The following is a 72,089-nucleotide window of genomic DNA, read 5'->3' on the forward strand; positions in this document are numbered from 1 at the left end:
ACAGCCCCTACAGCCTCAAAAAGGAATGGAGTCATTAGCACTTATGGTTTTTAAATGGCACCCAGAATTATGTTGCACGAAGCACAATTTCACATCATTCTGGGTTCATTTGTGTGAAAACAAGGTCCAATCAGGCTGAAACGTTACAGGAAGGTAGAATCTAATGAGTTGTAAGTGATCTGAACGTTTCATGATGATAGCACTTTCCTAAGGGGGTCAAACCATGTCCCAAAGGTCACCGGGCCTGGTGTCACTTTAAAGAAGTAGTCCATTTACACCTTTGTGGGCTTATAACTTGGCTTCTGAATGTCCTAGAGAGATCAGGTTTGTTTTAGTGTACTCCAATCAACAGCCCCTACAACCCAAAAAGGAATGGAGTCAATAGCACTTATGGTTTTTAAATGGCACCCAGAATTATGTTGCACGAAGCACAATTTCACATCATTCTGGGTTCATTTGTGTGAAAACAAGGTCCAATCAGGCTGAAACGTTACAGGAAGGTAGAATCTATTGAGTTGTAAGTGATCTGAACGTTTCATGATGATAGCACTTTCCTAAGGGGGTGAAACCATGTCCCAAAGGTCACCGGATCTGGTGTCAATTTAAAGAAGTAGTCCAGTTACACATTTGTGGGCTTATAACTTGGCTTCTGAATGTCCTAGAGAGATCAGGTTTGTTTTAGTGTATTCCAATCAACAGCCCCTACAACCACTAAAAGGAATGGAGTCATTAGCACTTAAGGTTTGTAAAGGGCACCCAGAATTATGTTGCACGAAGCACAATTTCACATCATTCTGGGTCCATTTGTGTGAAAACAAGGTCCAATCAGGCTGAAACGTTACAAGAAGGTAGAATCTATTGAGTTGTAAGTGATCTGAACGTTTCAAGATGATGGCACATTCCTATAGGGGGTCAAACCATGTCCCAAAGGTCACCGGGCCTGGTGTCACTTTAAAGAAGTAGTCCAGTTACACCTTTGTGGGCTTATAACCTGGCTTCTGAATGTCCTAGAGAGGTCAGGTTTGTTTTAGTGCACTCCAATCAACAGCCCCTACAACCACAAAAAGGAATGGAGTCATTAGCACTTAAGGTTTGTAAAGGGCACCCAGAATTATGTTGCACGAAGCACAATTTCACATCATTCTCGGTCCATTTGTGTGAAAACAAGGTCCAATAAGGCTGAAACGTTACAAGAAGGTAGAATCTATTGAGTTGTAAGTGATCTGAACGTTTCAAGATGATGGCACATTCCTATAGGGGGTCAAACCATGTCCCAAAGGTCACCGGGCCTGGTGTCACTTTAAAGAAGTAGTCCAGTTACACCTTTGTGGGCTTATAACTTGGCTTCTCAATGTCCTAGAGAGGTCAGGTTTGTTTTAGTGCACTCTAATCAATAGCCCCTACAACCACAAAAAGGAATGGAGTCATTAGCACTTATGGTTTGTAAATGGCACCCAGAATTATGTTGCACGAAGCACAATTTCACATCATTCTGGGTTCATTTGTGTGAAAACAAGGTCCAATCAGGCTGAATCGTTACAGGAAGGTAGAATCTATTGAGTTGTAAGTGATCTGAACGTTTCATGATGATCGCACATTCCTATCGGGGGTCAAACCATGTCCCAAAGGTCACCGGGCCTGGTGTCACTTTAAAGAAGTAGTCCATTTACACCTTTGTGGGCTTATAACTTGGCTTCTGAATGTCCTAGAGAGATCAGGTTTGTTTTAGTGTACTCCAATCAACAGCCCCTACAGCCTCAAAAAGGAATGGAGTCATTAGCACTTATGGTTTTTAAATGGCACCCAGAATTATGTTGCACGAAGCACAATTTCACATCATTCTGGGTTCATTTGTGTGAAAACAAGGTCCAATCAGGCTGAAACGTTACAGGAAGGTAGAATCTATTGAGTTGTAAGTGATCTGAACGTTTCATGATGATAGCACTTTCCTAAGGGGGTCAAACCATGTCCCAAAGGTCACCGGGCCTGGTGTCACTTTAAAGAAGTAGTCCATTTACACCTTTGTGGGCTTATAACTTGGCTTCTGAATGTCCTAGAGAGATCAGGTTTGTTTTAGTGTACTCCAATCAACAGCCCCTACAACCCAAAAAGGAATGGAGTCATTAGCACTTATGGTTTTTAAATGGCACCCAGAATTATGTTGCACGAAGCACAATTTCACATCATTCTGGGTTCATTTGTGTGAAAACAAGGTCCAATCAGGCTGAAACGTTACAGGAAGGTAGAATCTATTGAGTTGTAAGTGATCTGAACGTTTCATGATGATAGCACTTTCCTAAGGGGGTGAAACCATGTCCCAAAGGTCACCGGATCTGGTGTCAATTTAAAGAAGTAGTCCAGTTACACATTTGTGGGCTTATAACTTGGCTTCTGAATGTCCTAGAGAGATCAGGTTTGTTTTAGTGTATTCCAATCAACAGCCCCTACAACCACTAAAAGGAATGGAGTCATTAGCACTTAAGGTTTGTAAAGGGCACCCAGAATTATGTTGCACGAAGCACAATTTCACATCATTCTGGGTCCATTTGTGTGAAAACAAGGTCCAATCAGGCTGAAACGTTACAAGAAGGTAGAATCTATTGAGTTGTAAGTGATCTGAACGTTTCAAGATGATGGCACATTCCTATAGGGGGTCAAACCATGTCCCAAAGGTCACCGGGCCTGGTGTCACTTTAAAGAAGTAGTCCAGTTACACCTTTGTGGGCTTATAACTTGGCTTCTGAATGTCCTAGAGAGGTCAGGTTTGTTTTAGTGCACTCCAATCAACAGCCCCTACAACCACAAAAAGGAATGGAGTCATTAGCACTTATGGTTTGTAAATGGCACCCAGAATTATGTTGCACGAAGCACACTTTCACATCATTCTGGGTCCATTTGTGTGAAAACAAGGACCAATCAGGCTGAAACGTTAGAAGAAGGTAGAATCTATTGAGTTGTAAGTGATCTGAACGTTTCAAGATGATCGCACTTTCCTAAGGGGGTCAAACAATGTCCCAAATGTCACCGGATCTGGTGTCAATTTAAAGAAGTAGTCCAGTTACACATTTGTAGGCTTATAACTTGGCTTCTGAATGTCCTAGAGAGATCAGGTTTGTTTTAATGTACTCCAATCAACAGCCCCTACAGCCTCAAAATGGAATGGAGTCATTAGCACTTATGGTTTTTAAATGGCACCCAGAATTATGTTGCACGAAGCACAATTTCACATCATTCTGGGTTCATTTGTGTGACAACAAGGTCCAATCAGGCTGAAACGTTACAGGAAGGTAGAATCTATTGAGTTGTAAGTGATCTGAACGTTTCATGATGATAGCACTTTCCTAAGGGGGTCAAACCATGTCCCAAAGGTCACCGGATCTGGTGTCAATTTAAAGATGTAGTCCAGTTACACATTTGTGGGCTTATAACTTGGCTTCTGAATGTCCTAGAGAGATCAGGTTTGTTTTAGTGTACTCCAATCAACAGCCCCTACAACCCAAAAAGGAATGGAGTCATTAGCACTTATGGTTTTTAAATGGCACCCAGAATTATGTTGCACGAAGCACAATTTCACATCATTCTGGGTTCATTTGTGTGAAAACAAGGTCCAACCAGGCTGAAACGTTACAGGAAGGTAGAATCTATTGAGTTGTAAGTGATCTGAACGTTTCATGATGATAGCACTTTCCTAAGGGGGTGAAACCATGTCCCAAAGGTCACCGGATCTGGTGTCAATTTAAAGAAGTAGTCAAGTTACACATTTGTGGGCTTATAACTTGGCTTCTGAATGTCCTAGAGAGATCAGGTTTGTTTTAGTGTATTCCAATCAACAGCCCCTACAACCAATAAAAGGAATGGAGTCATTAGCACTTAAGGTTTGTAAAGGGCACCCAGAATTATGTTGCACGAAGCACAATTTCACATCATTCTCGGTCCATTTGTGTGAAAACAAGGTCCAATCAGGCTGAAACGTTACAAGAAGGTAGAATCTATTGAGTTGTAAGTGATCTGAACGTTTCAAGATGATGGCACATTCCTATAGGGGGTCAAACCATGTCCCAAAGGTCACCGGGCCTGGTGTCACTTTAAAGAAGTAGTCCAGTTGCACCTTTGTGGGCTTATAACTTGGCTTCTGAATGTCCTAGAGAGGTCAGGTTTGTTTTAGTGCACTCCAATCAACAGCCCCTACAACCACAAAAAGGAATGGAGTCATTAGCACTTATGGTTTGTAAATGGCACCCAGAATTATGTTGCACGAAGCACAATTTCACATCATTCTGGGTCCATTTGTGTGAAAACAAGGTCCAATCAGGCTGAAACGTTAGAAGAAGGTAGAATCTATTGAGTTGTAAGTGATCTGAACGTTTCAAGATGATCGCACTTTCCTAAGGGGGTCAAGCAATGTCCCAAATGTCACCGGATCTGGTGTCAATTTAAAGAAGTAGTCCAGTTACACATTTGTGGGCTTATAACTTGGCTTCTGAATGTCCTAGAGAGATCAGGTTTATTTTAGTGTACTCCAATCAACAGCCCCTACAACCACAAAAAGGAATGGAGTAATTAGCACTTATGGTTTTTAAATGGCACCCAGAATTATGTTGCACGAAGCACAATTTCACATCATTCTGGGTTCATTTGTGTGAAAACAAGGTCCAATCAGGCTGAAACGTTACAAGAAGGTAGAATCTATTGAGTTGTAAGTGATCTGAACGTTTCATGATGATCGCACATTCCTATAGGGGGTAAAACCATGTCCCAAAGGTCACCGGGCCTGGTGTCACTTTAAAGAAGTAGTCCAGTTACACATTTGTGGGCTTATAACTTGGCTTCTGAATGTCCTAGAGAGATCAGGTTTGTTTTAGTGTACTCCAATCAACAGCCCCTACAGCCTCAAAAAGGAATGGAGTCATTAGCACTTATGGTTTTTAAATGGCACCCAGAATTATGTTGCACGAAGCACAATTTCACATCATTCTGGGTTCATTTGTGTGAAAACAAGGTCCAATCAGGCTGAAACGTTACAGGAAGGTAGAATCTATTGAGTTGTAAGTGAACTGAACGTTTCATGATGATCGCACATTCCTATCGGGGGTCAAACCATGTCCCAAAGGTCACCGGGCCTGGTGTCACTTTAAAGAAGTAGTCCATTTACACCTTTGTGGGCTTATAACTTGGCTTCTGAATGTCCTAGAGAGATCAGGTTTGTTTTAGTGCACTCCAATCAACAGCCCCTACAGCCTCAAAAAGGAATGGAGTCATTAGCACTTATGGTTTTTAAATGGCACCCAGAATTATGTTGCACGAAGCACAATTTCACATCATTCTGGGTTCATTTGTGTGAAAACAAGGTCCAATCAGGCTGAAACGTTACAGGAAGGTAGAATCTATTGAGTTGTAAGTGATCTGAACGTTTCATGATGATCGCACATTCCTATCGGGGGTCAAACCATGTCCCAAAGGTCACCGGGCCTGGTGTCACTTTAAAGAAGTAGTCCATTTACACCTTTGTGGGCTTATAACTTGGCTTCTGAATGTCCTAGAGAGATCAGGTTTGTTTTAGTGTACTCCAATCAACAGCCCCTACAGCCTCAAAAAGGAATGGAGTCATTAGCACTTATGGTTTTTAAATGGCACCCAGAATTATGTTGCACGAAGCACAATTTCACATCATTCTGGGTTCATTTGTGTGAAAACAAGGTCCAATCAGGCTGAAACGTTACAGGAAGGTAGAATCTAATGAGTTGTAAGTGATCTGAACGTTTCATGATGATAGCACTTTCCTAAGGGGGTCAAACCATGTCCCAAAGGTCACCGGGCCTGGTGTCACTTTAAAGAAGTAGTCCATTTACACCTTTGTGGGCTTATAACTTGGCTTCTGAATGTCCTAGAGAGATCAGGTTTGTTTTAGTGTACTCCAATCAACAGCCCCTACAACCCAAAAAGGAATGGAGTCATTAGCACTTATGGTTTTTAAATGGCACCCAGAATTATGTTGCACGAAGCACAATTTCACATCATTCTGGGTTCATTTGTGTGAAAACAAGGTCCAATCAGGCTGAAACGTTACAGGAAGGTAGAATCTATTGAGTTGTAAGTGATCTGAACGTTTCATGATGATAGCACTTTCCTAAGGGGGTGAAACCATGTCCCAAAGGTCACCGGATCTGGTGTCAATTTAAAGAAGTAGTCCAGTTACACATTTGTGGGCTTATAACTTGGCTTCTGAATGTCCTAGAGAGATCAGGTTTGTTTTAGTGTATTCCAATCAACAGCCCCTACAACCACTAAAAGGAATGGAGTCATTAGCACTTAAGGTTTGTAAAGGGCACCCAGAATTATGTTGCACGAAGCACAATTTCACATCATTCTGGGTCCATTTGTGTGAAAACAAGGTCCAATCAGGCTGAAACGTTACAAGAAGGTAGAATCTATTGAGTTGTAAGTGATCTGAACGTTTCAAGATGATGGCACATTCCTATAGGGGGTCAAACCATGTCCCAAAGGTCACCGGGCCTGGTGTCACTTTAAAGAAGTAGTCCAGTTACACCTTTGTGGGCTTATAACTTGGCTTCTGAATGTCCTAGAGAGGTCAGGTTTGTTTTAGTGCACTCCAATCAACAGCCCCTACAACCACAAAAAGGAATGGAGTCATTAGCACTTATGGTTTGTAAATGGCACCCAGAATTATGTTGCACGAAGCACAATTTCACATCATTCTGGGTCCATTTGTGTGAAAACAAGGACCAATCAGGCTGAAACGTTAGAAGAAGGTAGAATCTATTGAGTTGTAAGTGATCTGAACGTTTCAAGATGATCGCACTTTCCTAAGGGGGTCAAACAATGTCCCAAATGTCACCGGATCTGGTGTCAATTTAAAGAAGTAGTCCAGTTACACATTTGTAGGCTTATAACTTGGCTTCTGAATGTCCTAGAGAGATCAGGTTTGTTTTAATGTACTCCAATCAACAGCCCCTACAGCCTCAAAATGGAATGGAGTCATTAGCACTTATGGTTTTTAAATGGCACCCAGAATTATGTTGCACGAAGCACAATTTCACATCATTCTGGGTTCATTTGTGTGACAACAAGGTCCAATCAGGCTGAAACGTTACAGGAAGGTAGAATCTATTGAGTTGTAAGTGATCTGAACGTTTCATGATGATAGCACTTTCCTAAGGGGGTCAAACCATGTCCCAAAGGTCACCGGATCTGGTGTCAATTTAAAGATGTAGTCCAGTTACACATTTGTGGGCTTATAACTTGGCTTCTGAATGTCCTAGAGAGATCAGGTTTGTTTTAGTGTACTCCAATCAACAGCCCCTACAACCCAAAAAGGAATGGAGTCATTAGCACTTATGGTTTTTAAATGGCACCCAGAATTATGTTGCACGAAGCACAATTTCACATCATTCTGGGTTCATTTGTGTGAAAACAAGGTCCAACCAGGCTGAAACGTTACAGGAAGGTAGAATCTATTGAGTTGTAAGTGATCTGAACGTTTCATGATGATAGCACTTTCCTAAGGGGGTGAAACCATGTCCCAAAGGTCACCGGATCTGGTGTCAATTTAAAGAAGTAGTCCAGTTACACATTTGTGGGCTTATAACTTGGCTTCTGAATGTCCTAGAGAGATCAGGTTTGTTTTAGTGTATTCCAATCAACAGCCCCTACAACCAATAAAAGGAATGGAGTCATTAGCACTTAAGGTTTGTAAAGGGCACCCAGAATTATGTTGCACGAAGCACAATTTCACATCATTCTCGGTCCATTTGTGTGAAAACAAGGTCCAATCAGGCTGAAACGTTACAAGAAGGTAGAATCTATTGAGTTGTAAGTGATCTGAACGTTTCAAGATGATGGCACATTCCTATAGGGGGTCAAACCATGTCCCAAAGGTCACCGGGCCTGGTGTCACTTTAAAGAAGTAGTCCAGTTACACCTTTGTGGGCTTATAACTTGGCTTCTGAATGTCCTAGAGAGGTCAGGTTTGTTTTAGTGCACTCCAATCAACAGCCCCTACAACCACAAAAAGGAATGGAGTCATTAGCACTTATGGTTTGTAAATGGCACCCAGAATTATGTTGCACGAAGCACAATTTCACACCATTCTGGGTCCATTTGTGTGAAAACAAGGTCCAATCAGGCTGAAACGTTAGAAGAAGGTAGAATCTATTGAGTTGTAAGTGATCTGAACGTTTCAAGATGATCGCACTTTCCTAAGGGGGTCAAGCAATGTCCCAAATGTCACCGGATCTGGTGTCAATTTAAAGAAGTAGTCCAGTTACACATTTGTGGGCTTATAACTTGGCTTCTGAATGTCCTAGAGAGATCAGGTTTATTTTAGTGTACTCCAATCAACAGCCCCTACAACCACAAAAAGGAATGGAGTAATTAGCACTTATGGTTTTTAAATGGCACCCAGAATTATGTTGCACGAAGCACAATTTCACATCATTCTGGGTTCATTTGTGTGAAAACAAGGTCCAATCAGGCTGAAACGTTACAAGAAGGTAGAATCTATTGAGTTGTAAGTGATCTGAACGTTTCATGATGATCGCACATTCCTATAGGGGGTAAAACCATGTCCCAAAGGTCACCGGGCCTGGTGTCACTTTAAAGAAGTAGTCCAGTTACACATTTGTGGGCTTATAACTTGGCTTCTGAATGTCCTAGAGAGATCAGGTTTGTTTTAGTGTACTCCAATCAACAGCCCCTACAGCCTCAAAAAGGAATGGAGTCATTAGCACTTATGGTTTTTAAATGGCACCCAGAATTATGTTGCACGAAGCACAATTTCACATCATTCTGGGTTCATTTGTGTGAAAACAAGGTCCAATCAGGCTGAAACGTTACAGGAAGGTAGAATCTATTGAGTTGTAAGTGATCTGAACGTTTCATGATGATCGCACATTCCTATCGGGGGTCAAACCATGTCCCAAAGGTCACCGGGCCTGGTGTCACTTTAAAGAAGTAGTCCATTTACACCTTTGTGGGCTTATAACTTGGCTTCTGAATGTCCTAGAGAGATCAGGTTTGTTTTAGTGTACTCCAATCAACAGCCCCTACAGCCTCAAAAAGGAATGGAGTCATTAGCACTTATGGTTTTTAAATGGCACCCAGAATTATGTTGCACGAAGCACAATTTCACATCATTCTGGGTTCATTTGTGTGAAAACAAGGTCCAATCAGGCTGAAACGTTACAGGAAGGTAGAATCTAATGAGTTGTAAGTGATCTGAACGTTTCATGATGATAGCACTTTCCTAAGGGGGTCAAACCATGTCCCAAAGGTCACCGGGCCTGGTGTCACTTTAAAGAAGTAGTCCATTTACACCTTTGTGGGCTTATAACTTGGCTTCTGAATGTCCTAGAGGGATCAGGTTTGTTTTAGTGTACTCCAATCAACAGCCCCTACAACCCAAAAAGGAATGGAGTCATTAGCACTTATGGTTTTTAAATGGCACCCAGAATTATGTTGCACGAAGCACAATTTCACATCATTCTGGGTTCATTTGTGTGAAAACAAGGTCCAATCAGGCTGAAACGTTACAGGAAGGTAGAATCTATTGAGTTGTAAGTGATCTGAACGTTTTATGATGATAGCACTTTCCTAAGGGGGTGAAACCATGTCCCAAAGGTCACCGGATCTGGTGTCAATTTAAAGAAGTAGTCCAGTTACACATTTGTGGGCTTATAACTTGGCTTCTGAATGTCCTAGAGAGATCAGGTTTGTTTTAGTGTATTCCAATCAACAGCCCCTACAACCACTAAAAGGAATGGAGTCATTAGCACTTAAGGTTTGTAAAGGGCACCCAGAATTATGTTGCACGAAGCACAATTTCACATCATTCTGGGTCCATTTGTGTGAAAACAAGGTCCAATCAGGCTGAAACGTTACAAGAAGGTAGAATCAATTGAGTTGTAAGTGATCTGAACGTTTCAAGATGATGGCACATTCCTATAGGGGGTCAAACCATGTCCCAAAGGTCACCGGGCCTGGTGTCACTTTAAAGAAGTAGTCCAGTTACACCTTTGTGGGCTTATAACCTGGCTTCTGAATGTCCTAGAGAGGTCAGGTTTGTTTTAGTGCACTCCAATCAACAGCCCCTACAACCACAAAAAGGAATGGAGTCATTAGCACTTAAGGTTTGTAAAGGGCACCCAGAATTATGTTGCACGAAGCACAATTTCACATCATTCTCGGTCCATTTGTGTGAAAACAAGGTCCAATCAGGCTGAAACGTTACAAGAAGGTAGAATCTATTGAGTTGTAAGTGATCTGAACGTTTCAAGATGATGGCACATTCCTATAGGGGGTCAAACCATGTCCCAAAGGTCACCGGGCCTGGTGTCACTCTAAAGAAGTAGTCCAGTTACACCTTTGTGGGCTTATAACTTGGCTTCTCAATGTCCTAGAGAGGTCAGGTTTGTTTTAGTGCACTCCAATCAACAGCCCCTACAACCACAAAAAGGAATGGAGTCATTAGCACTTATGGTTTGTAAATGGCACCCAGAATTATGTTGCACGAAGCACAATTTCACATCATTCTGGGTTCATTTGTGTGAAAACAAGGTCCAATCAGGCTGAAACGTTACAGGAAGGTAGAATCTATTGAGTTGTAAGTGATCTGAACGTTTCATGATGATCGCACATTCCTATCGGGGGTCAAACCATGTCCCAAAGGTCACCGGGCCTGGTGTCACTTTAAAGAAGTAGTCCATTTACACCTTTGTGGGCTTATAACTTGGCTTCTGAATGTCCTAGAGAGATCAGGTTTGTTTTAGTGTACTCCAATCAACAGCCCCTACAGCCTCAAAAAGGAATGGAGTCATTAGCACTTATGGTTTTTAAATGGCACCCAGAATTATGTTGCACGAAGCACAATTTCACATCATTCTGGGTTCATTTGTGTGAAAACAAGGTCCAATCAGGCTGAAACGTTACAGGAAGGTAGAATCTATTGAGTTGTAAGTGATCTGAACGTTTCATGATGATAGCACTTTCCTAAGGGGGTCAAACCATGTCCCAAAGGTCACCGGGCCTGGTGTCACTTTAAAGAAGTAGTCCATTTACACCTTTGTGGGCTTATAACTTGGCTTCTGAATGTCCTAGAGAGATCAGGTTTGTTTTAGTGTACTCCAATCAACAGCCCCTACAACCCAAAAAGGAATGGAGTCATTAGCACTTATGGTTTTTAAATGGCACCCAGAATTATGTTGCACGAAGCACAATTTCACATCATTCTGGGTTCATTTGTGTGAAAACAAGGTCCAATCAGGCTGAAACGTTACAGGAAGGTAGAATCTATTGAGTTGTAAGTGATCTGAACGTTTCATGATGATAGCACTTTCCTAAGGGGGTGAAACCATGTCCCAAAGGTCACCGGATCTGGTGTCAATTTAAAGAAGTAGTCCAGTTACACATTTGTGGGCTTATAACTTGGCTTCTGAATGTCCTAGAGAGATCAGGTTTGTTTTAGTGTATTCCAATCAACAGCCCCTAAAACCACTAAAAGGAATGGAGTCATTAGCACTTAAGGTTTGTAAAGGGCACCCAGAATTATGTTGCACGAAGCACAATTTCACATCATTCTGGGTCCATTTGTGTGAAAACAAGGTCCAATCAGGCTGAAACGTTACAAGAAGGTAGAATCTATTGAGTTGTAAGTGATCTGAACGTTTCAAGATGATGGCACATTCCTATAGGGGGTCAAACCATGTCCCAAAGGTCACCGGGCCTGGTGTCACTTTAAAGAAGTAGTCCAGTTACACCTTTGTGGGCTTATAACTTGGCTTCTGAATGTCCTAGAGAGGTCAGGTTTGTTTTAGTGCACTCCAATCAACAGCCCCTACAACCACAAAAAGGAATGGAGTCATTAGCACTTATGGTTTGTAAATGGCACCCAGAATTATGTTGCACGAAGCACAATTTCACATCATTCTGGGTCCATTTGTGTGAAAACAAGGACCAATCAGGCTGAAACGTTAGAAGAAGGTAGAATCTATTGAGTTGTAAGTGATCTGAACGTTTCAAGATGATCGCACTTTCCTAAGGGGGTCAAACAATGTCCCAAATGTCACCGGATCTGGTGTCAATTTAAAGAAGTAGTCCAGTTACACATTTGTAGGCTTATAACTTGGCTTCTGAATGTCCTAGAGAGATCAGGTTTGTTTTAATGTACTCCAATCAACAGCCCCTACAGCCTCAAAAAGGAATGGAGTCATTAGCACTTATGGTTTTTAAATGGCACCCAGAATTATGTTGCACGAAGCACAATTTCACATCATTCTGGGTTCATTTGTGTGAAAACAAGGTCCAATCAGGCTGAAACGTTACAGGAAGGTAGAATCTATTGAGTTGTAAGTGATCTGAACGTTTCATGATAATAGCACTTTCCTAAGGGGGTCAAACCATGTCCCAAAGGTCACCGGATCTGGTGTCAATTTAAAGATGTAGTCCAGTTACACATTTGTGGGCTTATAACTTGGCTTCTGAATGTCCTAGAGAGATCAGGTTTGTTTTAGTGTACTCCAATCAACAGCCCCTACAACCACTAAAAGGAATGGAGTCATTAGCACTTAAGGTTTTTAAATGGCACCCAGAATTATGTTGCACGAAGCACAATTTCACATCATTCTGGGTTCATTTGTGTGAAAACAAGGTCCAACCAGGCTGAAACGTTACAGGAAGGTAGAATCTATTGAGTTGTAAGTGATCTGAACGTTTCATGATGATAGCACTTTCCTAAGGGGGTGAAACCATGTCCCAAAGGTCACCGGATCTGGTGTCAATTTAAAGAAGTAGTCCAGTTACACATTTGTGGGCTTATAACTTGGCTTCTGAATGTCCTAGAGGGATCAGGTTTGTTTTAGTGTATTCCAATCAACAGCCCCTACAACCAATAAAAGGAATGGAGTCATTAGCACTTAAGGTTTGTAAAGGGCACCCAGAATTATGTTGCACGAAGCACAATTTCACATCATTCTCGGTCCATTTGTGTGAAAACAAGGTCCAATCAGGCTGAAACGTTACAAGAAGGTAGAATCTATTGAGTTGTAAGTGATCTGAACGTTTCAAGATGATGGCACATTCCTATAGGGGGTCAAACCATGTCCCAAAGGTCACCGGGCCTGGTGTCACTTTAAAGAAGTAGTCCAGTTACACCTTTGTGGGCTTATAACTTGGCTTCTGAATGTCCTAGAGAGATCAGGTTTATTTTAGTGTACTCCAATCAACAGCCCCTACAACCCAAAAAGGAATGGAGTCATTAGCACTTATGGTTTTTAAATGGCACCCAGAATTATGTTGCACGAAGCACAATTTCACATCATTCTGGGTTCATTTGTGTGAAAACAAGGTCCAATCAGGCTGAAACGTTACAGGAAGGTAGAATCTATTGAGTTGTAAGTGATCTGAACGTTTCATGATGATAGCACTTTCCTAAGGGGGTGAAACCATGTCCCAAAGGTCACCGGATCTGGTGTCAATTTAAAGAAGTAGTCCAGTTACACATTTGTGGGCTTATAACTTGGCTTCTGAATGTCCTAGAGAGATCAGGTTTGTTTTAGTGTATTCCAATCAACAGCCCCTAAAACCACTAAAAGGAATGGAGTCATTAGCACTTAAGGTTTGTAAAGGGCACCCAGAATTATGTTGCACGAAGCACAATTTCACATCATTCTGGGTCCATTTGTGTGAAAACAAGGTCCAATCAGGCTGAAACGTTACAAGAAGGTAGAATCTATTGAGTTGTAAGTGATCTGAACGTTTCAAGATGATGGCACATTCCTATAGGGGGTCAAACCATGTCCCAAAGGTCACCGGGCCTGGTGTCACTTTAAAGAAGTAGTCCAGTTACACCTTTGTGGGCTTATAACTTGGCTTCTGAATGTCCTAGAGAGGTCAGGTTTGTTTTAGTGCACTCCAATCAACAGCCCCTACAACCACAAAAAGGAATGGAGTCATTAGCACTTATGGTTTGTAAATGGCACCCAGAATTATGTTGCACGAAGCACAATTTCACATCATTCTGGGTCCATTTGTGTGAAAACAAGGACCAATCAGGCTGAAACGTTAGAAGAAGGTAGAATCTATTGAGTTGTAAGTGATCTGAACGTTTCAAGATGATCGCACTTTCCTAAGGGGGTCAAACAATGTCCCAAATGTCACCGGATCTGGTGTCAATTTAAAGAAGTAGTCCAGTTACACATTTGTAGGCTTATAACTTGGCTTCTGAATGTCCTAGAGAGATCAGGTTTGTTTTAATGTACTCCAATCAACAGCCCCTACAGCCTCAAAAAGGAATGGAGTCATTAGCACTTATGGTTTTTAAATGGCACCCAGAATTATGTTGCACGAAGCACAATTTCACATCATTCTGGGTTCATTTGTGTGAAAACAAGGTCCAATCAGGCTGAAACGTTACAGGAAGGTAGAATCTATTGAGTTGTAAGTGATCTGAACGTTTCATGATAATAGCACTTTCCTAAGGGGGTCAAACCATGTCCCAAAGGTCACCGGATCTGGTGTCAATTTAAAGATGTAGTCCAGTTACACATTTGTGGGCTTATAACTTGGCTTCTGAATGTCCTAGAGAGATCAGGTTTGTTTTAGTGTACTCCAATCAACAGCCCCTACAACCACTAAAAGGAATGGAGTCATTAGCACTTAAGGTTTTTAAATGGCACCCAGAATTATGTTGCACGAAGCACAATTTCACATCATTCTGGGTTCATTTGTGTGAAAACAAGGTCCAACCAGGCTGAAACGTTACAGGAAGGTAGAATCTATTGAGTTGTAAGTGATCTGAACGTTTCATGATGATAGCACTTTCCTAAGGGGGTGAAACCATGTCCCAAAGGTCACCGGATCTGGTGTCAATTTAAAGAAGTAGTCCAGTTACACATTTGTGGGCTTATAACTTGGCTTCTGAATGTCCTAGAGAGATCAGGTTTGTTTTAGTGTATTCCAATCAACAGCCCCTACAACCAATAAAAGGAATGGAGTCATTAGCACTTAAGGTTTGTAAAGGGCACCCAGAATTATGTTGCACGAAGCACAATTTCACATCATTCTCGGTCCATTTGTGTGAAAACAAGGTCCAATCAGGCTGAAACGTTACAAGAAGGTAGAATCTATTGAGTTGTAAGTGATCTGAACGTTTCAAGATGATGGCACATTCCTATAGGGGGTCAAACCATGTCCCAAAGGTCACCGGGCCTGATGTCACTTTAAAGAAGTAGTCCAGTTACACCTTTGTGGGCTTATAACTTGGCTTCTGAATGTCCTAGAGAGGTCAGGTTTGTTTTAGTGCACTCCAATCAACAGCCCCTACAACCACAAAAAGGAATGGAGTCATTAGCACTTATGGTTTGTAAATGGCACCCAGAATTATGTTGCACGAAGCACAATTTCACATCATTCTGGGTCCATTTGTGTGAAAACAAGGTCCAATCAGGCTGAAACGTTAGAAGAAGGTAGAATCTATTGAGTTGTAAGTGATCTGAACGTTTCAAGATGATCGCACTTTCCTAAGGGGGTCAAGCAATGTCCCAAATGTCACCGGATCTGGTGTCAATTTAAAGAAGTAGTCCAGTTACACATTTGTAGGCTTATAACTTGGCTTCTGAATGTCCTAGAGAGATCAGGTTTGTTTTAGTGTATTCCAATCAACAGCCCCTACAACCAATAAAAGGAATGGAGTCATTAGCACTTAAGGTTTGTAAAGGGCACCCAGAATTATGTTGCACGAAGCACAATTTCACATCATTCTCGGTCCATTTGTGTGAAAACAAGGTCCAATCAGGCTGAAACGTTACAAGAAGGTAGAATCTATTGAGTTGTAAGTGATCTGAACGTTTCAAGATGATGGCACATTCCTATAGGGGGTCGAACCATGTCCCAAAGGTCACCGGGCCTGGTGTCACTTTAAAGAAGTAGTCCAGTTACACCTTTGTGGGCTTATAACTTGGCTTCTGAATGTCCTAGAGAGATCAGGTTTGTTTTAGTGTACTCCAATCAACAGCCCCTACAACCCAAAAAGGAATGGAGTCATTAGCACTTATGGTTTTTAAATGGCACCCAGAATTATGTTGCACGAAGCACAATTTCACATCATTCTGGGTTCATTTGTGTGAAAACAAGGTCCAATCAGGCTGAAACGTTACAGGAAGGTAGAATCTATTGAGTTGTAAGTGATCTGAACGTTTCATGATGATAGCACTTTCCTAAGGGGGTGAAACCATGTCCCAAAGGTCACCGGATCTGGTGTCAATTTAAAGAAGTAGTCCAGTTACACATTTGTGGGCTTATAACTTGGCTTCTGAATGTCCTAGAGAGATCAGGTTTGTTTTAGTGTATTCCAATCAACAGCCCCTAAAACCACTAAAAGGAATGGAGTCATTAGCACTTAAGGTTTGTAAAGGGCACCCAGAATTATGTTGCACGAAGCACAATTTCACATCATTCTGGGTCCATTTGTGTGAAAACAAGGTCCAATCAGGCTGAAACGTTACAAGAAGGTAGAATCTATTGAGTTGTAAGTGATCTGAACGTTTCAAGATGATGGCACATTCCTATAGGGGGTCAAACCATGTCCCAAAGGTCACCGGGCCTGGTGTCACTTTAAAGAAGTAGTCCAGTTACACCTTTGTGGGCTTATAACTTGGCTTCTGAATGTCCTAGAGAGGTCAGGTTTGTTTTAGTGCACTCCAATCAACAGCCCCTACAACCACAAAAAGTAATGGAGTCATTAGCACTTATGGTTTGTAAATGGCACCCAGAATTATGTTGCACGAAGCACAATTTCACATCATTCTGGGTCCATTTGTGTGAAAACAAGGACCAATCAGGCTGAAACGTTAGAAGAAGGTAGAATCTATTGAGTTGTAAGTGATCTGAACGTTTCAAGATGATCGCACTTTCCTAAGGGGGTCAAACAATGTCCCAAATGTCACCGGATCTGGTGTCAATTTAAAGAAGTAGTCCAGTTACACATTTGTAGGCTTATAACTTGGCTTCTGAATGTCCTAGAGAGATCAGGTTTGTTTTAATGTACTCCAATCAACAGCCCCTACAGCCTCAAAAAGGAATGGAGTCATTAGCACTTATGGTTTTTAAATGGCACCCAGAATTATGTTGCACGAAGCACAATTTCACATCATTCTGGGTTCATTTGTGTGAAAACAAGGTCCAATCAGGCTGAAACGTTACAGGAAGGTAGAATCTATTGAGTTGTAAGTGATCTGAACGTTTCATGATAATAGCACTTTCCTAAGGGGGTCAAACCATGTCCCAAAGGTCACCGGATCTGGTGTCAATTTAAAGATGTAGTCCAGTTACACATTTGTGGGCTTATAACTTGGCTTCTGAATGTCCTAGAGAGATCAGGTTTGTTTTAGTGTACTCCAATCAACAGCCCCTACAACCACTAAAAGGAATGGAGTCATTAGCACTTAAGGTTTTTAAATGGCACCCAGAATTATGTTGCACGAAGCACAATTTCACATCATTCTGGGTTCATTTGTGTGAAAACAAGGTCCAACCAGGCTGAAACGTTACAGGAAGGTAGAATCTATTGAGTTGTAAGTGATCTGAACGTTTCATGATGATAGCACTTTCCTAAGGGGGTGAAACCATGTCCCAAAGGTCACCGGATCTGGTGTCAATTTAAAGAAGTAGTCCAGTTACACATTTGTGGGCTTATAACTTGGCTTCTGAATGTCCTAGAGAGATCAGGTTTGTTTTAGTGTATTCCAATCAACAGCCCCTACAACCAATAAAAGGAATGGAGTCATTAGCACTTAAGGTTTGTAAAGGGCACCCAGAATTATGTTGCACGAAGCACAATTTCACATCATTCTCGGTCCATTTGTGTGAAAACAAGGTCCAATCAGGCTGAAACGTTACAAGAAGGTAGAATCTATTGAGTTGTAAGTGATCTGAACGTTTCAAGATGATGGCACATTCCTATAGGGGGTCAAACCATGTCCCAAAGGTCACCGGGCCTGATGTCACTTTAAAGAAGTAGTCCAGTTACACCTTTGTGGGCTTATAACTTGGCTTCTGAATGTCCTAGAGAGGTCAGGTTTGTTTTAGTGCACTCCAATCAACAGCCCCTACAACCACAAAAAGGAATGGAGTCATTAGCACTTATGGTTTGTAAATGGCACCCAGAATTATGTTGCACGAAGCACAATTTCACATCATTCTGGGTCCATTTGTGTGAAAACAAGGTCCAATCAGGCTGAAACGTTAGAAGAAGGTAGAATCTATTGAGTTGTAAGTGATCTGAACGTTTCAAGATGATCGCACTTTCCTAAGGGGGTCAAGCAATGTCCCAAATGTCACCGGATCTGGTGTCAATTTAAAGAAGTAGTCCAGTTACACATTTGTGGGCTTATAACTTGGCTTCTGAATGTCCTAGAGAGATCAGGTTTATTTTAGTGTACTCCAATCAACAGCCCCTACAACCACAAAAAGGAATGGAGTAATTAGCACTTATGGTTTTTAAATGGCACCCAGAATTATGTTGCACGAAGCACAATTTCACATCATTCTGGGTTCATTTGTGTGAAAACAAGGTCCAATCAGGCTGAAACGTTACAAGAAGGTAGAATCTATTGAGTTGTAAGTGATCTGAACGTTTCATGATGATCGCACATTCCTATAGGGGGTAAAACCATGTCCCAAAGGTCACCGGGCCTGGTGTCACTTTAAAGAAGTAGTCCAGTTACACATTTGTGGGCTTATAACTTGGCTTCTGAATGTCCTAGAGAGATCAGGTTTGTTTTAGTGTACTCCAATCAACAGCCCCTACAGCCTCAAAAAGGAATGGAGTCATTAGCACTTATGGTTTTTAAATGGCACCCAGAATTATGTTGCACGAAGCACAATTTCACATCATTCTGGGTTCATTTGTGTGAAAACAAGGTCCAATCAGGCTGAAACGTTACAGGAAGGTAGAATCTAATGAGTTCTAAGTGATCTGAACGTTTCATGATGATAGCACTTTCCTAAGGGGGTCAAACCATGTCCCAAAGGTCACCGGGCCTGGTGTCACTTTAAAGAAGTAGTCCATTTACACCTTTGTGGGCTTATAACTTGGCTTCTGAATGTCCTAGAGGGATCAGGTTTGTTTTAGTGTACTCCAATCAACAGCCCCTACAACCCAAAAAGGAATGGAGTCATTAGCACTTATGGTTTTTAAATGGCACCCAGAATTATGTTGCACGAAGCACAATTTCACATCATTCTGGGTTCATTTGTGTGAAAACAAGGTCCAATCAGGCTGAAACGTTACAGGAAGGTAGAATCTATTGAGTTGTAAGTGATCTGAACGTTTCATGATGATAGCACTTTCCTAAGGGGGTGAAACCATGTCCCAAAGGTCACCGGATCTGGTGTCAATTTAAAGAAGTAGTCCAGTTACACATTTGTGGGCTTATAACTTGGCTTCTGAATGTCCTAGAGAGATCAGGTTTGTTTTAGTGTATTCCAATCAACAGCCCCTACAACCACTAAAAGGAATGGAGTCATTAGCACTTAAGGTTTGTAAAGGGCACCCAGAATTATGTTGCACGAAGCACAATTTCACATCATTCTGGGTCCATTTGTGTGAAAACAAGGTCCAATCAGGCTGAAACGTTACAAGAAGGTAGAATCTATTGAGTTGTAAGTGATCTGAACGTTTCAAGATGATGGCACATTCCTATAGGGGGTCAAACCATGTCCCAAAGGTCACCGGGCCTGGTGTCACTTTAAAGAAGTAGTCCAGTTACACCTTTGTGGGCTTATAACCTGGCTTCTGAATGTCCTAGAGAGGTCAGGTTTGTTTTAGTGCACTCCAATCAACAGCCCCTACAACCACAAAAAGGAATGGAGTCATTAGCACTTAAGGTTTGTAAAGGGCACCCAGAATTATGTTGCACGAAGCACAATTTCACATCATTCTCGGTCCATTTGTGTGAAAACAAGGTCCAATCAGGCTGAAACGTTACAAGAAGGTAGAATCTATTGAGTTGTAAGTGATCTGAACGTTTCAAGATGATGGCACATTCCTATAGGGGGTCAAACCATGTCCCAAAGGTCACCGGGCCTGGTGTCACTTTAAAGAAGTAGTCCAGTTACACCTTTGTGGGCTTATAACTTGGCTTCTCAATGTCCTAGAGAGGTCAGGTTTGTTTTAGTGCACTCCAATCAACAGCCCCTACAACCACAAAAAGGAATGGAGTCATTAGCACTTATGGTTTGTAAATGGCACCCAGAATTATGTTGCACGAAGCACAATTTCACATCATTCTGGGTTCATTTGTGTGAAAACAAGGTCCAATCAGGCTGAAACGTTACAGGAAGGTAGAATCTATTGAGTTGTAAGTGATCTGAACGTTTCATGATGATCGCACATTCCTATCGGGGGTCAAACCATGTCCCAAAGGTCACCGGGCCTGGTGTCACTTTAAAGAAGTAGTCCATTTACACCTTTGTGGGCTTATAACTTGGCTTCTGAATGTCCTAGAGAGATCAGGTTTGTTTTAGTGTACTCCAATCAACAGCCCCTACAGCCTCAAAAAGGAATGGAGTCATTAGCACTTATGGTTTTTAAATGGCACCCAGAATTATGTTGCACGAAGCACAATTTCACATCATTCTGGGTTCATTTGTGTGAAAACAAGGTCCAATCAGGCTGAAACGTTACAGGAAGGTAGAATCTATTGAGTTGTAAGTGATCTGAACGTTTCATGATGATAGCACTTTCCTAAGGGGGTCAAACCATGTCCCAAAGGTCACCGGGCCTGGTGTCACTTTAAAGAAGTAGTCCATTTACACCTTTGTGGGCTTATAACTTGGCTTCTGAATGTCCTAGAGAGATCAGGTTTGTTTTAGTGTACTCCAATCAACAGCCCCTACAACCCAAAAAGGAATGGAGTCATTAGCACTTATGGTTTTTAAATGGCACCCAGAATTATGTTGCACGAAGCACAATTTCACATCATTCTGGGTTCATTTGTGTGAAAACAAGGTCCAATCAGGCTGAAACGTTACAGGAAGGTAGAATCTATTGAGTTGTAAGTGATCTGAACGTTTCATGATGATAGCACTTTCCTAAGGGGGTGAAACCATGTCCCAAAGGTCACCGGATCTGGTGTCAATTTAAAGAAGTAGTCCAGTTACACATTAGTGGGCTTATAACCTGGCTTCTGAATGTCCTAGAGAGATCAGGTTTGTTTTAGTGTATTCCAATCAACAGCCCCTAAAACCACTAAAAGGAATGGAGTCATTAGCACTTAAGGTTTGTAAAGGGCACCCAGAATTATGTTGCACGAAGCACAATTTCACATCATTCTGGGTCCATTTGTGTGAAAACAAGGTCCAATCAGGCTGAAACGTTACAAGAAGGTAGAATCTATTGAGTTGTAAGTGATCTGAACGTTTCAAGATGATGGCACATTCCTATAGGGGGGCAAACCATGTCCCAAAGGTCACCGGGCCTGTTGTCACTTTAAAGAAGTAGTCCAGTTACACCTTTGTGGGCTTATAACTTGGCTTCTGAATGTCCTAGAGAGGTCAGGTTTGTTTTAGTGCACTCCAATCAACAGCCCCTACAACCACAAAAAGGAATGGAGTCATTAGCACTTATGGTTTGTAAATGGCACCCAGAATTATGTTGCACGAAGCACAATTTCACATCATTCTGGGTCCATTTGTGTGAAAACAAGGACCAATCAGGCTGAAACGTTAGATGAAGGTAGAATCTATTGAGTTGTAAGTGATCTGAACGTTTCAAGATGATCGCACTTTCCTAAGGGGGTCAAACAATGTCCCAAATGTCACCGGATCTGGTGTCAATTTAAAGAAGTAGTCCAGTTACACATTTGTAGGCTTATAACTTGGCTTCTGAATGTCCTAGAGAGATCAGGTTTGTTTTAATGTACTCCAATCAACAGCCCCTACAGCCTCAAAAAGGAATGGAGTCATTAGCACTTATGGTTTTTAAATGGCACCCAGAATTATGTTGCACGAAGCACAATTTCACATCATTCTGGGTTCATTTGTGTGAAAACAAGGTCCAATCAGGCTGAAACGTTACAGGAAGGTAGAATCTATTGAGTTGTAAGTGATCTGAACGTTTCATGATAATAGCACTTTCCTAAGGGGGTCAAACCATGTCCCAAATGTCACCGGATCTGGTGTCAATTTAAAGAAGTAGTCCAGTTACACATTTGTAGGCTTATAACTTGGCTTCTGAATGTCCTAGAGAGATCAGGTTTGTTTTAATGTACTCCAATCAACAGCCCCTACAGCCTCAAAAAGGAATGGAGTCATTAGCACTTATGGTTTTTAAATGGCACCCAGAATTATGTTGCACGAAGCACAATTTCACATCATTCTGGGTTCATTTGTGTGACAACAAGGTCCAATCAGGCTGAAACGTTACAGGAAGGTAGAATCTATTGAGTTGTAAGTGATCTGAACGTTTCAAGATGATGGCACATTCCTATAGGGGGTCAAACCATGTCCCAAAGGTCACCGGGCCTGGTGTCACTTTAAAGAAGTAGTCCAGTTACACCTTTGTGGGCTTATAACTTGGCTTCTGAATGTCCTAGAGAGGTGAGGTTTGTTTTAGTGCACTCCAATCAACAGCCCCTACAACCACAAAAAGGAATGGAGTCATTAGCACTTATGGTTTGTAAATGGCACCCAGAATTATGTTGCACGAAGCACAATTTCACATCATTCTGGGTCCATTTGTGTGAAAACAAGGTCCAATCAGGCTGAAACGTTAGAAGAAGGTAGAATCTATTGAGTTGTAAGTGATCTGAACATTTCAAGATGATCGCACTTTCCTAAGGGGGTCAAGCAATGTCCCAAATGTCACCGGATCTGGTGTCAATTTAAAGAAGTAGTCCAGTTACACATTTGTGGGCTTATAGCTTGGCTTCTGAATGTCCAAGAGAGATCAGGTTTATTTTAGTGTACTCCAATCAACAGCCCCTACAACCACAAAAAGGAATGGAGTAATTAGCGCTTATGGTTTTTAAATGGCACCCAGAATTATGTTGCACGAAGCACAATTTCACATCATTCTGGGTTCATTTGTGTGAAAACAAGGTCCAATCAGGCTGAAACGTTACAAGAAGGTAGAATCTATTGAGTTGTAAGTGATCTGAACGTTTCATGATGATCGCACATTCCTATAGGGGGTAAAACCATGTCCCAAAGGTCACCGGGCCTGGTGTCACTTTAAAGAAGTAGTCCAGTTACACATTTGTGGGCTTATAACTTGGCTTCTGAATGTCCTAGAGAGATCAGGTTTGTTTTAGTGTACTCCAATCAACAGCCCCTACAGCCTCAAAAAGGAATGGAGTCATTAGCACTTATGGTTTTTAAATGGCACCCAGAATTATGTTGCACGAAGCACAATTTCACATCATTCTGGGTTCATTTGTGTGAAAACAAGGTCCAATCAGGCTGAAACGTTACAGGAAGGTAGAATCTATTGAGTTGTAAGTGATCTGAACGTTTCATGATGATCGCACATTCCTATCGGGGGTCAAACCATGTCCCAAAGGTCACCGGGCCTGGTGTCACTTTAAAGAAGTAGTCCATTTACACCTTTGTGGGCTTATAACTTGGCTTCTGAATGTCCTAGAGAGATCAGGTTTGTTTTAGTGTACTCCAATCAACAGCCCCTACAGCCTCAAAAAGGAATGGAGTCATTAGCACTTATGGTTTTTAAATGGCACCCAGAATTATGTTGCACGAAGCACAATTTCACATCATTCTGGGTCAATTTGTGTGAAAACAAGGTCCAATCAGGCTGAAACGTTACAGGAAGGTAGAATCTATTGAGTTGTAAGTGATCTGAACGTTTCATGATGATCGCACATTCCTATCGGGGGTCAAACCATGTCCCAAAGGTCACCGGGCCTGGTGTCACTTTAAAGAAGTAGTCCATTTACACCTTTGTGGGCTTATAACTTGGCTTCTGAATGTCCTAGAGAGATCAGGTTTGTTTTAGTGTACTCCAATCAACAGCCCCTACAGCCTCAAAAAGGAATGGAGTCATTAGCACTTATGGTTTTTAAATGGCACCCAGAATTATGTTGCAAGAAGCACAATTTCACATCATTCTGGGTTCATTTGTGTGAAAACAAGGTCCAATCAGGCTGAAACGTTACAGGAAGGTAGAATCTATTGAGTTGTAAGTGATCTGAACGTTTCATGATGAGAGCACATTCCTATCGGGGGTCAAACCATGTCCCAAAGGTCACCGGGCCTGGTGTCACTTTAAAGAAGTAGTCCATTTACACCTTTGTGGGCTTATAACTTGGCTTCTGAATGTCCTAGAGAGATCAGGTTTGTTTTAGTGTACTCCAATCAACAGCCCCTACAGCCTCAAAAAGGAATGGAGTCATTAGCACTTATGGTTTTTAAATGGCACCCAGAATTATGTTGCAAGAAGCACAATTTCACATCATTCTGGGTTCATTTGTGTGAAAACAAGGTCCAATCAGGCTGAAACGTTACAGGAAGGTAGAATCTATTGAGTTGTAAGTGATCTGAACGTTTCATGATGAGAGCACTTTCCTAAGAGGGTCAAACCATGTCCCAAAGGTCACCGGGCCTGGTGTCACTTTAAAGAAGTAGTCCATTTACACCTTTGTGGGCTTATAACTTGGCTTCTGAATGTCCTAGAGAGATCAGGTTTGTTTTAGTGTACTCCAATCAACAGCCCCTACAACCCAAAAAGGAATGGAGTCATTAGCACTTATGGTTTTTAAATGGCACCCAGAATTTTGTTGCACGAAGCACAATTTCACATCATTCTGGGTTCATTTGTGTGAAAACAAGGTCCAATCAGGCTGAAACGTTACAGGAAGGTAGAATCTATTGAGTTGTAAGTGATCTGAACGTTTCATGATGATAGCACTTTCCTAAGGGGGTGAAACCATGTCCCAAAGGTCACCGGATCTGGTGTCAATTTAAAGAAGTAGTCCAGTTACACATTTGTGGGCTTATAACTTGGCTTCTGAATGTCCTAGAGGGATCAGGTTTGTTTTAGTGTATTCCAATCAACAGCCCCTACAGCCTCAAAAAGGAATGGAGTCATTAGCACTTATGGTTTTTAAATGGCACCCAGAATTATGTTGCAAGAAGCACAATTTCACATCATTCTGGGTTCATTTGTGTGAAAACAAGGTCCAATCAGGCTGAAACGTTACAGGAAGGTAGAATCTATTGAGTTGTAAGTGATCTGAACGTTTCATGATGAGAGCACTTTCCTAAGGGGGTCAAACCATGTCCCAAAGGTCACCGGGCCTGGTGTCACTTTAAAGAAGTAGTCCATTTACACCTTTGTGGGCTTATAACTTGGCTTCTGAATGTCCTAGAGAGATCAGGTTTGTTTTAGTGTACTCCAATCAACAGCCCCTACAACCCAAAAAGGAATGGAGTCATTAGCACTTATGGTTTTTAAATGGCACCCAGAATTATGTTGCACGAAGCACAATTTCACATCATTCTGGGTTCATTTGTGTGAAAACAAGGTCCAATCAGGCTGAAACGTTACAGGAAGGTAGAATCTATTGAGTTGTAAGTGATCTGAACGTTTCATGATGATAGCACTTTCCTAAGGGGGTGAAACCATGTCCCAAAGGTCACCGGATCTGGTGTCAATTTAAAGAAGTAGTCCAGTTACACATTTGTGGGCTTATAACTTGGCTTCTGAATGTCCTAGAGGGATCAGGTTTGTTTTAGTGTATTCCAATCAACAGCCCCTACAACCACTAAAAGGAATGGAGTCATTAGCACTTAAGGTTTGTAAAGGGCACCCAGAATTATGTTGCACGAAGCACAATTTCACATCATTCTGGGTCCATTTGTGTGAAAACAAGGTCCAATCAGGCTGAAACGTTACAAGAAGGTAGAATCTATTGAGTTGTAAGTGATCTGAACGTTTCAAGATGATGGCACATTCCTATAGGGGGTCAAACCATGTCCCAAAGGTCACCGGGCCTGGTGTCACTTTAAAGAAGTAGTCCAGTTACACCTTTGTGGGCTTATAACTTGGCTTCTGAATGTCCTAGAGAGGTCAGGTTTGTTTTAGTGCACTCCAATCAACAGCCCCTACAACCACAAAAAGGAATGGAGTCATTAGCACTTAAGGTTTGTAAAGGGCACCCAGAATTATGTTGCACGAAGCACAATTTCACATCATTCTCGGTCCATTTGTGTGAAAACAAGGTCCAATCAGGCTGAAACGTTACAAGAAGGTAGAATCTATTGAGTTGTAAGTGATCTGAACGTTTCAAGATGATGGCACATTCCTATAGGGGGTCAAACCATGTCCCAAAGGTCACCGGGCCTGGTGTCACTTTAAAGAAGTAGTCCAGTTACACCTTTGTGGGCTTATAACTTGGCTTCTCAATGTCCTAGAGAGGTCAGGTTTGTTTTAGTGCACTCCAATCAACAGCCCCTACAACCACAAAAAGGAATGGAGTCATTAGCACTTATGGTTTGTAAATGGCACCCAGAATTATGTTGCACGAAGCACAATTTCACATCATTCTGGGTTCATTTGTGTGAAAACAAGGTCCAATCAGGCTGAAACGTTACAGGAAGGTAGAATCTATTGAGTTGTAAGTGATCTGAACGTTTCATGATGATCGCACATTCCTATCGGGGGTCAAACCATGTCCCAAAGGTCACCGGGCCTGGTGTCACTTTAAAGAAGTAGTCCATTTACACCTTTGTGGGCTTATAACTTGGCTTCTGAATGTCCTAGAGAGATCAGGTTTGTTTTAGTGTACTCCAATCAACAGCCCCTACAACCCAAAAAGGAATGGAGTCATTAGCACTTATGGTTTTTAAATGGCACCCAGAATTATGTTGCACGAAGCACAATTTCACATCATTCTGGGTTCATTTGTGTGAAAACAAGGTCCAATCAGGCTGAAACGTTACAGGAAGGTAGAATCTATTGAGTTGTAAGTGATCTGAACGTTTCATGATGATAGCACTTTCCTAAGGGGGTGAAACCATGTCCCAAAGGTCACCGGATCTGGTGTCAATTTAAAGAAGTAGTCCAGTTACACATTTGTGGGCTTATAACTTGGCTTCTGAATGTCCTAGAGAGGTCAGGTTTGTTTTAGTGCACTCCAATCAACAGCCCCTACAACCACAAAAAGGAATGGAGTCATTAGCACTTATGGTTTGTAAATGGCACCCAGAATTATGTTGCACGAAGCACAATTTCACATCATTCTGGGTCCATTTGTGTGAAAACAAGGACCAATCAGGCTGAAACGTTAGAAGAAGGTAGAATCTATTGAGTTGTAAGTGATCTGAACGTTTCAAGATGATCGCACTTTCCTAAGGGGGTCAAACAATGTCCCAAATGTCACCGGATCTGGTGTCAATTTAAAGAAGTAGTCCAGTTACACATTTGTAGGCTTATAACTTGGCTTCTGAATGTCCTAGAGAGATCAGGTTTGTTTTAATGTACTACAATCAACAGCCCCTACAGCCTCAAAAAGGAATGGAGTCATTAGCACTTATGGTTTTTAAATGGCACCCAGAATTATGTTGCACGAAGCACAATTTCACATCATTCTGGGTTCATTTGTGTGAAAACAAGGTCCAATCAGGCTGAAACGTTACAGGAAGGTAGAATCTATTGAGTTGTAAGTGATCTGAACGTTTCATGATAATAGCACTTTCCTAAGGGGGTCAAACCATGTCCCAAAGGTCACCGGATCTGGTGTCAATTTAAAGATGTAGTCCAGTTACACATTTGTGGGCTTATAACTTGGCTTCTGAATGTCCTAGAGAGATCAGGTTTGTTTTAGTGTACTCCAATCAACAGCCCCTACAACCACTAAAAGGAATGGAGTCATTAGGACTTAAGGTTTGTAAAGGGCACCCAGAATTATGTTGCACGAAGCACAATTTCACATCATTCTCGGTCCATTTGTGTGAAAACAAGGTCCAATCAGGCTGAAACGTTACAAGAAGGTAGAATCTATTGAGTTGTAAGTGATCTGAACGTTTCAAGATGATGGCACATTCCTATAGGGGGTCAAACCATGTCCCAAAGGTCACCGGGCCTGGTGTCACTTTAAAGAAGTAGTCCAGTTACACCTTTGTGGGCTTATAACTTGGCTTCTGAATGTCCTAGAGAGGTCAGGTTTGTTTTAGTGTTCTCCAATCAACAGCCCCTACAACCACAAAAAGGAATGGAGTCATTAGCACTTATGGTTTGTAAATGGCACCCAGAATTATGTTGCACGAAGCACAATTTCACATCATTCTGGGTTCATTTGTGTGAAAACAAGGTCCAATCAGGCTGAAACGTTACAGGAAGGTAGAATCTATTGAGTTGTAAGTGATCTGAACGTTTCATGATGATCGCACATTCCTATCGGGGGTCAAACCATGTCCCAAAGGTCACCGGGCCTGGTGTCACTTTAAAGAAGTAGTCCATTTACACCTTTGTGGGCTTATAACTTGGCTTCTGAATGTCCTAGAGAGATCAGGTTTGTTTTAGTGTACTCCAATCAACAGCCCCTACAGCCTCAAAAAGGAATGGAGTCATTAGCACTTATGGTTTTTAAATGGCACCCAGAATTATGTTGCAAGAAGCACAATTTCACATCATTCTGGGTTCATTTGTGTGAAAACAAGGTCCAATCAGGCTGAAACGTTACAGGAAGGTAGAATCTATTGAGTTGTAAGTGATCTGAACGTTTCATGATGATAGCACTTTCCTAAGGGGGTGAAACCATGTCCCAAAGGTCACCGGATCTGGTGTCAATTTAAAGAAGTAGTCCAGTTACACATTTGTGGGCTTATAACTTGGCTTCTGAATGTCCTAGAGGGATCAGGTTTGTTTTAGTGTATTCCAATCAACAGCCCCTACAGCCTCAAAAAGGAATGGAGTCATTAGCACTTATGGTTTTTAAATGGCACCCAGAATTATGTTGCAAGAAGCACAATTTCACATCATTCTGGGTTCATTTGTGTGAAAACAAGGTCCAATCAGGCTGAAACGTTACAGGAAGGTAGAATCTATTGAGTTGTAAGTGATCTGAACGTTTCATGATGAGAGCACTTTCCTAAGGGGGTCAAACCATGTCCCAAAGGTCACCGGGCCTGGTGTCACTTTAAAGAAGTAGTCCATTTACACCTTTGTGGGCTTATAACTTGGCTTCTGAATGTCCTAGAGAGATCAGGTTTGTTTTAGTGTACTCCAATCAACAGCCCCTACAACCCAAAAAGGAATGGAGTCATTAGCACTTATGGTTTTTAAATGGCACCCAGAATTATGTTGCACGAAGCACAATTTCACATCATTCTGGGTTCATTTGTGTGAAAACAAGGTCCAATCAGGCTGAAACGTTACAGGAAGGTAGAATCTATTGAGTTGTAAGTGATCTGAACGTTTCATGATGATAGCACTTTCCTAAGGGGGTGAAACCATGTCCCAAAGGTCACCGGATCTGGTGTCAATTTAAAGAAGTAGTCCAGTTACACATTTGTGGGCTTATAACTTGGCTTCTGAATGTCCTAGAGGGATCAGGTTTGTTTTAGTGTATTCCAATCAACAGCCCCTACAACCACTAAAAGGAATGGAGTCATTAGCACTTAAGGTTTGTAAAGGGCACCCAGAATTATGTTGCACGAAGCACAATTTCACATCATTCTGGGTCCATTTGTGTGAAAACAAGGTCCAATCAGGCTGAAACGTTACAAGAAGGTAGAATCTATTGAGTTGTAAGTGATCTGAACGTTTCAAGATGATGGCACATTCCTATAGGGGGTCAAACCATGTCCCAAAGGTCACCGGGCCTGGTGTCACTTTAAAGAAGTAGTCCAGTTACACCTTTGTGGGCTTATAACTTGGCTTCTGAATGTCCTAGAGAGGTCAGGTTTGTTTTAGTGCACTCCAATCAACAGCCCCTACAACCACAAAAAGGAATGGAGTCATTAGCACTTAAGGTTTGTAAAGGGCACCCAGAATTATGTTGCACGAAGCACAATTTCACATCATTATCGGTCCATTTGTGTGAAAACAAGGTCCAATCAGGCTGAAACGTTACAAGAAGGTAGAATCTATTGAGTTGTAAGTGATCTGAACGTTTCAAGATGATGGCACATTCCTATAGGGGGTCAAACCATGTCCCAAAGGTCACCGGGCCTGGTGTCACTTTAAAGAAGTAGTCCAGTTACACCTTTGTGGGCTTATAACTTGGCTTCTCAATGTCCTAGAGAGGTCAGGTTTGTTTTAGTGCACTCCAATCAACAGCCCCTACAACCACAAAAAGGAATGGAGTCATTAGCACTTATGGTTTGTAAATGGCACCCAGAATTATGTTGCACGAAGCACAATTTCACATCATTCTGGGTTCATTTGTGTGAAAACAAGGTCCAATCAGGCTGAAACGTTACAGGAAGGTAGAATCTATTGAGTTGTAAGTGATCTGAACGTTTCATGATGATCGCACATTCCTATCGGGGGTCAAACCATGTCCCAAAGGTCACCGGGCCTGGTGTCACTTTAAAGAAGTAGTCCATTTACACCTTTGTGGGCTTATAACTTGGCTTCTGAATGTCCTAGAGAGATCAGGTTTGTTTTAGTGTACTCCAATCAACAGCCCCTACAGCCTCAAAAAGGAATGGAGTCATTAGCACTTATGGTTTTTAAATGGCACCCAGAATTATGTTGCACGAAGCACAATTTCACATCATTCTGGGTTCATTTGTGTGAAAACAAGGTCCAATCAGGCTGAAACGTTACAGGAAGGTAGAATCTATTGAGTTGTAAGTGATCTGAACGTTTCATGATGATAGCACTTTCCTAAGGGGGTCAAACCATGTCCCAAAGGTCACCGGGCCTGGTGTCACTTTAAAGAAGTAGTCCATTTACACCTTTGTGGGCTTATAACTTGGCTTCTGAATGTCCTAGAGAGATCAGGTTTGTTTTAGTGTACTCCAATCAACAGCCCCTACAACCCAAAAAGGAATGGAGTCATTAGCACTTATGGTTTTTAAATGGCACCCAGAATTATGTTGCACGAAGCACAATTTCACATCATTCTGGGTTCATTTGTGTGAAAACAAGGTCCAATCAGGCTGAAACGTTACAGGAAGGTAGAATATATTGAGTTGTAAGTGATCTGAACGTTTCATGATGATAGCACTTTCCTAAGGGGGTGAAACCATGTCCCAAAGGTCACCGGATCTGGTGTCAATTTAAAGAAGTAGTCCAGTTACACATTTGTGGGCTTATAACTTGGCTTCTGAATGTCCTAGAGAGATCAGGTTTGTTTTAGTGTATTCCAATCAACAGCCCCTAAAACCACTAAAAGGAATGGAGTCATTAGCACTTAAGGTTTGTAAAGGGCACCCAGAATTATGTTGCACGAAGCACAATTTCACATCATTCTGGGTCCATTTGTGTGAAAACAAGGTCCAATCAGGCTGAAACGTTACAAGAAGGTAGAATCTATTGAGTTGTAAGTGATCTGAACGTTTCAAGATGATGGCACATTCCTATAGGGGGTCAAACCATGTCCCAAAGGTCACCGGGCCTGGTGTCACTTTAAAGAAGTAGTCCAGTTACACCTTTGTGGGCTTATAACTTGGCTTCTGAATGTCCTAGAGAGGTCAGGTTTGTTTTAGTGCACTCCAATCAACAGCCCCTACAACCACAAAAAGGAATGGAGTCATTAGCACTTATGGTTTGTAAATGGCACCCAGAATTATGTTGCACGAAGCACAATTTCACATCATTCTGGGTCCATTTGTGTGAAAACAAGGACCAATCAGGCTGAAACGTTAGAAGAAGGTAGAATCTATTGAGTTGTAAGTGATCTGAACGTTTCAAGATGATCGCACTTTCCTAAGGGGGTCAAACAATGTCCCAAATGTCACCGGATCTGGTGTCAATTTAAAGAAGTAGTCCAGTTACACATTTGTAGGCTTATAACTTGGCTTCTGAATGTCCTAGAGAGATCAGGTTTGTTTTAATGTACTACAATCAACAGCCCCTACAGCCTCAAAAAGGAATGGAGTCATTAGCACTTATGGTTTTTAAATGGCACCCAGAATTATGTTGCACGAAGCACAATTTCACATCATTCTGGGTTCATTTGTGTGAAAACAAGGTCCAATCAGGCTGAAACGTTACAGGAAGGTAGAATCTATTGAGTTGTAAGTGATCTGAACGTTTCATGATAATAGCACTTTCCTAAGGGGGTCAAACCATGTCCCAAAGGTCACCGGATCTGGTGTCAATTTAAAGATGTAGTCCAGTTACACATTTGTGGGCTTATAACTTGGCTTCTGAATGTCCTAGAGAGATCAGGTTTGTTTTAGTGTACTCCAATCAACAGCCCCTACAACCACTAAAAGGAATGGAGTCATTAGGACTTAAGGTTTGTAAAGGGCACCCAGAATTATGTTGCACGAAGCACAATTTCACATCATTCTCGGTCCATTTGTGTGAAAACAAGGTCCAATCAGGCTGAAACGTTACAAGAAGGTAGAATCTATTGAGTTGTAAGTGATCTGAACGTTTCAAGATGATGGCACATTCCTATAGGGGGTCAAACCATGTCCCAAAGGTCACCGGGCCTGGTGTCACTTTAAAGAAGTAGTCCAGTTACACCTTTGTGGGCTTATAACTTGGCTTCTGAATGTCCTAGAGAGGTCAGGTTTGTTTTAGTGTTCTCCAATCAACAGCCCCTACAACCACAAAAAGGAATGGAGTCATTAGCACTTATGGTTTGTAAATGGCACCCAGAATTATGTTGCACGAAGCACAATTTCACATCATTCTGGGTTCATTTGTGTGAAAACAAGGTCCAATCAGGCTGAAACGTTAGAAGAAGGTAGAATCTATTGAGTTGTAAGTGATCTGAATGTTTCAAGATGATCGCACTTTCCTAAGGGGGTCAAACAATGTCCCAAATGTCACCGGATCTGGTGTCAATTTAAAGAAGTAGTCCAGTTACACATTTGTAGGCTTATAACTTGGCTTCTGAATGTCCTAGAGAGATCAGGTTTGTTTTAATGTACTCCAATCAACAGCCCCTACAGCCTCAAAAAGGAATGGAGTCATTATCACTTATGGTTTTTAAATGGCACCCAGAATTATGTTGCACGAAGCACAATTTCACATCATTCTGGGTTCATTTGTGTGACAACAAGGTCCAATCAGGCTGAAACGTTACAGGAAGGTAGAATCTATTGAGTTGTAAGTGATCTGAACGTTTCAAGATGATGGCACATTCCTATAGGGGGTCAAACCATGTCCCAAAGGTCACCGGGCCTGGTGTCACTTTAAAGAAGTAGTCCAGTTACACCTTTGTGGGCTTATAACTTGGCTTCTGAATGTCCTAGAGAGGTCAGGTTTGTTTTAGTGCACTCCAATCAACAGCCCCTACAACCACAAAAAGGAATGGAGTCATTAGCACTTATGGTTTGTAAATGGCACCCAGAATTATGTTGCACGAAGCACAATTTCACATCATTCTGGGTCCATTTGTGTGAAAACAAGGTCCAATCAGGCTGAAACGTTAGAAGAAGGTAGAATCTATTGAGTTGTAAGTGATCTGAACGTTTCAAGATGATCGCACTTTCCTAAGGGGGTCAAGCAATGTCCCAAATGTCACCGGATCTGGTGTCAATTTAAAGAAGTAGTCCAGTTACACATTTGTGGGCTTATAACTTGGCTTCTGAATGTCCAAGAGAGATCAGGTTTATTTTAGTGTACTCCAATCAACAGCCCCTACAACCACAAAAAGGAATGGAGTAATTAGCGCTTATGGTTTTTAAATGGCACCCAGAATTATGTTGCACGAAGCACAATTTCACATCATTCTGGGTTCATTTGTGTGAAAACAAGGTCCAATCAGGCTGAAACGTTACAAGAAGGTAGAATCTATTGAGTTGTAAGTGATCTGAACGTTTCATGATGATCGCACATTCCTATAGGGGGTAAAACCATGTCCCAAAGGTCACCGGGCCTGGTGTCACTTTAAAGAAGTAGTCCAGTTACACATTTGTGGGCTTATAACTTGGCTTCTGAATGTCCTAGAGAGATCAGGTTTGTTTTAGTGTACTCCAATCAACAGCCCCTACAGCCTCAAAAAGGAATGGAGTCATTAGCACTTATGGTTTTTAAATGGCACCCAGAATTATGTTGCACGAAGCACAATTTCACATCATTCTGGGTTCATTTGTGTGAAAACAAGGTCCAATCAGGCTGAAACGTTACAGGAAGGTAGAATCTATTGAGTTGTAAGTGATCTGAACGTTTCATGATGATCGCACATTCCTATCGGGGGTCAAACCATGTCCCAAAGGTCACCGGGCCTGGTGTCACTTTAAAGAAGTAGTTCATTTACACCTTTGTGGGCTTATAACTTGGCTTCTGAATGTCCTAGAGAGATCAGGTTTGTTTTAGTGTACTCCAATCAACAGCCCCTACAGCCTCAAAAAGGAATGGAGTCATTAGCACTTATGGTTTTTAAATGGCACCCAGAATTATGTTGCACGAAGCACAATTTCACATCATTATGGGTTCATTTGTGTGAAAACAAGGTCCAATCAGGCTGAAACGTTACAGGAAGGTAGAATCTATTGAGTTGTAAGTGATCTGAACGTTTCATGATGATCGCACATTCCTATCGGGGGTCAAACCATGTCCCAAAGGTCACCGGGCCTGGTGTCACTTTAAAGAAGTAGTCCATTTACACCTTTGTGGGCTTATAACTTGGCTTCTGAATGTCCTAGAGAGATCAGGTTTGTTTTAGTGTACTCCAATCAACAGCCCCTACAGCCTCAAAAAGGAATGGAGTCATTAGCACTTATGGTTTTTAAATGGCACCCAGAATTATGTTGCAAGAAGCACAATTTCACATCATTCTGGGTTCATTTGTGTGAAAACAAGGTCCAATCAGGCTGAAACGTTACAGGAAGGTAGAATCTATTGAGTTGTAAGTGATCTGAACGTTTCATGATGAGAGCACTTTCCTAAGGGGGTCAAACCATGTCCCAAAGGTCACCGGGCCTGGTGTCACTTTAAAGAAGTAGTCCATTTACACCTTTGTGGGCTTATAACTTGGCTTCTGAATGTCCTAGAGAGATCAGGTTTGTTTTAGTGTACTCCAATCAACAGCCCCTACAACCCAAAAAGGAATGGAGTCATTAGCACTTATGGTTTTTAAATGGCACCCAGAATTATGTTGCACGAAGCACAATTTCACATCATTCTGGGTTCATTTGTGTGAAAACAAGGTCCAATCAGGCTGAAACGTTACAGGAAGGTAGAATCTATTGAGTTGTAAGTGATCTGAACGTTTCATGATGATAGCACTTTCCTAAGGGGGTGAAACCATGTCCCAAAGGTCACCGGATCTGGTGTCAATTTAAAGAAGTAGTCCAGTTACACATTTGTGGGCTTATAACTTGGCTTCTGAATGTCCTAGAGGGATCAGGTTTGTTTTAGTGTATTCCAATCAACAGCCCCTACAACCACTAAAAGGAATGGAGTCATTAGCACTTAAGGTTTGTAAAGGGCACCCAGAATTATGTTGCACGAAGCACAATTTCACATCATTCTGGGTCCATTTGTGTGAAAACAAGGTCCAATCAGGCTGAAACGTTACAAGAAGGTAGAATCTATTGAGTTGTAAGTGATCTGAACGTTTCAAGATGATGGCACATTCCTATAGGGGGTCAAACCATGTCCCAAAGGTCACCGGGCCTGGTGTCACTTTAAAGAAGTAGTCCAGTTACACCTTTGTGGGCTTATAACTTGGCTTCTGAATGTCCTAGAGAGGTCAGGTTTGTTTTAGTGCACTCCAATCAACAGCCCCTACAACCACAAAAAGGAATGGAGTCATTAGCACTTAAGGTTTGTAAAGGGCACCCAGAATTATGTTGCACGAAGCACAATTTCACATCATTCTCGGTCCATTTGTGTGAAAACAAGGTCCAATCAGGCTGAAACGTTACAAGAAGGTAGAATCTATTGAGTTGTAAGTGATCTGAACGTTTCAAGATGATGGCACATTCCTATAGGGGGTCAAACCATGTCCCAAAGGTCACCGGGCCTGGTGTCACTTTAAAGAAGTAGTCCAGTTACACCTTTGTGGGCTTATAACTTGGCTTCTGAATGTCCTAGAGAGGTCAGGTTTGTTTTAGTGCACTCCAATCAACAGCCCCTACAACCACAAAAAGGAATGGAGTCATTAGCACTTATGGTTTGTAAATGGCACCCAGAATTATGTTGCACGAAGCACAATTTCACATCATTCTGGGTCCATTTGTGTGAAAACAAGGTCCAATCAGGCTGAAACGTTAGAAGAAGGTAGAATCTATTGAGTTGTAAGTGATCTGAACGTTTCAAGATGATCGCACTTTCCTAAGGGGGTCAAGCAATGTCCCAAATGTCACCGGATCTGGTGTCAATTTAAAGAAGTAGTCCAGTTACACATTTGTGGGCTTATAACTTGGCTTCTGAATGTCCTAGAGAGATCAGGTTTATTTTAGTGTACTCCAATCAACAGCCCCTACAACCACAAAAAGGAATGGAGTAATTAGCACTTATGGTTTTTAAATGGCACCCAGAATTATGTTGCACGAAGCACAATTTCACATCATTCTGGGTTCATTTGTGTGAAAACAAGGTCCAATCAGGCTGAAACGTTACAAGAAGGTAGAATCTATTGAGTTGTAAGTGATCTGAACGTTTCATGATGATCGCACATTCCTATAGGGGGTAAAACCATGTCCCAAAAGTCACCGGGCCTGGTGTCACTTTAAAGAAGTAGTCCAGTTACACATTTGTGGGCTTATAACTTGGCTTCTGAATGTCCTAGAGAGATCAGGTTTGTTTTAGTGTACTCCAATCAACAGCCCCTACAGCCTCAAAAAGGAATGGAGTCATTAGCACTTATGGTTTTTAAATGGCACCCAGAATTATGTTGCACGAAGCACAATTTCACATCATTCTGGGTTCATTTGTGTGAAAACAAGGTCCAATCAGGCTGAAACGTTACAGGAAGGTAGAATCTATTGAGTTGTAAGTGATCTGAACGTTTCATGATGATCGCACATTCCTATCGGGGGTCAAACCATGTCCCAAAGGTCACCGGGCCTGGTGTCACTTTAAAGAAGTAGTCCATTTACACCTTTGTGGGCTTATAACTTGGCTTCTGAATGTCCTAGAGAGATCAGGTTTGTTTTAGTGTACTCCAATCAACAGCCCCTACAGCCTCAAAAAGGAATGCAGTCATTAGCACTTATGGTTTTTAAATGGCACCCAGAATTATGTTGCACGAAGCACAATTTCACATCATTCTGGGTTCATTTGTGTGAAAACAAGGTCCAATCAGGCTGAAACGTTACAGGAAGGTAGAATCTATTGAGTTGTAAGTGATCTGAACGTTTCATGATGATCGCACATTCCTATCGGGGGTCAAACCATGTCCCAAAGGTCACCGGGCCTGGTGTCACTTTAAAGAAGTAGTCCATTTACACCTTTGTGGGCTTATAACTTGGCTTCTGAATGTCCTAGAGAGATCAGGTTTGTTTTAGTGTACTCCAATCAACAGCCCCTACAGCCTCAAAAAGGAATGGAGTCATTAGCACTTATGGTTTTTAAATGGCACCCAGAATTATGTTGCACGAAGCACAATTTCACATCATTCTGGGTTCATTTGTGTGAAAACAAGGTCCAATCAGGCTGAAACGTTACAGGAAGGTAGAATCTATTGAGTTGTAAGTGATCTGAACGTTTCATGATGATAGCACTTTCCTAAGGGGGTGAAACCATGTCCCAAAGGTCACCGGATCTGGTGTCAATTTAAAGAAGTAGTCCAGTTACACATTTGTGGGCTTATAACTTGGCTTCTGAATGTTCTAGAGAGATCAGGTTTGTTTTAGTGTATTCCAATCAACAGCCCCTACAACCACTAAAAGGAATGGAGTCATTAGCACTTAAGGTTTGTAAAGGGCACCCAGAATTATGTTGCACGAAGCACAATTTCACATCATTCTGGGTCCATTTGTGTGAAAACAAGGTCCAATCAGGCTGAAACGTTACAAGAAGGTAGAATCTATTGAGTTGTAAGTGATCTGAACGTTTCAAGATGATGGCACATTCCTATAGGGGGTCAAACCATGTCCCAAAGGTCACCGGGCCTGGTGTCACTTTAAAGAAGTAGTCCAGTTACACCTTTGTGGGCTTATAACTTGGCTTCTGAATGTCCTAGAGAGGTCAGGTTTGTTTTAGTGCACTCCAATCAACAGCCCCTACAACCACAAAAAGGAATGGAGTCATTAGCACTTATGGTTTGTAAATGGCACCCAGAATTATGTTGCACGAAGCACAATTTCACATCATTCTGGGTCCATTTGTGTGAAAACAAGGACCAATCAGGCTGAAAGGTTAGAAGAAGGTAGAATCTATTGAGTTGTAAGTGATCTGAACGTTTCAAGATGATCGCACTTTCCTAAGGGGGTCAAACAATGTCCCAAATGTCACCGGATCTGGTGTCAATTTAAAGAAGTAGTCCAGTTACACATTTGTAGGCTTATAACTTGGCTTCTGAATGTCCTAGAGAGATCAGGTTTGTTTTAATGTACTCCAATCAACAGCCCCTACAGCCTCAAAAAGGAATGGAGTCATTAGCACTTATGGTTTTTAAATGGCACCCAGAATTATGTTGCACGAAGCACAATTTCACATCATTCTGGGTTCATTTGTGTGAAAACAAGGTCCAATCAGGCTGAAACGTTACAGGAAGGTAGAATCTATTGAGTTGTAAGTGATCTGAACGTTTCATGATGATAGCACTTTCCTAAGGGGGTCAAACCATGTCCCAAAGGTCACCGTATCTGGTGTCAATTTAAAGATGTAGTCCAGTTACACATTTGTGGGCTTATAACTTGGCTTCTGAATGTCCTAGAGAGATTAGGTTTGTTTTAGTGTACTCCAATCAACAGCCCCTACAACCACTAAAAGGAATGGAGTCATTAGCACTTAAGGTTTGTAAAGGGCACCCAGAATTATGTTGCACGAAGCTCAATTTCACATCATTCTCGGTCCATTTGTGTGAAAACAAGGTCCAATCAGGCTGAAACGTTACAAGAAGGTAGAATCTATTGAGTTGTAAGTGATCTGAACGTTTCAAGATGATGGCACATTCCTATAGGGGGTCAAACCATGTCCCAAAGGTCACCGGGCCTGGTGTCACTTTAAAGAAGTAGTCCAGTTACACCTTTGTGGGCTTATAACTTGGCTTCTGAATGTCCTAGAGAGATCAGGTTTATTTTAGTGCACTCCAATCAACAGCCCCTACAACCACAAAAAGGAATGGAGTAATTAGCACTTATGGTTTTTAAATGGCACCCAGAGTTATGTTGCACGAAGCACAATTTCACATCATTCTGGGTTCATTTGTGTGAAAACAAGGTCCAATCAGGCTGAAACGTTACAAGAAGGTAGAATCTATTGAGTTGTAAGTGATCTGAACGTTTCATGATGATCGCACATTCCTATAGGGGGTAAAACCATGTCCCAAAAGTCACCGGGCCTGGTGTCACTTTAAAGAAGTAGTCCAGTTACACATTTGTGGGCTTATAACTTGGCTTCTGAATGTCCTAGAGAGATCAGGTTTGTTTTACTGTACTCCAATCAACAGCCCCTACAGCCTCAAAAAGGAATGGAGTCATTAGCACTTATGGTTTTTAAATGGCACCCAGAATTATGTTGCACGAAGCACAATTTCACATCATTCTGGGTTCATTTGTGTGAAAACAAGGTCCAATCAGGCTGAAATGTTACAGGAAGGTAGAATCTATTGAGTTGTAAGTGATCTGAACGTTTCATGATGATCGCACATTCCTATCGGGGGTCAAACCATGTCCCAAAGGTCACCGGGCCTGGTGTCACTTTAAAGAAGTAGTCCATTTACACCTTTGTGGGCTTATAACTTGGCTTCTGAATGTCCTAGAGAGATCAGGTTTGTTTTAGTGTACTCCAATCAACAGCCCCTACAGCCTCAAAAAGGAATGGAGTCATTAGCACTTTTGGTTTTTAAATGGCACCCAGAATTATGTTGCACGAAGCACATTTTCACATCATTCTGGGTTCATTTGTGTGAAAACAAGGTCCAATCAGGCTGAAACGTTACAGGAAGGTAGAATCTATTGAGTTGTAAGTGATCTGAACGTTTCATGATGATAGCACTTTCCTAAGGGGGTCAAACCATGTCCCAAAGGTCACCGGGCCTGGTGTCACTTTAAAGAAGTAGTCCATTTACACCTTTGTGGGCTTATAACTTGGCTTCTGAATGTCCTAGAGAGATCAGGTTTGTTTTAGTGTACTCCAATCAACAGCCCCTACAACCCAAAAAGGAATGGAGTCATTAGCACTTATGGTTTTTAAATGGCACCCAGAATTATGTTGCACGAAGCACAATTTCACATCATTCTGGGTTCATTTGTGTGAAAACAAGGTCCAATCAGGCTGAAACGTTACAGGAAGGTAGAATCTATTGAGTTGTAAGTGATCTGAACGTTTCATGATGATAGCACTTTCCTAAGGGGGTGAAACCATGTCCCAAAGGTCACCGGATCTGGTGTCAATTTAAAGAAGTAGTCCAGTTACACATTTGTGGGCTTATAACTTGGCTTCTGAATGTCCTAGAGAGATCAGGTTTGTTTTAGTGTATTCCAATCAACAGCCCCTACAACCACTAAAAGGAATGGAGTCATTAGCACTTAAGGTTTGTAAAGGGCACCCAGAATTATGTTGCACGAAGCACAATTTCACATCATTCTGGGTCCATTTGTGTGAAAACCAGGTCCAATCAGGCTGAAACGTTACAAGAAGGTAGAATCTATTGAGTTGTAAGTGATCTGAACGTTTCAAGATGATGGCACATTCCTATAGGGGGTCAAACCATGTCCCAAAGGTCACCGGGCCTGGTGTCAATTTAAAGAAGTAGTCCAGTTACACCTTTGTGGGCTTATAACTTTGCTTCTGAATGTCCTAGAGAGGTCAGGTTTGTTTTAGTGCACTCCAATCAACAGCCCCTACAACCACAAAAAGGAATGGAGTCATTAGCACTTATGGTTTGTAAATGGCACCCAGAATTATGTTGCACGAAGCACAATTTCACATCATTCTGGGTCCATTTGTGTGATAACAAGGACCAATCAGGCTGAAACGTTAGAAGAAGGTAGAATCTATTGAGTTGTAAGTGATCTGATCGTTTCAAGATGATCGCACTTTCCTAAGGGGGTCAAACAATGTCCCAAATGTCACCGGATCTGGTGTCAATTTAAAGAAGTAGTCCAGTTACACATTTGTAGGCTTATAACTTGGCTTCTGAATGTCCTAGAGAGATCAGGTTTGTTTTAATGTACTCCAATCAACAGCCCCTACAGCCTCAAAAAGGAATGGAGTCATTAGCACTTATGGTTTTTAAATGGCACCCAGAATTATGTTGCACGAAGCACAATTTCACATCATTCTGGGTTCATTTGTGTGAAAACAAGGTCCAATCAGGCTGAAACGTTACAGGAAGGTAGAAACTATTGAGTTGTAAGTGATCTGAACGTTTCATGATGATAGCACTTTCCTAAGGGGGTCAAACCATGTCCCAAAGGTCACCGTATCTGGTGTCAATTTAAAGATGTAGTTCAGTTACACATGTGTGGGCTTATAACTTGGCTTCTGAATGTCCTAGAGAGATCAGGTTTGTTTTAGTGTACTCCAATCAACAGCCCCTACAACCACTAAAAGGAATGGAGTCATTAGCACTTAAGGTTTGTAAAGGGCACCCAGAATTATGTTGCACGAAGCACAATTTCACATCATTCTCGGTCCATTTGTGTGAAAACAAGGTCCAATCAGGCTGAAACGTTACAAGAAGGTAGAATCTATTGAGTTGTAAGTGATCTGAACGTTTCAAGATGATGGCACATTCCTTTAGGGGGTCAAACCATGTCCCAAAGGTCACCGGGCCTGGTGTCACTTTAAAGAAGTAGTCCAGTTACACCTTTGTGGGCTTATAACTTGGCTTCTGAATGTCCTAGAGAGATCAGGTTTGTTTTAGTGCACTCCAATCAACAGCCCCTACAACCACAAAAAGGAATGGAGTCATTAGCACTTATGGTTTGTAAATGGCACCCAGAATTATGTTGCACGAAGCACAATTTCACATCATTCTGGGTCCATTTGTGTGAAAACAAGGTCCAATCAGGCTGAAACGTTAGAAGAAGGTAGAATCTATTGAGTTGTAAGTGATCTGAACGTTTCAAGATGATCGCACTTTCCTAAGGGGGTCAAACAATGTCCCAAATGTCACCGGATCTGGTGTCAATTTAAAGAAGTAGTCCAGTTACACATTTGTGGGCTTATAACTTGGCTTCTGAATGTCCTAGAGAGATCAGGTTTATTTTAGTGTACTCCAATCAACAGCCCCTACAACCACAAAAAGGAATGGAGTAATTATCACTTATGGTTTTTAAATGGCACCCAGAATTATGTTGCACGAAGCACAATTTCACATCATTCTGGGTTCATTTGTGTGAAAACAAGGTCCAATCAGGCTGAAACGTTACAAGAAGGTAGAATCTATTGAGTTGTAAGTGATCTGAACGTTTCATGATGATCGCACATTCCTATAGGGGGGTAAAACCATGTCCCAAAGGTCACCGGGCCTGGTGTCAATTTAAAGAAGTAGTCCAGTTACACATTTGTGGGCTTATAACTTGGCTTCTGAATGTCCTAGAGAGATCAGGTTTGTTTTAGAGTACTCCAATTAACAGCCCCCATTACCACTAAAAGGAATGGAGTCATTAGCACTTATGGTTTTTAAATGGCACCCAGAATTATGTTGCACGAAGCACAATTTCACATCATTCTGGGTTCATTTGTGTGAAAACAAGGTCCAATCAGGCTGAAACGTTACAACAAGGTAGAATCTATTGAGTTGTAAGTGATCTGAACGTTTCATGATGATAGCACTTTCCTAAGGGGGTCAAACCATGTCCCAAAGGTCACCGGATCTGGTGTCAATTTAAAGAAGTAGTCCAGTTACACATTTGTGGGCTTATAACTTGGCTTCTGAATGTCCTAGAGAGATCAGGTTTATTTTAATGTACTCCAACCAACAGCCCCTACAACCACAAAAAGGAATGGAGTCATTAGCACTTATGGTTTGTAAATGGAACCCAGAATTATGTTGCACGAAGCACGATTTCACATCATTCTGGGTTCATTTGTGTGAAAACAAGGTCCAATCAGGCTGAAACATTACAGGAAGGTAGAATCTATTGAGTTGTAAGTGATCTGAACGTTTCATGATGATAGCACTTTCCTAAGGGGGTCAAACCATGTCCCAAAGGTTACCGGATCTGGTGTCAATTTAAAGAAGTAGTCCAGTTACACCTTTGTGGGCTTATAACTTGGCTTCTGAATGTCCTAGAGAGATCAGGTTTGTTTTAATGTACTCCAACCAACAGCCCCTACAACCACAAAAAGGAATGGAGTCATTAGCACTTATGGTTTGTAAATGGCACCCAGAATTATGTTGCACGAAGCACAATTTCACATCATTCTGGGTCCATTTGTGTGAAAACAAGGTCCAATCAGGCTGAAACGTTACAAGAAGGTAGAATCTATTGAGTTGTAAGTGATCTGAACGTTTCATGATGATCGCACATTCCTATAGGGGGTCAAACCATGTCCCAAATGTCACCGGGCCTGGTGTCACTTTAAAGAAGTAGTCCATTTACACCTTTGTGGGCTTATAACTTGGCTTCTGAATGTCCTAGAGAGATCAGGTTTGTTTTAGTGTACTCCAATCAACAGCCCCTTCAACCCAAAAAGGAATGGAGTCATTAGCACTTATGGTTTTTAAATGGCACCCAGAATTATGTTGCACGAAGCACAATTTCACATCATTCTGGGTTCATTTGTGTGAAAACAAGGTCCAATCAGGCTGAAACGTTACAGGAAGGTAGAATCTATTGAGTTGTAAGTGATCTGAACGTTTCATGATGATAGCACTTTCCTAAGGGGGTGAAACCATGTCCCAAAGGTCACCGGATCTGGTGTCAATTTAAAGAAGTAGTCCAGTTACACATTTGTGGGCTTATAACTTGGCTTCTGAATGTCCTAGAGAGATCAGGTTTGTTTTAGTGTATTCCAATCAACAGCCCCTACAACCACTAAAAGGAATGGAGTCATTAGCACTTAAGGTTTGTAAAGGGCACCCAGAATTATGTTGCACGAAGCACAATTTCACATCATTCTGGGTCCATTTGTGTGAAAACAAGGTCCAATCAGGCTGAAACGTTACAAGAAGGTAGAATCTATTGAGTTGTAAGTGATCTGAACGTTTCAAGATGATGGCACATTCCTATAGGGGGTCAAACCATGTCCCAAAGGTCACCGGGCCTGGTGTCACTTTAAAGAAGTAGTCCATTTACACCTTTGTGGGCTTATAACTTTGCTTCTGAATGTCCTAGAGAGGTCAGGTTTGTTTTAGTGCACTCCAATCAACAGCCCCTACAACCACAAAAAGGAATGGAGTCATTAGCACTTATGGTTTGTAAATGGCACCCAGAATTATGTTGCACGAAGCACAATTTCACATCATTCTGGGTCCATTTGTGTGATAACAAGGACCAATCAGGCTGAAACGTTAGAAGAAGGTAGAATCTATTGAGTTGTAAGTGATCTGATCGTTTCAAGATGATCGCACTTTCCTAAGGGGGTCAAACAATGTCCCAAATGTCACCGGATCTGGTGTCAATTTAAAGAAGTAGTCCAGTTACACATTTGTAGGCTTATAACTTGGCTTCTGAATGTCCTAGAGAGATCAGGTTTGTTTTAATGTACTCCAATCAAATGCCCCTACAGCCTCAAAAAGGAATGGAGTCATTAGCACTTATGGTTTTTAAATGGCACCCAGAATTATGTTGCACGAAGCACAATTTCACATCATTCTGGGTTCATTTGTGTGAAAACAAGGTCCAATCAGGCTGAAACGTTACAGGAAGGTAGAATCTATTGAGTTGTAAGTGATCTGAACGTTTCATGATGATAGCACTTTCCTAAGGGGGTCAAACCATGTCCCAAAGGTCACCGTATCTGGTGTCAATTTAAAGATGTAGTTCAGTTACACATTTGTGGGCTTATAACTTGGCTTCTGAATGTCCTAGAGAGATCAGGTTTGTTTTAGTGTACTCCAATCAACAGCCCCTACAACCACTAAAAGGAATGGAGTCATTAGCACTTAAGGTTTGTAAAGGGCACCCAGAATTATGTTGCACGAAGCACAATTTCACATCATTCTCGGTCCATTTGTGTGAAAACAAGGTCCAATCAGGCTGAAACGTTACAAGAAGGTAGAATCTATTGAGTTGTAAGTGATCTGATCGTTTCAAGATGATCGCACTTTCCTAAGGGGGTCAAACAATGTCCCAAATGTCACCGGATCTGGTGTCAATTTAAAGAAGTAGTCCAGTTACACATTTGTAGGCTTATAACTTGGCTTCTGAATGTCCTAGAGAGATCAGGTTTGTTTTAATGTACTCCAATCAACAGCCCCTACAGCCTCAAAAAGGAATGGAGTCATTAGCACTTATGGTTTTTAAATGGCACCCAGAATTATGTTGCACGAAGCACAATTTCATATCATTCTGGGTTCATTTGTGTGAAAACAAGGTCCAATCAGGCTGAAACGTTACAGGAAGGTAGAATCTATTGAGTTGTAAGTGATCTGAACGTTTCATGATGATAGCACTTTCCTAAGGGGGTCAAACCATGTCCCAAAGGTCACCGTATCTGGTGTCAATTTAAAGATGTAGTTCAGTTACACATTTGTGGGCTTATAACTTGGCTTCTGAATGTCCTAGAGAGATCAGGTTTGTTTTAGTGTACTCCAATCAACAGCCCCTACAACCACTGAAAGGAATGGAGTCATTAGCACTTAAGGTTTGTAAAGGGCACCCAGAATTATGTTGCACGAAGCACAATTTCACATCATTCTCGGTCCATTTGTGTGAAAACAAGGTCCAATCAGGCTGAAACGTTACAAGAAGGTAGAATCTATTGAGTTGTAAGTGATCTGAACGTTTCAAGATGATGGCACATTCCTATAGGGGGTCAAACCATGTCCCAAAGGTCACCGGGCCTGGTGTCACTTTAAAGAAGTAGTCCAGTTACACCTTTGTGGGCTTATAACTTGGCTTCTGAATGTCCTAGAGAGGTCAGGTTTGTTTTAGTGCACTCCAATCAACAGCCCCTACAACCACAAAAAGGAATGGAGTCATTAGCACTTATGGTTTGTAAATGGCACCCAGAATTATGTTGCACGAAGCACAATTTCACATCATTCTGGGTCCATTTGTGTGAAAACAAGGTCCAATCAGGCTGAAACGTTAGAAGAAGGTAGAATCTATTGAGTTGTAAGTGATCTGAACGTTTCAAGATGATCGCACTTTCCTAAGGGGGTCAAACAATGTCCCAAATGTCACCGGATCTGGTGTCAATTTAAAGAAGTAGTCCAGTTACACATTTGTGGGCTTATAACTTGGCTTCTGAATGTCCTAGAGAGATCAGGTTTATTTTAGTGTACTCCAATCAACAGCCCCTACAACCACAAAAAGGAATGGAGTAATTATCACTTATGGTTTTTAAATGGCACCCAGAATTATGTTGCACGAAGCACAATTTCACATCATTCTGGGTTCATTTGTGTGAAAACAAGGTCCAATCAGGCTGAAACGTTACAAGAAGGTAGAATCTATTGAGTTGTAAGTGATCTGAACGTTTCATGATGATCGCACATTCCTATAGGGGGTAAAACCATGTCCCAAAGGTCACCGGGCCTGGTGTCACTTTAAAGAAGTAGTCCAGTTACACATTTGTGGGCTTATAACTTGGCTTCTGAATGTCCTAGAGAGATCAGGTTTGTTTTAGAGTACTCCAATTAACAGCCCCCATTACCACTAAAAGGAATGGAGTCATTAGCACTTATGGTTTTTAAATGGCACCCAGAATTATGTTGCACGAAGCACAATTTCACATCATTCGGGGTTCATTTGTGTGAAAACAAGGTCCAATCAGGCTGAAACGTTACAACAAGGTAGAATCTATTGAGTTGTAAGTGATCTGAACGTTTCATGATGATAGCACTTTCCTAAGGGGGTCAAACCATGTCCCAAAGGTCACCGGATCTGGTGTCAATTTAAAGAAGTAGTCCAGTTACACATTTGTGGGCTTATAACTTGGCTTCTGAATGTCCTAGAGAGATCAGGTTTATTTTAATGTACTCCAACCAACAGCCCCTACAACCACAAAAAGGAATGGAGTCATTAGCACTTATGGTTTGTAAATGGAACCCAGAATTATGTTGCACGAAGCACGATTTCACATCATTCTGGGTTCATTTGTGTGAAAACAAGGTCCAATCAGGCTGAAACATTACAGGAAGGTAGAATCTATTGAGTTGTAAGTGATCTGAACGTTTCATGATGATAGCACTTTCCTAAGGGGGTCAAACCATGTCCCAAAGGTTACCGGATCTGGTGTCAATTTAAAGAAGTAGTCCAGTTACACCTTTGTGGGCTTATAACTTGGCTTCTGAATGTCCTAGAGAGATCAGGTTTGTTTTAATGTACTCCAACCAACAGCCCCTACAACCACAAAAAGGAATGGAGTCATTAGCACTTATGGTTTGTAAATGGCACCCAGAATTATGTTGCACGAAGCACAATTTCACATCATTCTGGGTCCATTTGTGTGAAAACAAGGTCCAATCAGGCTGAAACGTTACAAGAAGGTAGAATCTATTGAGTTGTAAGTGATCTGAACGTTTCATGATGATCGCACATTCCTATAGGGGGTCAAACCATGTCCCAAATGTCACCGGGCCTGGTGTCACTTTAAAGAAGTAGTCCAGTTACACCTTTGTGGGCTTATAACTTGGCTTCTGAATATCCTAGAGAGGTCAGGTTTGTTTTAGAGTACTCCAGTTAAAAGCCCCCATTACCACTAAAAGGAATGGAGTCATTAGCACTTATGGTTTTTAAATGGCACCCAGAATTATGTTGCACGAAGCACAATTTCACATCATTCTGGGTTCATTTGAATGAAAACAAGGTCCAATCAGGCTGAAACTTTACAAGAAGGTAGAATCTAATTGAGTTGTAAGTGATCTGAACGTTTCGTGATGATCGCACATTTCTGTAGGGGGTAAAACCATGTCCCAACGGTCACCGGGCCTGGTGTCACTTTAAAGAAGTAGTCCAGTTACACATTTGTGGGCTTATAACTTGGCTTCTGAATGTCCTAGAGAGATCAGGTTTGTTTTAGTGTACTCCAATCAACAGCCCCTACAACCCTAAAAGGAATGGAGTCATTAGCACTTATGGTTTCTAAATGGCACCCAGAATTACGTTGCACGAAGCACAATTTCACATCATTCTGGGTTCATTTGTGTGAAAACAAGGTCCAATCAGGCTGAAACGTTACAGGAAGGTAGAATCTATTGAGTTGTAAGTGATCTGAACGTTTCATGATGATAGCACTTTCCTAAGGGGGTCAAACCATGTCCCAAAGGTCACCGGATCTGGTGTCAATTTAAAGAAGTAGTCCAGTTACACCTTTGTGGGCTTATAACTTGGCTTCTGAATGTCCTAGAGAGATCAGGTTTGTTTTAGTGTATTCCAATCAACAGCCCCTACAACCACAAAAAGGAATGGAGTCATTAGCACTTAAGGTTTGTAAAGGGCACCCAGAATTATGTTGCACGAAGCACAATTTCTCATCATTCTGGGTCCATTTGTGTGAAAACAAGGTCCAATCAGGCTGAAACGTTACAGGAAGGTAGTATCTATTGAGTTGTAAGTGATCTGAACGTTTCAAGATGATAGCACTTTCCTAAGGGGGTCAAACCATGTCCCAAAGGTCACCGGATCTGGTGTCAATTTAAAGAAGTAGTCAAGTTACATATTTGTGGGCTTATAACTTGGCTTCTGAATGTCCTAGAGAGATCAGGTTTGTTTTATTGTACTCCAACCAACAGCCCCTACATCCACAAAAAGGAATGGAGTCATTAGCACTTATGGTTTTTAAATGGCACCCAGAATTATGTTGCACGAAGCACAATTTCACATCATTCTGGTTCCATTTGTGTGAAAACAAGGTCCAATCAGGCTGAAACGTTACAAGAAGGTAGAATCTATTGAGTTGTAAGTGATCTGAACGTTTCAAGATGATCGCACATTCCTATAGGGGGTCAAACCATGTCCCAAAGGTCACCGGGCCTGGTGTCACTTTAAAGAAGTAGTCCAGTTACACCTTTGTGGGCTTATAACTTGGCTTCTGAATGTCCTAGAGAGGTCAGGTTTGTTTTAGTGTACTCCAATCAACAGCCCCTACAACCACAAAAGGAATGGAGTCATTAGCACTTATGGTTTGTAAATGGCACCCAGAATTATGTTGCACGAAGCACAATTTCACATCATTCTGGGTCCATTTGTGTGAAAACAAGGTCCAATCAGGCTGAAACGTTACAGGAAGGTAGAATCTATTGAGTTGTAAGTGATCTGAACGTTTCATGATGATCGCACATTCCTATCGGGGGTCAAACCATGTCCCAAAGGTCACCGGGCCTGGTGTCACTTTAAAGAAGTAGTCCATTTACACCTTTGTGGGCTTATAACTTGGCTTCTGAATGTCCTAGAGAGATCAGGTTTGTTTTAGTGTACTCCAATCAACAGCCCCTACAGCCTCAAAAAGGAATGGAGTCATTAGCACTTATGGTTTTTAAATGGCACCCAGAATTATGTTGCACGAAGCACAATTTCACATCATTCTGGGTTCATTTGTGTGAAAACAAGGTCCAATCAGGCTGAAACGTTACAGGAAGGTAGAATCTATTGAGTTGTAAGTGATCTGAACGTTTCATGATGATCGCACATTCCTATCGGGGGTCAAACCATGTCCCAAAGGTCACCGGGCCTGGTGTCACTTTAAAGAAGTAGTCCATTTACACCTTTGTGGGCTTATAACTTGGCTTCTGAATGTCCTAGAGAGATCAGGTTTGTTTTAGTGTACTCCAATCAACAGCCCCTACAGCCTCAAAAAGGAATGGAGTCATTAGCACTTATGGTTTTTAAATGGCACCCAGAATTATGTTGCACGAAGCACAATTTCACATCATTCTGGGTTCATTTGTGTGAAAACAAGGTCCAATCAGGCTGAAACGTTACAGGAAGGTAGAATCTATTGAGTTGTAAGTGATCTGAACGTTTCATGATGATAGCACTTTCCTAAGGGGGTCAAACCATGTCCCAAAGGTCACCGGGCCTGGTGTCACTTTAAAGAAGTAGTCCATTTACACCTTTGTGGGCTTATAACTTGGCTTCTGAATGTCCTAGAGAGATCAGGTTTGTTTTAGTGTATTCCAATCAACAGCCCCTACAACCCATAAAGGAATGGAGTAATTAGCACTTATGGTTTTTAAATGGCACCCAGAATTATGTTGCACGAAGCACAATTTCACATCATTCTGGGTTCATTTGTGTGAAAACAAGGTCCAATCAGGCTGAAACGTTACAGGAAGGTAGAATCTATTGAGTTGTAAGTGATCTGAACGTTTCATGATGATAGCACTTTCCTAAGGGGGTGAAACCATGTCCCAAAGGTCACCGGATCTGGTGTCAATTTAAAGAAGTAGTCCAGTTACACATTTGTGGGCTTATAACTTGGCTTCTGAATGTCCTAGAGAGATCAGGTTTGTTTTAGTGTATTCCAATCAACAGCCCCTACAACCACTAAAAGGAATGGAGTCATTAGCACTTAAGGTTTGTAAAGGGCACCCAGAATTATGTTGCACGAAGCACAATTTCACATCATTCTGGGTCCATTTGTGTGAAAACAAGGTCCAATCAGGCTGAATCGTTACAAGAAGGTAGAATCTATTGAGTTGTAAGTGATCTGAACGTTTCAAGATGATGGCACATTCCTATAGGGGGTCAAACCATGTCCCAAAGGTCACCGGGCCTGGTGTCACTTTAAAGAAGTAGTCCAGTTACACCTTTGTGGGCTTATAACTTGGCTTCTGAATGTCCTAGAGAGGTCAGGTTTGTTTTAGTGCACTCCAATCAACAGCCCCTACAACCACAAAAAGGAATGGAGTCATTAGCACTTAAGGTTTGTAAAGGGCACCCAGAATTATGTTGCACGAAGCACAATTTCACATCATTCTCGGTCCATTTGTGTGAAAACAAGGTCCAATCAGGCTGAAACGTTACAAGAAGGTAGAATCTATTGAGTTGTAAGTGATCTGAACGTTTCAAGATGATGGCACATTCCTATAGGGGGTCAAACCATGTCCCAAAGGTCACCGGGCCTGGTGTCACTTTAAAGAAGTAGTCCAGTTACACATTTGTGGGCTTATAACTTGGCTTCTGAATGTCCTAGAGAGGTCAGGTTTGTTTTAGTGCACTCCAATCAACAGCCCCTACAACCACAAAAAGGAATGGAGTCATTAGCACTTATGGTTTGTAAATGGCACCCAGAATTATGTTGCACGAAGCACAATTTCACATCATTCTGGGTCCATTTGTGTGAAAACAAGGTCCAATCAGGCTGAAACGTTAGAAGAAGGTAGAATCTATTGAGTTGTAAGTGATCTGAACGTTTCAAGATGATCGCACTTTCCTAAGGGGGTCAAGCAATGTCCCAAATGTCACCGGATCTGGTGTCAATTTAAAGAAGTAGTCCAGTTACACATTTGTGGGCTTATAACTTGGCTTCTGAATGTCCTAGAGAGATCAGGTTTATTTTAGTGTACTCCAATCAACAGCCCCTACAGCCTCAAAAAGGAATGGAGTCATTAGCACTTATGGTTTTTAAATGGCACCCAGAATTATGTTGCACGAAGCACAATTTCACATCATTCTGGGTTCATTTGTGTGAAAACAAGGTCCAATCAGGCTGAAACGTTACAGGAAGGTAGAATCTATTGAGTTGTAAGTGATCTGAACGTTTCATGATGATCGCACATTCCTATCGGGGGTCAAACCATGTCCCAAAGGTCACCGGGCCTGGTGTCACTTTAAAGAAGTAGTCCATTTACACCTTTGTGGGCTTATAACTTGGCTTCTGAATGTCCTAGAGAGATCAGGTTTGTTTTAGTGTACTCCAATCAACAGCCCCTACAGCCTCAAAAAGGAATGGAGTCATTAGCACTTATGGTTTTTAAATGGCACCCAGAATTATGTTGCACGAAGCACAATTTCACATCATTCTGGGTTCATTTGTGTGAAAACAAGGTCCAATCAGGCTGAAACGTTACAGGAAGGTAGAATCTATTGAGTTGTAAGTGATCTGAACGTTTCATGATGATCGCACATTCCTATCGGGGGTCAAACCATGTCCCAAAGGTCACCGGGCCTGGTGTCACTTTAAAGAAGTAGTCCATTTACACCTTTGTGGGCTTATAACTTGGCTTCTGAATGTCCTAGAGAGATCAGGTTTGTTTTAGTGTACTCCAATCAACAGCCCCTACAGCCTCAAAAAGGAATGGAGTCATTAGCACTTATGGTTTTTAAATGGCACCCAGAATTATGTTGCACGAAGCACAATTTCACATCATTCTGGGTTCATTTGTGTGAAAACAAGGTCCAATCAGGCTGAAACGTTACAGGAAGGTAGAATCTATTGAGTTGTAAGTGATCTGAACGTTTCATGATGATAGCACTTTCCTAAGGGGGTCAAACCATGTCCCAAATGTCACCGGGCCTGGTGTCACTTTAAAGAAGTAGTCCATTTACACCTTTGTGGGCTTATAACTTGGCTTCTGAATGTCCTAGAGAGATCAGGTTTGTTTTAGTGTACTCCAATCAACAGCCCCTACAACCCAAAAAGGAATGGAGTCATTAGCACTTATGGTTTTTAAATGGCACCCAGAATTATGTTGCACGAAGCACAATTTCACATCATTCTGGGTTCATTTGTGTGAAAACAAGGTCCAATCAGGCTGAAACGTTACAGGAAGGTAGAATCTATTGAGTTGTAAGTGATCTGAACGTTTCATGATGATAGCACTTTCCTAAGGGGGTGAAACCATGTCCCAAAGGTCACCGGATCTGGTGTCAATTTAAAGAAGTAGTCCAGTTACACATTTGTGGGCTTATAACTTGGCTTCTGAATGTCCTAGAGAGATCAGGTTTGTTTTAGTGTATTCCAATCAACAGCCCCTACAACCACTAAAAGGAATGGAGTCATTAGCACTTAAGGTTTGTAAAGGGCACCCAGAATTATGTTGCACGAAGCACAATTTCACATCATTCTGGGTCCATTTGTGTGAAAACAAGGTCCAATCAGGCTGAAACGTTACAGGAAGGTAGAATCTATTGAGTTGTAAGTGATCTGAACGTTTCAAGATGATGGCACATTCCTATAGGGGGTCAAACCATGTCCCAAAGGTCACCGGGCCTGGTGTCACTTTAAAGAAGTAGTCCAGTTACACATTTGTGGGCTTATAACTTGGCTTCTGAATGTCCTAGAGAGGTCAGGTTTGTTTTAGTGCACTCCAATCAACAGCCCCTACAACCACAAAAAGGAATGGAGTCATTAGCTCTTATGGTTTGTAAATGGCACCCAGAATTATGTTGCACGAAGCACAATTTCACATCATTCTGGGTCCATTTGTGTGAAAACAAGGACCAATCAGGCTGAAACGTTAGAAGAAGGTAGAATCTATTGAGTTGTAAGTGATCTGAACGTTTCAAGATGATCGCACTTTCCTAAGGGGGTCAAACAATGTCCCAAATGTCACCGGATCTGGTGTCAATTTAAAGAAGTAGTCCAGTTACACATTTGTAGGCTTATAACTTGGCTTCTGAATGTCCTAGAGAGATCAGGTTTGTTTTAATGTACTCCAATCAACAGCCCCTACAGCCTCAAAAAGGAATGGAGTCATTAGCACTTATGGTTTTTAAATGGCACCCAGAATTATGTTGCACGAAGCACAATTTCACATCATTCTGGGTTCATTTGTGTGAAAACAAGGTCCAATCAGGCTGAAACGTTACAGGAAGGTAGAATCTATTGAGTTGTAAGTGATCTGAACGTTTCATGATGATAGCACTTTCCTAAGGGGGTCAAACCATGTCCCAAAGGTCACCGGATCTGGTGTCAATTTAAAGATGTAGTCCAGTTACACATTTGTGGGCTTATAACTTGGCTTCTGAATGTCCTAGAGAGATCAGGTTTGTTTTAGTGTACTCCAATCAACAGCCCCTACAACCACTAAAAGGAATGGAGTCATTAGCACTTAAGGTTTGTAAAGGGCACCCAGAATTATGTTGCACGAAGCACAATTTCACATCATTCTCGGTCCATTTGTGTGAAAACAAGGTCCAATCAGGCTGAAACGTTACAAGAAGGTAGAATCTATTGAGTTGTAAGTGATCTGAACGTTTCAAGATGATGGCACATTCCTATAGGGGGTCAAACCATGTCCCAAAGGTCACCGGGCCTGGTGTCACTTTAAAGAAGTAGTCCAGTTACACCTTTGTGGGCTTATAACTTGGCTTCTGAATGTCCTAGAGAGGTCAGGTTTGTTTTAGTGCACTCCAATCAACAGCCCCTACAACCACAAAAAGGAATGGAGTCATTAGCACTTATGGTTTGTAAATGGCACCCAGAATTATGTTGCACGAAGCACAATTTCACATCATTCTGGGTCCATTTGTGTGAAAACAAGGTCCAATCAGGCTGAAACGTTAGAAGAAGGTAGAATCTATTGAGTTGTAAGTGATCTGAACGTTTCAAGATGATTGCACTTTCCTAAGGGGGTCAAACAATGTCCCAAATGTCACCGGATCTGGTGTCAATTTAAAGAAGTAGTCCAGTTACACATTTGTGGGCTTATAACTTGGCTTCTGAATGTCCTAGAGAGATCAGGTTTATTTTAGTGTACTCCAATCAACAGCCCCTACAACCACAAAAAGGAATGGAGTAATTATCACTTATGGTTTTTAAATGGCACCCAGAATTATGTTGCACGAAGCACAATTTCACATCATTCTGGGTTCATTTGTGTGAAAACAAGGTCCAATCAGGCTGAAACGTTACAAGAAGGTAGAATCTATTGAGTTGTAAGTGATCTGAACGTTTCATGATGATCGCACATTCCTATAGGGGGTAAAACCATGTCCCAAAGGTCACCGGGCCTGGTGTCACTTTAAAGAAGTAGTCCAGTTACACATTTGTGGGCTTATAACTTGGCTTCTGAATGTCCTAGAGAGATCAGGTTTGTTTTAGAGTACTCCAATTAACAGCCCCCATTACCACTAAAAGGAATGGAGTCATTAGCACTTATGGTTTTTAAATGGCACCCAGAATTATGTTGCACGAAGCACAATTTCACATCATTCTGGGTTCATTTGTGTGAAAACAAGGTCCAATCAGGCTGAAACGTTACAACAAGGTAGAATCTATTGAGTTGTAAGTGATCTGAACGTTTCATGATGATAGCACTTTCCTAAGGGGGTCAAACCATGTCCCAAAGGTCACCGGATCTGGTGTCAATTTAAAGAAGTAGTCCAGTTACACATTTGTGGGCTTATAACTTGGCTTCTGAATGTCCTAGAGAGATCAGGTTTGTTTTAATGTACTCCAACCAACAGCCCCTACAACCACAAAAAGGAATGGAGTCATTAGCACTTATGGTTTGTAAATGGAACCCAGAATTATGTTGCACGAAGCACGATTTCACATCATTCTGGGTTCATTTGTGTGAAAACAAGGTCCAATCAGGCTGAACCATTACAGGAAGGTAGAATCTATTGAGTTGTAAGTGATCTGAACGTTTCATGATGATAGCACTTTCCTAAGGGGGTCAAACCATGTCCCAAAGGTCACCGGATCTGGTGTCAATTTAAAGAAGTAGTCCAGTTACACCTTTGTGGGCTTATAACTTGGCTTCTGAATGTCCTAGAGAGATCAGGTTTGTTTTAATGTACTCCAACCAACAGCCCCTACAACCACAAAAAGGAATGGAGTCATTAGCACTTATGGTTTGTAAATGGCACCCAGAATTATGTTGCACGAAGCACAATTTCACATCATTCTGGGTCCATTTGTGTGAAAACAAGGTCCAATCAGGCTGAAACGTTACAAGAAGGTAGAATCTATTGAGTTGTAAGTGATCTGAACGTTTCATGATGATCGCACATTCCTATAGGGGGTCAAACCATGTCCCAAATGTCACCGGGCCTGGTGTCACTTTAAAGAAGTAGTCCAGTTACACCTTTGTGGGCTTATAACTTGGCTTCTGAATATCCTAGAGAGGTCAGGTTTGTTTTAGAGTACTCCAGTTAAAAGCCCCCATTACCACTAAAAGGAATGGAGTCATTAGCACTTATGGTTTTTAAATGGCACCCAGAATTATGTTGCACGAAGCACAATTTCACATCATTCTGGGTTCATTTGAGTGAAAACAAGGTCCAATCAGGCTGAAACTTTACAAGAAGGTAGAATCTATTGAGTTGTAAGTGATCTGAACGTTTCGTGATGATCGCACATTTGTGTAGGGGGTAAAACCATGTCCCAACGGTCACCGGGCCTGGTGTCACTTTAAAGAAGTAGTCCAGTTACACATTTGTGGGCTTATAACTTGGCTTCTGAATGTCCTAGAGAGATCAGGTTTGTTTTAGTGTACTCCAATCAACAGCCCCTACAACCCAAAAAGGAATGGAGTCATTAGCACTTATGGTTTCTAAATGGCACCCAGAATTACGTTGCACGAAGCACAATTTCACATCATTCTGGGTTCATTTGTGTGAAAACAAGGTCCAATCAGGCTGAAACGTTACAGGAAGGTAGAATCTATTGAGTTGTAAGTGATCTGAACGTTTCATGATGATAGCACTTTCCTAAGGGGGTCAAACCATGTCCCAAAGGTCACCGGATCTGGTGTCAATTTAAAGAAGTAGTCCAGTTACACATTTGTGGGCTTATAACTTGGCTTCTGAATGTCCTAGAGAGATCAGGTTTGTTTTAGTGTATTCCAATCAACAGCCCCTACAACCACAAAAAGGAATGGAGTCATTAGCACTTAAGGTTTGTAAAGGGCACCCAGAATTATGTTGCACGAAGCACAATTTCACATCATTCTGGGTCCATTTGTGTGAAAACAAGGACCAATCAGGCTGAAACGTTAGAAGAAGGTAGAATCTATTGAGTTGTAAGTGATCTGAACGTTTCAAGATGATCGCACTTTCCTAAGGGGGTCAAACAATGTCCCAAATGTCACCGGATCTGGTGTCAATTTAAAGAAGTAGTCCAGTTACACATTTGTAGGCTTATAACTTGGCTTCTGAATGTCCTAGAGAGATCAGGTTTGTTTTAATGTACTCCAATCAACAGCCCCTACAGCCTCAAAAAGGAATGGAGTCATTAGCACTTATGGTTTTTAAATGGCACCCAGAATTATGTTGCACGAAGCACAATTTCACATCATTCTGGGTTCATTTGTGTGAAAACAAGGTCCAATCAGGCTGAAACGTTACAGGAAGGTAGAATCTATTGAGTTGTAAGTGATCTGAACGTTTCATGATGATAGCACTTTCCTAAGGGGGTCAAACCATGTCCCAAAGGTCACCGGATCTGGTGTCAATTTAAAGATGTAGTCCAGTTACACATTTGTGGGCTTATAACTTGGCTTCTGAATGTCCTAGAGAGATCAGGTTTGTTTTAGTGTACTCCAATCAACAGCCCCTACAACCACTAAAAGGAATGGAGTCATTAGCACTTAAGGTTTGTAAAGGGCACCCAGAATTATGTTGCACGAAGCACAATTTCACATCATTCTCGGTCCATTTGTGTGAAAACAAGGTCCAATCAGGCTGAAACGTTACAAGAAGGTAGAATCTATTGAGTTGTAAGTGATCTGAACGTTTCAAGATGATGGCACATTCCTATAGGGGGTCAAACCATGTCCCAAAGGTCACCGGGCCTGGTGTCACTTTAAAGAAGTAGTCCAGTTACACCTTTGTGGGCTTATAACTTGGCTTCTGAATGTCCTAGAGAGGTCAGGTTTGTTTTAGTGCACTCCAATCAACAGCCCCTACAACCACAAAAAGGAATGGAGTCATTAGCACTTATGGTTTGTAAATGGCACCCAGAATTATGTTGCACGAAGCACAATTTCACATCATTCTGGGTCCATTTGTGTGAAAACAAGGTCCAATCAGGCTGAAACGTTAGAAGAAGGTAGAATCTATTGAGTTGTAAGTGATCTGAACGTTTCAAGATGATTGCACTTTCCTAAGGGGGTCAAACAATGTCCCAAATGTCACCGGATCTGGTGTCAATTTAAAGAAGTAGTCCAGTTACACATTTGTGGGCTTATAACTTGGCTTCTGAATGTCCTAGAGAGATCAGGTTTATTTTAGTGTACTCCAATCAACAGCCCCTACAACCACAAAAAGGAATGGAGTAATTATCACTTATGGTTTTTAAATGGCACCCAGAATTATGTTGCACGAAGCACAATTTCACATCATTCTGGGTTCATTTGTGTGAAAACAAGGTCCAATCAGGCTGAAACGTTACAAGAAGGTAGAATCTATTGAGTTGTAAGTGATCTGAACGTTTCATGATGATCGCACATTCCTATAGGGGGTAAAACCATGTCCCAAAGGTCACCGGGCCTGGTGTCACTTTAAAGAAGTAGTCCAGTTACACATTTGTGGGCTTATAACTTGGCTTCTGAATGTCCTAGAGAGATCAGGTTTGTTTTAGAGTACTCCAATTAACAGCCCCCATTACCACTAAAAGGAATGGAGTCATTAGCACTTATGGTTTTTAAATGGCACCCAGAATTATGTTGCACGAAGCACAATTTCACATCATTCTGGGTTCATTTGTGTGAAAACAAGGTCCAATCAGGCTGAAACGTTACAACAAGGTAGAATCTATTGAGTTGTAAGTGATCTGAACGTTTCATGATGATAGCACTTTCCTAAGGGGGTCAAACCATGTCCCAAAGGTCACCGGATCTGGTGTCAATTTAAAGAAGTAGTCCAGTTACACATTTGTGGGCTTATAACTTGGCTTCTGAATGTCCTAGAGAGATCAGGTTTGTTTTAATGTACTCCAACCAACAGCCCCTACAACCACAAAAAGGAATGGAGTCATTAGCACTTATGGTTTGTAAATGGAACCCAGAATTATGTTGCACGAAGCACGATTTCACATCATTCTGGGTTCATTTGTGTGAAAACAAGGTCCAATCAGGCTGAACCATTACAGGAAGGTAGAATCTATTGAGTTGTAAGTGATCTGAACGTTTCATGATGATAGCACTTTCCTAAGGGGGTCAAACCATGTCCCAAAGGTCACCGGATCTGGTGTCAATTTAAAGAAGTAGTCCAGTTACACCTTTGTGGGCTTATAACTTGGCTTCTGAATGTCCTAGAGAGATCAGGTTTGTTTTAATGTACTCCAACCAACAGCCCCTACAACCACAAAAAGGAATGGAGTCATTAGCACTTATGGTTTGTAAATGGCACCCAGAATTATGTTGCACGAAGCACAATTTCACATCATTCTGGGTCCATTTGTGTGAAAACAAGGTCCAATCAGGCTGAAACGTTACAAGAAGGTAGAATCTATTGAGTTGTAAGTGATCTGAACGTTTCATGATGATCGCACATTCCTATAGGGGGTCAAACCATGTCCCAAATGTCACCGGGCCTGGTGTCACTTTAAAGAAGTAGTCCAGTTACACCTTTGTGGGCTTATAACTTGGCTTCTGAATATCCTAGAGAGGTCAGGTTTGTTTTAGAGTACTCCAGTTAAAAGCCCCCATTACCACTAAAAGGAATGGAGTCATTAGCACTTATGGTTTTTAAATGGCACCCAGAATTATGTTGCACGAAGCACAATTTCACATCATTCTGGGTTCATTTGAGTGAAAACAAGGTCCAATCAGGCTGAAACTTTACAAGAAGGTAGAATCTATTGAGTTGTAAGTGATCTGAACGTTTCGTGATGATCGCACATTTGTGTAGGGGGTAAAACCATGTCCCAACGGTCACCGGGCCTGGTGTCACTTTAAAGAAGTAGTCCAGTTACACATTTGTGGGCTTATAACTTGGCTTCTGAATGTCCTAGAGAGATCAGGTTTGTTTTAGTGTACTCCAATCAACAGCCCCTACAACCCAAAAAGGAATGGAGTCATTAGCACTTATGGTTTCTAAATGGCACCCAGAATTACGTTGCACGAAGCACAATTTCACATCATTCTGGGTTCATTTGTGTGAAAACAAGGTCCAATCAGGCTGAAACGTTACAGGAAGGTAGAATCTATTGAGTTGTAAGTGATCTGAACGTTTCATGATGATAGCACTTTCCTAAGGGGGTCAAACCATGTCCCAAAGGTCACCGGATCTGGTGTCAATTTAAAGAAGTAGTCCAGTTACACATTTGTGGGCTTATAACTTGGCTTCTGAATGTCCTAGAGAGATCAGGTTTGTTTTAGTGTATTCCAATCAACAGCCCCTACAACCACAAAAAGGAATGGAGTCATTAGCACTTAAGGTTTGTAAAGGGCACCCAGAATTATGTTGCACGAAGCACAATTTCTCATCATTCTGGGTCCATTTGTGTGAAAACAAGGTCCAATCAGGCTGAAACGTTACAGGAAGGTAGTATCTATTGAGTTGTAAGTGATCTGAACGTTTCAAGATGATAGCACTTTCCTAAGGGGGTGAAACCATGTCCCAAAGGTCACCGGATCTGGTGTCAATTTAAAGAAGTAGTCCAGTTACATATTTGTGGGCTTATAACTTGGCTTCTGAATGTCCTAGAGAGATCAGGTTTGTTTTATTGTACTCCAACCAACAGCCCCTACATCCACAAAAAGGAATGGAGTCATTAGCACTTATGGTTTTTAAATGGCACCCAGAATTATGTTGCACGAAGCACAATTTCACATCATTCTGGTTCCATTTGTGTGAAAACAAGGTCCAATCAGGCTGAAACGTTACAAGAAGGTAGAATCTATTGAGTTGTAAGTGATCTGAACGTTTCAAGATGATCGCACATTCCTATAGGGGGTCAAACCATGTCCCAAAGGTCACCGGGCCTGGTGTCACTTTAAAGAAGTAGTCCAGTTACACCTTTGTGGGCTTATAACTTGGCTTCTGAATGTCCTAGAGAGGTCAGGTTTGTTTTAGTGTACTCCAATCAACAGCCCCTACAACCACAAAAGGAATGGAGTCATTAGCACTTATGGTTTGTAAATGGCACCCAGAATTATGTTGCACGAAGCACAATTTCACATCATTCTGGGTCCATTTGTGTGAAAACAAGGTCCAATCAGGCTGAAACGTTACAAGAAGGTAGAATCTATTGAGTTGTAAGTGATCTGAACGTTTCAAGATGATCGCACTTTCCTAAGGGGGTCAAACCATGTCCCAAAGGTCACCGGGCCTGGTGTCACTTTAAAGAAGTAGTCCAGTTACACCTTTGTTGGCTTATAACTTGGCTTCTGAATACCCTAGAGAGGTCAGGTTTGTTTTAGAGTACTCCAATTAACAGCCCCCATTACCACTAAAAGGAATGGAGTCATTAGCACTTATGGTTTGTAAATGGAACCCAGAATTATGTTGCACGAAGCACGATTTCACATCATTCTGGGTTCATTTGTGTGAAAACAAGGTCCAATCAGGCTGAAACATTACAGGAAGGTAGAATCTATTGAGTTGTAAGTGATCTGAACGTTTCATGATGATAGCACTTTCCTAAGGGGGTCAAACCATGTCCCAAAGGTCACCGGATCTGGTGTCAATTTAAAGAAGTAGTCCAGTTACACCTTTGTGGGCTTATAACTTGGCTTCTGAATGTCCTAGAGAGATCAGGTTTGTTTTAATGTACTCCAACCAACAGCCCCTACAACCACAAAAAGGAATGGAGTCATTAGCACTTATGGTTTGTAAATGGCACCCAGAATTATGTTGCACGAAGCACAATTTCACATCATTCTGGGTTCATTTGTGTGAAAACAAGGTCCAATCAGGCTGAAACGTTACAGGAAGGTAGAATCTATTGAGTTGTAAGTGATCTGAACGTTTCATGATAATAGCACTTTCCTAAGGGGGTCAAACCATGTCCCAAAGGTCACCGGATCTGGTGTCAATTTAAAGATGTAGTCCAGTTACACATTTGTGGGCTTATAACTTGGCTTCTGAATGTCCTAGAGAGATCAGGTTTGTTTTAGTGTACTCCAATCAACAGCCCCTACAACCACTAAAAGGAATGGAGTCATTAGCACTTAAGGTTTGTAAAGGGCACCCAGAATTATGTTGCACGAAGCACAATTTCACATCATTCTCGGTCCATTTGTGTGAAAACAAGGTCCAATCAGGCTGAAACGTTACAAGAAGGTAGAATCTATTGAGTTGTAAGTGATCTGAACGTTTCAAGATGATGGCACATTCCTATAGGGGGTCAAACCATGTCCCAAAGGTCACCGGGCCTGGTGTCACTTTAAAGAAGTAGTCCAGTTACACCTTTGTGGGCTTATAACTTGGCTTCTGAATGTCCTAGAGAGGTCAGGTTTGTTTTAGTGTTCTCCAATCAACAGCCCCTACAACCACAAAAAGGAATGGAGTCATTAGCACTTATGGTTTGTAAATGGCACCCAGAATTATGTTGCACGAAGCACAATTTCACATCATTCTGGGTTCATTTGTGTGAAAACAAGGTCCAATCAGGCTGAAACGTTAGAAGAAGGTAGAATCTATTGAGTTGTAAGTGATCTGAATGTTTCAAGATGATCGCACTTTCCTAAGGGGGTCAAACAATGTCCCAAATGTCACCGGATCTGGTGTCAATTTAAAGAAGTAGTCCAGTTACACATTTGTAGGCTTATAACTTGGCTTCTGAATGTCCTAGAGAGATCAGGTTTGTTTTAATGTACTCCAATCAACAGCCCCTACAGCCTCAAAAAGGAATGGAGTCATTAGCACTTATGGTTTTTAAATGGCACCCAGAATTATGTTGCACGAAGCACAATTTCACATCATTCTGGGTTCATTTGTGTGACAACAAGGTCCAATCAGGCTGAAACGTTACAGGAAGGTAGAATCTATTGAGTTGTAAGTGATCTGAACGTTTCAAGATGATGGCACATTCCTATAGGGGGTCAAACCATGTCCCAAAGGTCACCGGGCCTGGTGTCACTTTAAAGAAGTAGTCCAGTTACACCTTTGTGGGCTTATAACTTGGCTTCTGAATGTCCTAGAGAGGTCAGGTTTGTTTTAGTGCACTCCAATCAACAGCCCCTACAACCACAAAAAGGAATGGAGTCATTAGCACTTATGGTTTGTAAATGGCACCCAGAATTATGTTGCACGAAGCACAATTTCACATCATTCTGGGTCCATTTGTGTGAAAACAAGGTCCAATCAGGCTGAAACGTTAGAAGAAGGTAGAATCTATTGAGTTGTAAGTGATCTGAACGTTTCAAGATGATCGCACTTTCCTAAGGGGGTCAAGCAATGTCCCAAATGTCACCGGATCTGGTGTCAATTTAAAGAAGTAGTCCAGTTACACATTTGTGGGCTTATAACTTGGCTTCTGAATGTCCAAGAGAGATCAGGTTTATTTTAGTGTACTCCAATCAACAGCCCCTACAACCACAAAAAGGAATGGAGTAATTAGCGCTTATGGTTTTTAAATGGCACCCAGAATTATGTTGCACGAAGCACAATTTCACATCATTCTGGGTTCATTTGTGTGAAAACAAGGTCCAATCAGGCTGAAACGTTACAAGAAGGTAGAATCTATTGAGTTGTAAGTGATCTGAACGTTTCATGATGATCGCACATTCCTATAGGGGGTAAAACCATGTCCCAAAGGTCACCGGGCCTGGTGTCACTTTAAAGAAGTAGTCCAGTTACACATTTGTGGGCTTATAACTTGGCTTCTGAATGTCCTAGAGAGATCAGGTTTGTTTTAGTGTACTCCAATCAACAGCCCCTACAGCCTCAAAAAGGAATGGAGTCATTAGCACTTATGGTTTTTAAATGGCACCCAGAATTATGTTGCACGAAGCACAATTTCACATCATTCTGGGTTCATTTGTGTGAAAACAAGGTCCAATCAGGCTGAAACGTTACAGGAAGGTAGAATCTATTGAGTTGTAAGTGATCTGAACGTTTCATGATGATCGCACATTCCTATCGGGGGTCAAACCATGTCCCAAAGGTCACCGGGCCTGGTGTCACTTTAAAGAAGTAGTCCATTTACACCTTTGTGGGCTTATAACTTGGCTTCTGAATGTCCTAGAGAGATCAGGTTTGTTTTAGTGTACTCCAATCAACAGCCCCTACAGCCTCAAAAAGGAATGGAGTCATTAGCACTTATGGTTTTTAAATGGCACCCAGAATTATGTTGCACGAAGCACAATTTCACATCATTCTGGGTTCATTTGTGTGAAAACAAGGTCCAATCAGGCTGAAACGTTACAGGAAGGTAGAATCTATTGAGTTGTAAGTGATCTGAACGTTTCATGATGATCGCACATTCCTATCGGGGGTCAAACCATGTCCCAAAGGTCACCGGGCCTGGTGTCACTTTAAAGAAGTAGTCCATTTACACCTTTGTGGGCTTATAACTTGGCTTCTGAATGTCCTAGAGAGATCAGGTTTGTTTTAGTGTACTCCAATCAACAGCCCCTACAGCCTCAAAAAGGAATGGAGTCATTAGCACTTATGGTTTTTAAATGGCACCCAGAATTATGTTGCAAGAAGCACAATTTCACATCATTCTGGGTTCATTTGTGTGAAAACAAGGTCCAATCAGGCTGAAACGTTACAGGAAGGTAGAATCTATTGAGTTGTAAGTGATCTGAACGTTTCATGATGATAGCACTTTCCTAAGGGGGTCAAACCATGTCCCAAAGGTCACCGGGCCTGGTGTCACTTTAAAGAAGTAGTCCATTTACACCTTTGTGGGCTTATAACTTGGCTTCTGAATGTCCTAGAGAGATCAGGTTTGTTTTAGTGTACTCCAATCAACAGCCCCTACAACCCAAAAAGGAATGGAGTCATTAGCACTTATGGTTTTTAAATGGCACCCAGAATTATGTTGCACGAAGCACAATTTCACATCATTCTGGGTTCATTTGTGTGAAAACAAGGTCCAATCAGGCTGAAACGTTACAGGAAGGTAGAATCTATTGAGTTGTAAGTGATCTGAACGTTTCATGATGATAGCACTTTCCTAAGGGGGTGAAACCATGTCCCAAAGGTCACCGGATCTGGTGTCAATTTAAAGAAGTAGTCCAGTTACACATTTGTGGGCTTATAACTGGGCTTCTGAATGTCCTAGAGGGATCAGGTTTGTTTTAGTGTATTCCAATCAACAGCCCCTACAACCACTAAAAGGAATGGAGTCATTAGCACTTAAGGTTTGTAAAGGGCACCCAGAATTATGTTGCACGAAGCACAATTTCACATCATTCTGGGTCCATTTGTGTGAAAACAAGGTCCAATCAGGCTGAAACGTTACAAGAAGGTAGAATCTATTGAGTTGTAAGTGATCTGAACGTTTCAAGATGATGGCACATTCCTATAGGGGGTCAAACCATGTCCCAAAGGTCACCGGGCCTGGTGTCACTTTAAAGAAGTAGTCCAGTTACACCTTTGTGGGCTTATAACTTGGCTTCTGAATGTCCTAGAGAGGTCAGGTTTGTTTTAGTGCACTCCAATCAACAGCCCCTACAACCACAAAAAGGAATGGAGTCATTAGCACTTAAGGTTTGTAAAGGGCACCCAGAATTATGTTGCACGAAGCACAATTTCACATCATTCTCGGTCCATTTGTGTGAAAACAAGGTCCAATCAGGCTGAAACGTTACAAGAAGGTAGAATCTATTGAGTTGTAAGTGATCTGAACGTTTCAAGATGATGGCACATTCCTATAGGGGGTCAAACCATGTCCCAAAGGTCACCGGGCCTGGTGTCACTTTAAAAAAGTAGTCCAGTTACACCTTTGTGGGCTTATAACTTGGCTTCTGAATGTCCTAGAGAGGTCAGGTTTGTTTTAGTGTACTCCAATCAACAGCCCCTACAACCACAAAAAGGAATGGAGTCATTAGCACTTATGGTTTGTAAATGGCACCCAGAATTATGTTGCACGAAGCACAATTTCACATCATTCTGGGTCCATTTGTGTGAAAACAAGGTCCAATCAGGCTGAAACGTTAGAAGAAGGTAGAATCTATTGAGTTGTAAGTGATCTGAACGTTTCAAGATGATCGCACTTTCCTAAGGGGGTCAAGCAATGTCCCAAATGTCACCGGATCTGGTGTCAATTTAAAGAAGTAGTCCAGTTACACATTTGTGGGCTTATAACTTGGCTTCTGAATGTCCTAGAGAGATCAGGTTTATTTTAGTGTACTCCAATCAACAGCCCCTACAACCACAAAAAGGAATGGAGTAATTAGCACTTATGGTTTTTAAATGGCACCCAGAATTATGTTGCACGAAGCACAATTTCACATCATTCTGGGTTCATTTGTGTGAAAACAAGGTCCAATCAGGCTGAAACGTTACAAGAAGGTAGAATCTATTGAGTTGTAAGTGATCTGAACGTTTCATGATGATCGCACATTCCTATAGGGGGTAAAACCATGTCCCAAAAGTCACCGGGCCTGGTGTCACTTTAAAGAAGTAGTCCAGTTACACATTTGTGGGCTTATAACTTGGCTTCTGAATGTCCTAGAGAGATCAGGTTTGTTTTAGTGTACTCCAATCAACAGCCCCTACAGCCTCAAAAAGGAATGGAGTCATTAGCACTTATGGTTTTTAAATGGCACCCAGAATTATGTTGCACGAAGCACAATTTCACATCATTCTGGGTTCATTTGTGTGAAAACAAGGTCCAATCAGGCTGAAACGTTACAGGAAGGTAGAATCTATTGAGTTGTAAGTGATCTGAACGTTTCATGATGATCGCACATTCCTATCGGGGGTCAAACCATGTCCCAAAGGTCACCGGGCCTGGTGTCACTTTAAAGAAGTAGTCCATTTACACCTTTGTGGGCTTATAACTTGGCTTCTGAATGTCCTAGAGAGATCAGGTTTGTTTTAGTGTACTCCAATCAACAGCCCCTACAGCCTCAAAAAGGAATGCAGTCATTAGCACTTATGGTTTTTAAATGGCACCCAGAATTATGTTGCACGAAGCACAATTTCACATCATTCTGGGTTCATTTGTGTGAAAACAAGGTCCAATCAGGCTGAAACGTTACAGGAAGGTAGAATCTATTGAGTTGTAAGTGATCTGAACGTTTCATGATGATCGCACATTCCTATCGGGGGTCAAACCATGTCCCAAAGGTCACCGGGCCTGGTGTCACTTTAAAGAAGTAGTCCATTTACACCTTTGTGGGCTTATAACTTGGCTTCTGAATGTCCTAGAGAGATCAGGTTTGTTTTAGTGTACTCCAATCAACAGCCCCTACAGCCTCAAAAAGGAATGGAGTCATTAGCACTTATGGTTTTTAAATGGCACCCAGAATTATGTTGCACGAAGCACAATTTCACATCATTCTGGGTTCATTTGTGTGAAAACAAGGTCCAATCAGGCTGAAACGTTACAGGAAGGTAGAATCTATTGAGTTGTAAGTGATCTGAACGTTTCATGATGATAGCACTTTCCTAAGGGGGTCAAACCATGTCCCAAAGGTCACCGGGCCTGGTGTCACTTTAAAGAAGTAGTCCATTTACACCTTTGTGGGCTTATAACTTGGCTTCTGAATGTCCTAGAGAGATCAGGTTTGTTTTAGTGTACTCCAATCAACAGCCCCTACAACCCAAAAAGGAAAGGAGTCATTAGCACTTATGGTTTTTAAATGGCACCCAGAATTATGTTGCACGAAGCACAATTTCAAATCATTCTGGGTTCATTTGTGTGAAAACAAGGTCCAATCAGGCTGAAACGTTACAGGAAGGTAGAATCTATTGAGTTGTAAGTGATCTGAACGTTTCATGATGATAGCACTTTCCTAAGGGGGTGAAACCATGTCCCAAAGGTCACCGGATCTGGTGTCAATTTAAAGAAGTAGTCCAGTTACACATTTGTGGGCTTATAACTTGGCTTCTGAATGTTCTAGAGAGATCAGGTTTGTTTTAGTGTATTCCAATCAACAGCCCCTACAACCACTAAAAGGAATGGAGTCATTAGCACTTAAGGTTTTTAAAGGGCACCCAGAATTATGTTGCACGAAGCACAATTTCACATCATTCTGGGTCCATTTGTGTGAAAACAAGGTCCAATCAGGCTGAAACGTTACAAGAAGGTAGAATCTATTGAGTTGTAAGTGATCTGAACGTTTCAAGATGATGGCACATTCCTATAGGGGGTCAAACCATGTCCCAAAGGTCACCGGGCCTGGTGTCACTTTAAAGAAGTAGTCCAGTTACACCTTTGTGGGCTTATAACTTGGCTTCTGAATGTCCTAGAGAGGTCAGGTTTGTTTTAGTGCACTCCAATCAACAGCCCCTACAACCACAAAAAGGAATGGAGTCATTAGCACTTATGGTTTGTAAATGGCACCCAGAATTATGTTGCACGAAGCACAATTTCACATCATTCTGGGTCCATTTGTGTGAAAACAAGGACCAATCAGGCTGAAAGGTTAGAAGAAGGTAGAATCTATTGAGTTGTAAGTGATCTGAACGTTTCAAGATGATCGCACTTTCCTAAGGGGGTCAAACAATGTCCCAAATGTCACCGGATCTGGTGTCAATTTAAAGAAGTAGTCCAGTTACACATTTGTAGGCTTATAACTTGGCTTCTGAATGTCCTAGAGAGATCAGGTTTGTTTTAATGTACTCCAATCAACAGCCCCTACAGCCTCAAAAAGGAATGGAGTCATTAGCACTTATGGTTTTTAAATGGCACCCAGAATTATGTTGCACGAAGCACAATTTCACATCATTCTGGGTTCATTTGTGTGAAAACAAGGTCCAATCAGGCTGAAACGTTACAGGAAGGTAGAATCTATTGAGTTGTAAGTGATCTGAACGTTTCATGATGATAGCACTTTCCTAAGGGGGTCAAACCATGTCCCAAAGGTCACCGTATCTGGTGTCAATTTAAAGATGTAGTCCAGTTACACATTTGTGGGCTTATAACTTGGCTTCTGAATGTCCTAGAGAGATCAGGTTTGTTTTAGTGTACTCCAATCAACAGCCCCTACAACCACTAAAAGGAATGGAGTCATTAGCACTTAAGGTTTGTAAAGGGCACCCAGAATTATGTTGCACGAAGCTCAATTTCACATCATTCTCGGTCCATTTGTGTGAAAACAAGGTCCAATCAGGCTGAAACGTTACAAGAAGGTAGAATCTATTGAGTTGTAAGTGATCTGAACGTTTCAAGATGATGGCACATTCCTATAGGGGGTCAAACCATGTCCCAAAGGTCACCGGGCCTGGTGTCACTTTAAAGAAGTAGTCCAGTTACACCTTTGTGGGCTTATAACTTGGCTTCTGAATGTCCTAGAGAGGTCAGGTTTGTTTTAGTGCACTCCAATCAACAGCCCCTACAACCACAAAAAGGAATGGAGTCATTAGCACTTATGGTTTGTAAATGGCACCCAGAATTATGTTGCACGAAGCACAATTTCACATCATTCTGGGTCCATTTATGTGAAAACAAGGTCCAATCAGGCTGAAACGTTAGAAGAAGGTAGAATCTATTGAGTTGTAAGTGATCTGAACGTTTCAAGATGATCGCACTTTCCTAAGGGGGTCAAGCAATGTCCCAAATGTCACCGGATCTGGTGTCAATTTAAAGATGTAGTCCAGTTACACATTTGTGGGCTTATAACTTGGCTTCTGAATGTCCTAGAGAGATCAGGTTTATTTTAGTGTACTCCAATCAACAGCCCCTACAACCACAAAAAGGAATGGAGTAATTAGCACTTATGGTTTTTAAATGGCACCCAGAATTATGTTGCACGAAGCACAATTTCACATCATTCTGGGTTCATTTGTGTGAAAACAAGGTCCAATCAGGCTGAAACGTTACAAGAAGGTAGAATCTATTGAGTTGTAAGTGATCTGAACGTTTCATGATGATCGCACATTCCTATAGGGGGTAAAACCATGTCCCAAAAGTCACCGGGCCTGGTGTCACTTTAAAGAAGTAGTCCAGTTACACATTTGTGGGCTTATAACTTGGCTTCTGAATGTCCTAGAGAGATCAGGTTTGTTTTACTGTACTCCAATCAACAGCCCCTACAGCCTCAAAAAGGAATGGAGTCATTAGCACTTATGGTTTTTAAATGGCACCCAGAATTATGTTGCACAAAGCACAATTTCACATCATTCTGGGTTCATTTGTGTGAAAACAAGGTCCAATCAGGCTGAAATGTTACAGGAAGGTAGAATCTATTGAGTTGTAAGTGATCTGAACGTTTCATGATGATCGCACATTCCTATCGGGGGTCAAACCATGTCCCAAAGGTCACCGGGCCTGGTGTCACTTTAAAGAAGTAGTCCATTTACACCTTTGTGGGCTTATAACTTGGCTTCTGAATGTCCTAGAGAGATCAGGTTTGTTTTAGTGTACTCCAATCAACAGCCCCTACAGCCTCAAAAAGGAATGGAGTCATTAGCACTTATGGTTTTTAAATGGCACCCAGAATTATGTTGCACGAAGCACATTTTCACATCATTCTGGTTCATTTGTGTGAAAACAAGGTCCAATCAGGCTGAAACGTTACAGGAAGGTAGAATCTATTGAGTTGTAAGTGATCTGAACGTTTCATGATGATCGCACATTCCTATCGGGGGTCAAACCATGTCCCAAAGGTCACCGGGCCTGGTGTCACTTTAAAGAAGTAGTCCATTTACACCTTTGTGGGCTTATAACTTGGCTTCTGAATGTCCTAGAGAGATCAGGTTTGTTTTAGTGTACTCCAATCAACAGCCCCTACAACCCAAAAAGGAATGGAGTCATTAGCACTTATGGTTTTTAAATGGCACCCAGAATTATGTTGCACGAAGCACAATTTCACATCATTCTGGGTTCATTTGTGTGAAAACAAGGTCCAATCAGGCTGAAACGTTACAGGAAGGTAGAATCTATTGAGTTGTAAGTGATCTTGAACGTTTCATGATGATAGCACTTTCCTAAGGGGGTGAAACCATGTCCCAAAGGTCACCGGATCTGGTGTCACTTTAAAGAAGTAGTCCAGTTACACATTTGTGGGCTTATAACTTGGCTTCTGAATGTCCTAGAGAGATCAGGTTTGTTTTAGTGTATTCCAATCAACAGCCCCTACAACCACTAAAAGGAATGGAGTCATTAGCACTTAAGGTTTGTAAAGGGCACCCAGAATTATGTTGCACGAAGCACAATTTCACATCATTCTGGGTCCATTTGTGTGAAAACAAGGTCCAATCAGGCTGAAACGTTACAAGAAGGTAGAATCTATTGAGTTGTAAGTGATCTGAACGTTTCAAGATGATGGCACATTCCTATAGGGGGTCAAACCATGTCCCAAAGGTCACCGGGCCTGGTGTCACTTTAAAGAAGTAGTCCAGTTACACCTTTGTGGGCTTATAACTTTGCTTCTGAATGTCCTAGAGAGGTCAGGTTTGTTTTAGTGCACTCCAATCAACAGCCCCTACAACCACAAAAAGGAATGGAGTCATTAGCACTTATGGTTTGTAAATGGCACCCACAATTATGTTGCACGAAGCACAATTTCACATCATTCTGGGTCCATTTGTGTGATAACAAGGACCAATCAGGCTGAAACGTTAGAAGAAGGTAGAATCTATTGAGTTGTAAGTGATCTGATCGTTTCAAGATGATCGCACTTTCCTAAGGGGGTCAAACAATGTCCCAAATGTCACCGGATCTGGTGTCAATTTAAAGAAGTAGTCCAGTTACACATTTGTAGGCTTATAACTTGGCTTCTGAATGTCCTAGAGAGATCAGGTTTGTT

This window comes from Nothobranchius furzeri, chromosome 1 (genome assembly GCF_043380555.1).
Source record: "Nothobranchius furzeri strain GRZ-AD chromosome 1, NfurGRZ-RIMD1, whole genome shotgun sequence".
Taxonomy (NCBI): domain Eukaryota; kingdom Metazoa; phylum Chordata; class Actinopteri; order Cyprinodontiformes; family Nothobranchiidae; genus Nothobranchius; species Nothobranchius furzeri.